Source organism: Hyperolius riggenbachi, chromosome 8 (assembly GCF_040937935.1).
Source record: "Hyperolius riggenbachi isolate aHypRig1 chromosome 8, aHypRig1.pri, whole genome shotgun sequence".
In the NCBI taxonomy this organism is placed as follows: Eukaryota; Metazoa; Chordata; class Amphibia; order Anura; family Hyperoliidae; genus Hyperolius; species Hyperolius riggenbachi.
This window is the reverse complement of record NC_090653.1, coordinates 7,292,337-7,364,425: the sequence shown is the minus strand read 5'-3', so window position 1 is coordinate 7,364,425 and position 72,089 is coordinate 7,292,337. Positions and strand designations below refer to the sequence as shown.

The 72,089-nt window shown below is 44.5% G+C and overlaps 1 long non-coding RNA gene across 2 annotated transcripts; it reads left to right on the top strand.

Annotated features, from left to right (window-relative positions):
* The first annotated feature begins 23,660 nt into the window (after window positions 1-23,660).
* LOC137528024 (uncharacterized) lies at window positions 23,661-69,126 on the top strand. 2 transcript variants are annotated; one of them, XR_011023258.1, is made up of 6 exons: window positions 23,661-23,797; window positions 24,727-24,821; window positions 52,043-52,172; window positions 52,421-52,453; window positions 64,328-64,507; window positions 68,935-69,126. It is a non-coding gene; the product is annotated as an uncharacterized lncRNA (long non-coding RNA). The 2 variants fall into 2 exon arrangements; XR_011023257.1 differs by lacking the exon at window positions 52,043-52,172.
* The last annotated feature ends 2,963 nt before the right edge of the window (window positions 69,127-72,089 follow it).

Genomic DNA, 72,089 nt, shown 5'->3' with positions numbered 1-72,089 from the left:
ACTCTACTTGGTAACTGAGGTTACAATTCCAGGAAAAGTGGGTGGAGCCTAAAAAAGCCAATCAAATTTCACCTGTTGATTTTCAAGAGGCATATTAAAATAGCTGCCATTCTTGCACTGTTAATGGCACAGGCCTCAAACCTGGTACAGTTGGTCATTGGGTGACTGGGGTTCAAATTCAGAAAAGGTGACAGAGCCACAAAGAGTCAGTCAGATTTGTTTCATTTCATGGGAAAATACAAATTATTGATGACAAGGACCCCAAAGCTCACAAACTCGGTCATTGAGTGTTTGTGTGTTAGGGTTAGACAAAGTGGGCGGAGCCAACACCCATCAAATACATACAAGGGCAATGCTGGGTCATCAGTGGGCGGAGACAAATACAAATTTCACTGGGAAAATGTAAACTGCAGCCATTCTTACACTGTTAATGGCAGGGTTCTCAAACTTTACACAGTAGGTCACTGGGTGACTGGGATTAATATTCAGAAAAGTGGGTGGCGCCTACAAAAGTGAATCAAGCTTCACCTATTGCTTTTCAAGGGGAATATTTAATTGCTACCATTCTTGAACTGTTAATGGCACAGGCCTCAAACCTGGTACAGTTGGTTATTGGGTGACTGGGGTTCAAATCAGAAAAGGGGGTGGAGCCAAAAACAGCCAATCAGATTTTTTCATTTCAATGCAAATTATTGATACCAAAGACCGCAAAGCTCACATACTTGGTCAGTGAGTAATTGTGTGTTAGGGTTAGAAAAAGTGGACTGAGCCAACACCAGCCAAATACATACCCGGGCAACGCTGGGCATTCAGCTAGTAACATAAATATCACTTTTATCCTGTCAGACTTAGGCCTCTTGCACACTACGTGCAATTCCGATTTTTTTTATCTGATCCGATTTTGAATTCCGATAAAAAAACGTACTGCAGCTGATAAGAATCCGCATCCAAAATCAGACGTATAAACAAATCGGAATCGCATGTAGTGTGCAAGAGGCCTCAAACTGCTTGAAAGCATTAGGGAGTCTTGCCTAACGACTCCTTACTAACCACGATTTCGGACCCTGGTCTCCTATGTCAGAGGTGGAGCCTATCCTCAGTATACTATCCAACCACTCAAAGGCAAAAGTGCGGTAAACTTAAATGTGATTCTGATATAAACATGGAAGCTAGTGTAGAACTCTGAAGAGTGGATCTTTTTTTTTCTATCACTTTTGTAAATGGGATGGGAAGGAGAATGAAGAAACCAACTCGGCACACAAGGGAGGCTAAACCTGGGACGTAAAGTGGGGCGGGGGGAATTAAAAATAATTCATGGCTAAGGATAGTCAGTGACAAACAAATCATTCTGAGCCAAATAAACACCATGCAAACCCATGCAGCATGAAAAGGGTCCAATCAAATACCATCAAGGTGGATTTCGAGTGGTCTATTCTCCAGCTGCGTAAATCCGCTTACAACATTAGCACAATCCTGCACCAACTCAGAATAACACATGTTCGAACTTCAGCTGACTAAGCTCTTCAGGCTCAAACCCACTAGCAGCCTTTTCTAAGCACTAGTGATTTGTAAAGCTCTTGCTAATGCAATGCTATGGGGGATTATTATAAAATCACATCCTGCTAGTGGGATCACACCCATAGCATTACATTAGCAAGAGCTTTTCAAATCACAAGCCCTTAAAAATGGCTTAGTAAGGTACTGCTAGTGGGTTCCAGGCCTTAGGTCAGTGATGGCTAACCTTGGCACTCCAGCTGTGGTTGAACTACAAGTCCCATGGGGCATTGCAATGCTCTGACAGCTCTAAGCATAACTCGGGGAGGCAGAGGCATGATGGGATTTGTAGTTTTGTCACAGCTGGAGTGCCAAGGTTAGCCATCACTGCCTTAGGTGGTATATTGGGCAGGGGTGCTCAGATGCCCCTTTTCAAAATCCGAATTGACCTGGATACGGATACCCAGATGTTCGGATCCGGAACGGCTATCCGAATCCGAACTTTCAGATATCCGCTTTCATGCGGATATCCGAACGCATTATCTGGGCTGATTCGGATATCCGGATAGAAAAAACGGAAGTGCCCTTTAAATTGCTTTAAAATCGTTTTTTACGGTAAATGAGGCATGTAGCATCATTATTTTTTTAAAGGGGAACACTAATTGACGATGTGGGGACTTAACCCCCCCCCCCCCCAAAATAAATAAAAATGGATGTCAATTAACATTAGACCTCGGTTCCAGACAGCGGTCGTTCAGCCCACATTGGGCTTGATTCACAAAGCCGTGCAAACTGTTTACCATGAGTGTGCTAAACAGTTAGCACGTGAAGTGCCGTTCGCTGACTTTTGCACGCACAAAGTGCTGCTATTCGCGCGATCGCTGACTTTTGCGCGTGCAAAGCGTGGCAATTTGCGTGCGCTAAAGTCCGCGATCACCCGAATCGCGCCACTTTGCGCATGCAAAAGTCCGCGAATGGCACTTCACGTGCTAACTGTGTAGCACACCCGTGGTAAACAGTTTGCACGGCTTTGTGAATCAAGCCCATTGTGTCCAAAGTCACGTGTGTCCAAAGACAAGTGCCACGTTGCAAGTGCTGAGTGACACGTGCCAAGTGCTCAGTGACAGTCAGACAGCAGAGGAGAAGACACTAGTGCACACTAACTGGCACACTGGCACTGCTCACAGCACAATAGTTCTGTAGAAAGCTAACACAGTAGTACTACTACTATAACAACTACTAGCACTGACTGCAGTACTTACAGTACTAACTACACAATAACACAGTAATCCTCCTATCCCCTAATCCCTAACCTAACCTATACCTTAAGGTCCGTACACATGCCGGACTGGAGGCAACGACGGGTCCGTCGTCACCTCCCACTGGGTGGGCGTTCCAGCGACAGTCCTGCGTGTGTACAGTCTGTCGGCGGACTGATACGGCTGTTTCTGAGCGATCCGCCGGGCGGATAGGTTGGGAGCCCTCTGATTGGCTCATTGAGGTCAGGTGGGGCTGACCAGGTTTCCCCTCTGTGATTGGTTGCTAGGGCTTCTGCTGGGAGCCCTCTGATTGAATCCAGGACATCATCCCCTTAGTTACAATATTTTGGATCCGGATATCCGCAATATCCGCGTTATGCGCCTAAATATCCGCAGATAGCTATCCGGATTTTAAAAAAAAAGCCGGAATCCGAATCGGATAGCGGAAAAAAGTTTGGATATCTGGGTTACCCGGATATCCGGAATCTGGATGAGCATCCCTGATACTGGGATCCATGACTGATGATGGGCTGTGAATTAGCAGATGGTGTATTTTTATTACATAGTGATCGTGGGACCTTCTACCGGAAACAAAACCATTAGCATCCATATCTGAAATAGGGGGGTGGGGGGGGGGGATTGGTGGTTGAGGCTTGCAGACAATGACAGCATCCAAGTCATGGACTTTTTTTTTTTTTTTAAAGAATCTATATATAGAGACCAAATAAGAGGCCCCCTGTGTCACCCTCAAAAACTCGACCTTCATATATTTTCCACACCGATTGTCTACCGAAGTTATTCGACATGGAAGAATTGAATAGAGTTATATTGGTTTTAATTGTCAAAGACTAATACTATTAAATTGAAATTGACACAGAAAGGAGGAGTATTATGGTAGTAAAAGGAAAGAAGAAGAAAAAAAAAACTTTTGAAAATCGACTTTATTCCGAAGCATTTTTCTAAAAGCAGAGACTAGCTTGGTTCGTCAGAAGAACTTGCAGTTCCCACTTTAAATAGTATCACTAATGGGGTGTGTGGCTTCAAACAGATGCCAGAGATGTGATGTGTGTGTCTTAATATGTGTCACCGAGTGGAATGTCTCCGGAAATCTAGATTGTCACAGCATGATATGGATTTCAAATAAAGCTGTCATAGATTTATTTATCTGCCCGGGTTTAGTGGTGTAGCGAATCACAAGCAAATGAATGCCAGCGTTGGCATTTTAATTGGCATTTATTTTATCGAGGTAGATTGCAAGGGAGAATCTTTTAGCGGAGCGGAGAAGGGAAAAACAGCCTTTTAATTTGACGGGAAGAGCAGGGAAGGGATTGAGGAGATGTTTCTGGTTTTAGATTTACTATTCGCATATTTCCCTGTTGGGGTTATCAAACTTTGTGTGCACACATGACATTGTTTTCTAAAACATGAATCTATGTTCGTTAAAAAAATATATATTATTATAATTTTTAAGTAATGTTGTGCTAGCATTTTCTGTAGTGCTTTATAAATATATTAATTGATATATATATATATATATATATATATATATATATATATATATATATATATATATATATATATATATATATATATGTGTATATATGTATATATATATATATATATATATATATATATATATATATATATATATATATATATATACTATCTGATTGCCCGGCATTGCCTGGGTATGTATTTGGCTGGTGTTGGCTCCGCCTACATTTTCTAACCCTAACACACAATTACTCACTGACCAAGTTTGTGAGCTTTGCGGTCTTTGGTATCAATACTCTGCATTGAAATGAAACAAATCTGATTGGGTGTGTGTGGCTCCACCCCTTTTTCTGAATTTGAACCCCAGTCACCCAATAACCAACTGTACCAGGTTTGAGGCCTGTGCCATTAACAGTTCAAGAATGGTAGCAATTAAATATTCCCCTTGAAAAGCAAGAGGTGAAGTTTGATTCACTTTTGTAGGCTGCACCCACTTTTCTGAATATTAATCCCAGTCACCCAGTGACCAACTGTGCAAAGTTTAAAAACCCTGCCATTAACACTCCTCTCCAGCATTTGAACCCCAGTCACCCAATGACCAACTGTAGCAGGTTTGAGGCATCTGCTATTAACAGTGTAAAAATGGCAGCAATTTAAATATTCCACTTGAAAATCAACAGGTGAATTTTGATTGGCTATTATAGGCTCAACCCACTTCCCTGAATATTAATCTCAGTCACTCAGTGACCATCTGGGCAAAGATTGGGAACCCTAAAATAAACAGTGTAAGAAGGGCTGCAGTTTACACTTTCCCAGTGACATTTGTTTTTGGCTCCGCCCACTTTTTGTAACCTGGACACAAAGTCACTACTCAATGCCCAAGTTTGTGAGTTTTGGGGTCCTTGGCATCAATAATTTGTATTTTCCCATGAAATGAAACAAATCTGATTCACTGTTTGTGGCTCTGTCCCCTTTTCTGAATTTGAACCTCAGTGACCCAATGACCAACTGTACCAGGTTTTAGGCTTGTGCCATTAACAGTGCAAGAATGGCAGCAATTTTAATATTCTCCTTGAAAGGCGACATGTGATTTTTGATTGGCATTTTTAGGCTCCATCCACTTTTCTGATTATTAATCCCAGTCACCCAGTAACCAGCTATGCTAAGTTTGAGAACCCTGCCATTAACAGTGAAGAAGGGCTGCAGTTTACAATTTCCCAGAAAAATCTGTTTTTAACTCCACCCACTTTTTGTAACCTTGACAAAGTCACTACTCAATGACCAAGTTTGTGAGCTTTTGGGTTCCTGGCATCAAAATTGTGCTAATGGAAGCAGTTTATCCAGCAAAGAAATCTGGCTGTTTTTGGCTCCGCCCCTTTACTGAATTTGAACACCAAACACTTAACGACCGATTGTAGCAGGTTTGAGGCCTCTGCTATTAACAGTGTGAGAATGGCTGCAGTTTCAATATTCCCCTTGGAAATCAATAGGTGGATTTTGATTGGCTCTTGTAGGCTCCACCTACTTTTCCAAATATTAACCCTAGTCACCCAGTGACCAACTGTGTGAAGTTTGAGAACCCTGCCATTAAAGGACTTACGAGGCCAAAATGTCTAAAAAAGCAAAGTACCTGTAAGCTGTTTAAATGCACGGAGGACGCCGTCCGCGCCCTCCGTGCAGTTCCGCCGGGTCCCCTTCCTGAGATCGCCCCCCGCGCCGACCCCGACCCCCCAGGCCGGGTCGGGCTCTCGCGCCGCTCTCAATATGGCCGCTTCCATTGGCCGCGGCTGCGCAGTCCGCCTAGCCGCGAGTGCGGCTGCGCAGCTCTACGGCCAACCCCTCCGATCCACGCTACAGTGCGTGGTTCGGGGGGTTGGCCGTAGAGCTGCGCAGCCGCACACGCGGCCAGGCGGACTGCGCAGCCGCGGCCAATGGAAGCGGCCATATTGAGAGCGGCGCGAGAGCCCGACCCGGCCTAGGGGGTCGGGGTCGGCGCGGGGGGCGATCTCAGGAAGGGGACCCGGCGGAACTGCATGGAGGGCGCGGACGGCGTCCTCCGTGCATTTAAACAGCTTACAGGTACTTTGCTTTTTTTAGACATTTTGGCCTCGTAAGTCCTTTAACAGTGTAAGAAAAGCTGCAGTTTACATTTCCCCATGTAAAAAGTTAGTTGTTTTTGGCTCTGCCCACTATTTCTAATTTTGACATACAGTCACTTAAAGCGGAATATAACCCTGCATTTCAACTTTGCTCTAAAACATTATTTACAGCATATTATATGCAAAAAGCATTTTTTTTTTACTAGACCAGCATTGGAAGGGTTAAACACAGAGGTTTTAAGTTCCGTGCAGACATTCAGATAGTTACATTCTATTTAGTTAGTGTGTAACTGTTTATCAATAGACACATCTCTTTGGCTGTCCTCCAAGCTCCTTCTCAGTGAGAGAGATGAGTCATAATAAACACATATTTGTAAACAAAAAGTATCTAACTCAAGTTCGGATTCGTCTGCAGAAATCTCTAGGGACTTTAAAGCCCTGTGTAACCCTTCCAATGCTGGTCTAGTAAAAAAAAAAAAAATGCTGGTTGCATATAATATACTGTAAATAATGTTTTAGACCAAAGTTGAAATGCAGGGTTATATTCCGCTTTAATGACCAAGTTTATGAGCTTTGGGGTCTTTGGCATCAATAAGTTGCATTTTACCATTGAAATTAAACAAATCTGATTGGCTGTTTTTGGCCCGCTCCCTTCAGAATTTAAATTTCAGTCTCCCAGTGACTGACTGTAGCAGATGTTAGGCCTCTGCCATTAAGAGTGCATGAATGGCAGCAAAGTAAATATTCCCCTTGAAAATCAAAAGGTGAATTTTGATTGGCTACTGTAGGCTCCACCCACTTTTCTGAATATTAGTCACAGTCACCCAGTGGCCAACAGTGTCACGTTTGAGAACCCTGGCAATAACAGAATGGCTGAAATCAATCTAGCAAATCTGATTGGCTGTTTGTGGCTCCACCCCTTTAGTGAATTTGGACCCCAGTCACCCAATGACTGACTGTATCAGGTTTGAGGCCTCTGCCACTAACAGTGTAAGAATGGTAGCAATGTGAATATTCCCCTTGAAAATTAATAGGTACATTTTGATTGGCTGTTGTTGGCTCCACCCACATTTCTGAATATTCATCCCAGTCACCCAGTGGCCAATTGTGTAAAGTTTGGGAACCCTGCAATGTAAAAAATGAAGTTGTTGGCACCGCCCACTTTTTCTAACCTTCACATACAGTCACTCAATTATCAAGTTTATCAGCTTTGGGATCCTTGGTATCAATACTTTGTATATTCCCATTGAAAAATAAACAAATCTGGCTGTTTGTGGCTCTGCCCCCTTCCTGAATTTGGACCCTAGTCACCCAGTGACCAACTGTACCAGGTTTGAGGAATCTGCTTTTACCAGTATAAGAGAATGGTAGCAGATGAAATATTCCCTTTGAAAATCAAAAGGGGAATTTTTATTGGCTGTTTTAGGCTCCACCCACCTTCCAAAATCTTAATCTGTGACCCAATGACCAACTGTGCAAAGTTTGAGAACCCTGCCATTAACGGTGTAAGAATGGCTGCCGTTTATATTTTCCCAGTAAAAGTTGTTTTGGCTCCACCCACTTTTCGTAACCTTGACACACAGTCACTCAATGGCCAAGTGTGTGAGCTGTCAGGTTCCAGGCATCAAAAATGTGTGAATGGAAGCAGTTTATCCACCAAGGATATCTGATTGGCTGTATGTGGCCCCGCCCCTTTAGTGAACTTTGCCCCCAGTCACCCAATGACCGACTGTAGCAAGTTTGAAGCCTCTGCCATTAAAAGTGTAAGAATAGCAGCAGTTTAAATATTCCCCTTGAAAATCAATAGGTGAATTTTGATTGGCTGTTGTAGGCTCCACCCACTTTCTTGAATCTTAATCTCATTCACCCAGTGACCAACTGTGGCAAGTTTGAGAACCCTGCGATTAACAGTCTAAGAATGGCTGCAGTTTACATTTTCCCATTTAAAATGAACGGCTGAAATTTGAATGGCTGTTTTATGCTCCGCCCACTTTTCCTGGATTTGTAACCTCGGTCACCAAGTGACCAACTGTGCAAAGAGTGGGGACTCTGGCTCGATTACTGTGAGAATGGCAGCCTTTTACATTTTTTCCATTGACTTGAATAGGTGGAATCTGATTGGCTGTTTGTAGCTCCACCCAGGTGTGCAGGGGGGATGCGAGACCCCCACAACCTATCATCCCAGGTAGTAAGGGATCTGTGTACCAAGTTTCGTTCAAATCGGTCAAGCCGTTTTCGCGTGATCGCGGCACATACACACACACACACACACACATACATTCATACATACATACATACATACATCCGATTTTATATATATATATATATATATATATATATATATATATATATATATATATATATATACAGTGGCTTGCAAAAGTATTCGGCCCCCTTGAAGTTTTCCACATTTTGTCATATTACTGCCACAAACATGCATCCATTTTATTGGAATTCCACGTGAAAGACCAATACAAAGTGCTGTACACGTGAGAAGTGGAACGAAAATCATACAAGATTCCAAATATTTTTTACAAATCAATAACTGCAAAGTGGGGTGTGCATAATTATTCAGCCCCCTGAGTCAATACTTTGTAGAACCACCTTTTGCTGCAATTACAGCTGCCGGTCTTTTAGGGTATGTCTCCAGCTTTGTACATCTCGAGACTGAAATCCTTGCCCATTCTTCTTGGCAAAGCAGCTCCAGCTCAGTCAGATTAGATGGACTGGCAGAAGAATCCTGTCATTCCTCAATAGTCCAGTTTATTATTATTATTTAGTATTTATATAGCGTTGACATCTTCCACAGTGCAGTACAGAGTATATTGTCTTGTCATTAACTGTCCCTCAGAGGAGCTCACAATCTAATCCCTACCAGAGTCATATGTATATATATATATATATATATATATATATATATGTACCATATGTATCATATACTGTATGGGCTTGATTCAACTGTTTGTTAGCACGCTTGTGAAAAGCCCTCTATCACGCCTAAACTCTGCGAGGTCCTGATAAAATCAACTCAAGCGCAAAGTCCCGCGCACAAAACTTTGCGTGCAAAAACGGCGCACCCAATGCGTCTGTAAGGTTGCATGGGGTGCGACCTTATAGTGTGACGTTAAGGTGCATCGAGTGCACCATTGTTTCGTGTGCACCGCACTGTGCGCGCGCAAAGTTTAGGACTTCGCGCGTAAGTTGATTTTCAAAACGGTGCTAACCTAGTTAGCACCCTACTTAACACGCCCAAAGTCTTTAGGCGTGCTAACTAGGTTAGCACCACTTTGTGAATCAATCCCAATGTATTGTAGTCTAGGGCCAATTTAGGGGGAATAAAATTAACTTATCTGTATATCTTTGGTAGGAAACCGGAGTACCCAGAGAAAACCCCCACAGACACAGGGAGAACATGCAAGCTCATGGCAGATAGTGCCCCAGCTTTGATTCTAACCGGGGACCCAGTGCTGCAAGGCCAGGCAAGGCCACTACACTACTAATGCCGCCCAAGTTTCAATCCACCATTGGATACCTGCTACACAAACCACCAGTATATGCCAGCACTGCATCTAGCAGCTTTCAGTGCTTAAAAGGACACTTAAGCCAGGAATAAAAAAATCAGTTTTACTTGCCTGGGGCTTCTACCAGCCCCCTGCAGCCATCCTGTGCCCTCGCAGTCACTCACGGAGCCTCCGGTCCACTGCCGCCAGCTAGTTTTGTTTTCACTGACAGGCCTGACAGGAAGTCGGCACGCTTTCTGCACCTGCGCAGGACTGGCCACGCGTATCCTTCTTCATGTTCCCAACCTCAATAGCGTCCTGCATAGGCGCAGGACTCTTTTGCGGACAGGAACGCGAAGAAAAATATACGTGGCCAGGCCTGTCGGACCTGTCAGCGAAAATGAAACTAGCTGGTGGCGGGTACCGGAGACTTCGTGAGTGACTGTGAGGGCCCGGGACGGCTGCAGGGGGCTGGTAGAAGCCCCAGGCAAGTAAAACTGATTTGTTTATTCTGGTTTTAGTGTCCCTTTAAATATCACAATTACATATGTGAAGTAATAGCACACCACAAATGAGGAATAATGCCTAATCCCTCCTGCAGTGAGAATTTTCATTTTAAAGGTTACATTCGATTTATTTTTTCATAGGTAAAAAAAATGTTCAAATAAGCAAGAGTGACATGTTTATTCTCTACACTTTCAGTAAATTATAATCTCACTGAACACTGTGACATTGTTGTACTAAAATACAACGGTATTTCTGTATGACATAATTGTGTTCAATAAAATTTTGATTATTTTGATTAAGGTAACTTTTTTCCATTATGAAATTTTGATTAAGTCTGTCAAATTCAAAACAAAACCGTGGATATTGATATTGAATTGTGACTTTATGGCATAGAACTCAAAGTACAAATATCGCAAGGTAAACCATGAAATGCAGTATAGGCAGGGCCGGGCCGAGGCAGAGGCATGAGAGGCTCCAGCCTCAGGGCGCAGTGTAGGAGGGGACAGGGCCGGGCTGAGGCGAGAGTGGCTCCAGCCTCAGGGCGCAGTGTAGGAGGGGACAGTGCCGGGCTGAAGTGAGAGAGGCTCCAGCCTCAGGGCGCAGTGTAGGAGGGGACAGTGCCGGGCTGAAGTGAGAGAGGCTCCAGCCTCAGGGCGCAGTGTAGGAGGGGACAGTGCCGGGCTGAAGTGAGAGAGGCTCCAGCCTCAGGGCGCAGTGTAGGAGGGGGCGCACAACTGACTCAGCTATCATTTTTTTTTTTTTGCAGAACTTAACCGGAACATATACTGTACAGATGGAACTGATGTGAAAGGATCCAAAGTTAACCTAAGGATCCTTTCACATGCGTCCGTTGGTACGGATCTGTTCCGTACATTCCGGTCCCCGGATCTAAAGATTGCTGAAGGCCCTAAATTTCCAGCCCGTTCTGCTCAGCGGAACGGATCGGGACAAAAAATGCTGCAGCATTGTGGCAATGGAAAACGGAATGTTTTCTTCACACTAGAGAAGAAACAGACCATTCCACGGGGGATGAGGGCATGTGCCGCTGCGAACCTGAGCGAAGGGAGGGTGACTGGGTGAGGGAGGATGCAGCAGCCGGGCGGGTGGGTGAGGGAGGGAGGGTGCAACAGCTGGGAGGGTGGGTGATGGAGGGTTTATACATACCTAATCTTCTGTAGCAGCCGGCGGTAGAGGCTTCCTCTTCTTCCACGTCATGTGACTACATGAGGTATCATGTGACTAGTCACATGGAGCGCTGTTTAGTCACAGTGGAAGAAGAGGAAGCCTCTACCGCTGGCTGCTACAGAACATTAGGTATGTATTTGGTGGCGAAATTTAGTGAAAACGGATCCAATCATTGATCAGATCCGTTTTCACTTTCCATTTTAATGTGAACCGGGCCGCGGACAGAGCCATCCAGATCCGGTGAAGGGGAGATCGGATCCGCTCACCGGATCCTTTTGGCTCGGAACGCTAATGTGAACTGGGCCTTAGTGAATTTGACAAGATATTTGGTAAAATCAGCTCAGCTGTTTTTCAGTATTACCAAATGTGGTCATGCTTTTTGAACGGAGCCCAACGTGACAAAGTGGCAACAAATTTTGCATGTAATCTGTATATCTTCTCGTGTTTACAAAAATAATAATTGCATCTCACACCCACTTAACAGCATGGGAGTCCTCAATCAGAAAGAAGGTATAAGAAACAAATGCTTGTCTGAGTTTGTCCCACCCAACAGGCATGCAGCCATCCTGACACAAAGCACCTACACAATGATTCATCCAGCTAGGAAAATTGGTCCTGAGAAACGCAATAAAAAAACTTCCCTGGTATCAATACATTATTAATTTGATAAATAGTCTGTAGACAGAAAAATAACAGAAATACATGAAGCATAAATGTGCAAATCAATTGAATGAAAAATCAATCAAATCAGCAAACTTTATACGTCTTAATTTAGTGCGTAATAGAAAAGTTTAGCGATAGCCTCATTATTTGTCATCACCGGAAGGCTGCTGTGAAAAACTTTCCTCCGCCATTATCCGGGATTTTTCTGATTTTCACTTTATTTATATTAAACCTGTTCAAAACCCAACAATCAAAAAGAATTGCTAAAAATAATGTGAGAAAACACTACATGAATAAGAACTCCAGTGGCATAGTGTAGAATGTAATCATTTATTAAGGGCACCAACTATTGTGTTAATTATCTTGATTTTAGCATAAGAAACACATCTTTATTATCACTATTATTATTATTATTATTATTATTGATTTATGAAGCACCATATTCTGAGGCACTATAGAAAGTAAGGAACAAATATCAGGTACATAATAATACAGACAATGGGATACACTACTATACGAAATACAGAATCGGTAATGACAGTGACAAAAGCAACATGATGAATAAAATGTATTACAAATCCCAAGACTCTAAAGGGTTAGATAGCCCAGCCCTTGTGAGCTTACAATCTAAAGGAGTGTGTGTGTGTGTGTGTGTGTGTGTGTGTGTGTGTGTGTGTGTGTGTGTGTGTACAGTGTGTGTGTGTGTGTACAGTGTGTGTGTGTGTACAGTGTGTGTGTGTGTGTGTGTGTACAGTGTGTGTGTGTGTGTACAGTGTGTGTGTGTACAGTGTGTACAGTGTGTGTGTGTGTGCACAGTGTGTGTGTGTGTGTGTGTGTGTGTACAGTGTGTGTGTAAAGTGTGTGTGTGTGTGCAGCGTGTGTGTGTGTGTGTGTGTGTGTGTGTGTGTGTACAGTGTGTGTGTAAAGTGTGTGTGTGTGTGTGTGTGCAGCGTGTGTGTGTGTGTGTGTGTGTATGCAGTGTGTGTGTGTGTGTGTGTGTGTGTGTGTGTGTGTGTGTGTGTGTGTGTGTACAGTGTGTGTGTGTGTGTGTGTGTGTGTACATTGTGTGTGTACATTGTGTGTGTATACTGTATGTATGTATGTGTGTGTGTGTGTGTGTGTGTGTGTGTGTGTGTACAGTGTGTGTACATTGTGTGTGTATACTGTATGTGTGTGTACAGTGTGTGTGTACATTGTGTGTGTGTGTGTGTCTGTGTGTGTGTGTGTGTGAGGGGGGGGGGTTAAGGGGGGGGGTTAAGAGGTTGGTGGTATACAATAATCATACCTAGAGGCAGTGTGTCTTTAAAGTGAACCTAAGGTGAACATAAGTTAAAGAGTTTCACGTACCTGGGGCTACAACCAGCCCCCTGCAGCCGCCCTGTGCCCGTGCGTGCCAAACCGATTTTCCGATCCCCTGCCGCGACTAAGTTTTGTTTCTGCCAACTGACCAGTTGGTATAAACTGCACCGGTGCAGCCCTGGCGAATAAAAATACTAATGTCGTTCCACCCCTAATTATTACAACAATAAATCCAAACAGACAAACACTGGGGTTTTCTCTTGGAACCAGTATTCTCTTATTTATTCTTCATTCACAGTTTCTTCAGATTGCGGACAAAAAGTATCAATACAGAGTTCCAATTCACATACAAGACTGCCTGACACGTGTTTCACGGCCAAAAAGCCGCTTCCTCAGAGGCACATGGTATACAAACATGAAATGAGTCACAGTAGAAGACCACTGAAATCTGAAGTACGTAGAGATACTGTGCTCAGCGATGAACCATGAAATCATGTGCTGATTTCAAGAGAAAACCCCAGTGTTTGTCTCTCATAAGATGCTTGTAGGGACGGGCCTTATAGTAAATCCAGCCCCGATCCCAACTCTACAGGGTATTCCTGCTTATTGAAATATACTTAATTAAAGCAGACGCTTAGTGCTCAGGGAACCTACTAACCACCGGGTGACATTGATGGACAGAGAGGGGCAGAGCATTGCCCATTGTAAAATAAAAATAAATAAATAGAAAACTGCCCACACAGGTTAATAAACAAATGAATATTGCTACTTGAAGTAGAGAAATGGCGATGGCTCCCGGTGAACTGCCTGGCTACATTGTAGAGGCACAAGACTCCTTTTTAATAATCTCCCTAACTGGACCTAACAATGATTTACTGCAGTTTGCTGAATAATATTCCCTTCTGTTATCGAAAAAGTGTAAAAAGGTACAAAATAAATGGCCGACCGATAGAGAAGAAAGGTCATCCAAATCACAAAGAATAAAAAAAATTCTGTATGATGAATGAGAAACATGAAGCCAACATAAGCAATCAATGAGCTCCAGGCCACAGGCAATGCATTATAATCATCAGATGCTATGTACTGCCGCAATCAGCTTAGCATACCATGTACATGAAACGCACTAAACATACAACAACTGCAAAAAGCAGCAAAACACACCTCAGTCACTTCTGAAACCTTGTACATGAAACATACTAAACATACAACTGCATAAAGCAGCAGAACACACCTTACTTCTGAAAGAGTTCTCTAAAAGATCTTCTAGAAGGTCTGAGATATTGGAACTCCCTAACCCTGGAGGTCATTTTTGTTATTTTTTGGAGATAAGCATTTCAAGTCCGGTTAGGGCCCGTTTCCACTAGCGAGGAAACCGGGCCGAATTTACAGAGTTTCCCCGCAGGCAAATCGCTCGGGGAAACTCTGCCATAGGAAATCATGGCGCCGCTGGCCGAATCGCTTGCCCTAGCGATTCGGCCGGCATTGCCTACAGTTTTCGCATGGGAGGCAGCGAATCTTATAGCCATGCATGGTGTGGCTTCTGGGATTCTTATGAGTTCCCACAGACCTGTAAGTGCCGCCGTGCGTTTCCCAGCCACACACGGTGGCTAGTGGGAATGGGCCCTTACAGTGGGGAAGGTTTGTGATGGGTTTTAGTTGTGGGGTTTAGGATAGATAGGTGGAGGGTTGAACATTGGCAGTGAAACTAGAAATATGTTTGTGTTTCTTCTTGAATGGGCTTAAAGTGTACCAGAGATGGGGGATTAGGAATAATACAGATAGCTGGTGCTTGCTCCTGCCCCCTCTGGCCTGATTGCTCCCACGGCAATCTCTTCTTCCTCTCCGTTTGCCTGCCATTGGTCTCAGAACATCCATCAGGTGCAGCCAGTCAGCGCATGCACGCTCCCCTGTCTCGCTACCATTGCTGGGAGCAGAATGCTTCAGACGACGTGAACACAGCGGGAGCGCGCACATGGCCTGGCTGTGCATGCGCAGTCGGCCTTGGACCGGAGGACTTTCCGGGGCTAATTGCAGGGAACAGTGAGGCACAAGAGGATGGCGTGGGAGCAATCAGGTCGGAGGGGGCTGGAGGAAGGTATGTATATTTTATTCCTCATCTCAGGTTCCTTTTAAAGTAGCGTGTAATCAGGCTCTGGTCGCAGTACGTTTGCATTTCACATTGTAGTTGTGGTTGCAGACAGTTCTGTGTAATGCAATGTATAGAGTAGTAGAGGTTACTGCGGCTTTCCTGCAGAGGAGGATCCACGGTCACCTGTAAGATAAGGAGAGACCAGGAGCTAAACGGTGCAGTAACGTGGAGTGTTTAGTGGTGCTCTAAACCGTAGAGGGATTATTCTCACAAAGGTGGGTTGCATATGCCTTTCTTTTCAAAACATTTTAACCTCTTTAAGGAGCTTACACTACCCCTAGTGGTGACCAGGCTATTTTTTTTACAATGTAATGCTCTGCAGCTTTAAGGGCTTGCTGCAGAGCCATACTACTTAGCACACAAATGAACCACCGCCCCTTTTCTGTCCACCAAGAGAGCTTTCTGTTGGTGGGCTCTGATTGCTGCTGTGGGTATATATATATATATATATATATATATATATATATATATATATATATATATATATATATATAAACACATTTTTTTTATTTATTTCATTACCCTCCCTCCATCCCCCGCCAGCCAATGACAGCGATCGGCTCTCATAGACATCAGCCTATGAGAGCTGATTGCTCTCTGAGCCTCCCAAGAGGACAGCTGAGTGACACGGCTGTCCCTAGTCGTAGATCGCAGCACTGTACAATATAAATAGATGGCGGTTTTGCTGTCTAACAGTCTGTTAGTGGCGATCGCCGCTGGCAGACTGATGACAACGCTCCACTCCTTCATTTAAGCAGGGATTCACGTTCATAAGTGAGCGCTGCAATCTCTGCCCCAGGACTTCACACCAACTGGCATTGAGCAGTCCAGGGGGAGCCGCCGCATTCATGACAATTGGCGTGGATCGGTCGGCTAGAGGTTAATGTCATTGTTCATCAATTGCATTGCTACAACTCCTGAATGGAATACTTCAAGGGACCCCAAGCAGTAAATAAAAATGAAATTGGTACTTAAAGGGGCTTCCTCCAGCCCACCTTAGAGTGCGAGGTCTAGCCCCCCCCCCCCCACAACTTTCCCCACCCCCACCCCGCGGCGTCCTCCTGGCTCCTCTCTCGGTCCTGCTGGAGACTTCACTACTAGCGACATCTGGGCTGAGGGTTGGCCCAACACTTCCTGAACAGTGACGCTCCGCGTCATCACGCCGCCTGCTATGCATCATCACGGTGGCCGGTGTGACAGTCCTGCGCATGCGCGGTTTTCTAACTCTGAACCGTGCATGCGCAGGACTGTCACGCCGGCCCCCGTGATGACGCGTAGCGGCCGGTGTGATGACACAGAGGGTCACTGTTCAGCAAGCGTTCGGCTAACACTTAGCCCAGGTGTCGCCGGGGACCTGGAGAGGAGCAAGGAGGACGCCAGGGGACCTCGCGGCCTACGGTGGGCTGGAGGAAGCCCCAGGTAAGTACCAATTTCATTTTTATCTACTACTTGGTGTCCATTTAACATAAAAAAAATAAAAAAAAAAATATTTCAAACCATTGAACAGTTGGAAAGTACAAAAGTGCCATAGCAGTCACAAACTAACTAAGAACCGCTGTTAACAAGAATATCAAAGTAAAACATACATAACATAAGAACAAAGAAGAAATGCCATTAATGAGTTAGGTTGTTTGTTGTTGTTCTTTTACTTACGTTTAAATCATAAGAGCGCATAGAATTCTGTATTATATAGAGTACAGTACCTATGATATGATGTAGAGAAGTGTGATAAAATGTCAGAATGTATATCAGGGTGAGGGAAGATTTTACAAGGGCCAAACACTGACTAAATCATTTGTTAACAATTATTGGAAAATAAATAAATACATAAATATTGATTATGTTATTTTCACTACTGTGAAAATCTTTAATTTAAAGGACTAATTTAACTAGGACTATTCAGGACCATAGTCTGTCCGGTCCTTCAATGTCCTCCCGGTCCTGTCCTATGTGCTGTTGCCCCTGCAGAAAGATCTGCAACTGGTACTCTTGTCTCAGCTACTATGCACACGCAAACCTGCCCGCATGCACCTGGTTTGTACTCCATTACTGAGAACATTCTTCGCATGCGCAGTTCAATTCTTTTGAGAACCATGCAAGTGCAGAATGCCCACAATGTCGTGAGAATAATCGAGGAGGCACATGGACGGGAACATGCATGCCCAGGAGCTCCAGTTTTAGGTCTTTTGGAGGGGGCTGAAAAGACACAGAGGGACCTGTCAGACTCTTAAAGAGAACCCGAGGTGGTGCAAGGGGGGAAGATGGGACATAGAGGTATGTTCCCTGCCTCATGACATGTCTCTGCGTCCCCACCAGTGTTGCTTGCAAATTTTCATCCAAGTCTTTAGAAATATTGCGGTTTCGAAAATTGAAGAAACTTCTCTGCATGCGAACGCTTATGCCCTTATGCGGAAAAATGTCCGCAATAATCCGCAAGGACCTTCGCTGTATGCGGACGCTTATGCCCTTATGCGGAAAAATGTCCTCAATAATCCGCAAGAAAAGTCACTGTATGCGGACGCTTATGCCCTCCTATGCGGAAAAATGTCCGCAATAATCCGCAAGAAAAGTCACTGTATGCGGACGCTTATGCCCCCCTATGCGGAAAAATGTCCGCAATAATCCGCAAGAAAAGTCACTGTATGCGGACACTTCTGCGGAAAAATGTCCGCAATAATCCACTAATACCACACGCATAGTTGACTTCGCAATACATAGCGGTACTACGACTAAGTGGAAATACGTACGCGATGAACTAAGAATTTAACACGAAAATAACAGGCATTAGGTGAAAATTAACGCAAAAATATTCGATCGAAAATTCGCCTGTCGAAACAAAACTTGCCGAAAATAATTTTTGCATTTTTGATCGTCACTGGTCGCCACACACCAGCTCCCCCCCCCCCCTTTTCCCACCACACTACAGCCCCCCAAAATTAGCGACAATGATTGTCTATTTCAGAGGGTAATGGGAGGAGAGAGATTACCTGCTCAAATGCCCATTAGGGACGTTCCCGCAGGCTTTCCTCAGCTGCCATTGGGCAGCTCTCTCTCCCTGGCTGCACCCCCTGCCGCTCCCCGGCCTCACAGCATGCTGGGAGAGAATCTCTCTCTCCTTCCAGCGTTGTGACCCCAGAGGTAACAAAAGTTAAAGTCGGCCATAGCAAGCCAATGGAGCGGCGGAGAGCGGCGGATATGGCAGGTACCTGATCAGCCCAGCCCCCAGGATCAAGTAGCATAGTTTGTTTTAATTATATGTGCCCACCTCAGGCTCTCTTTAAAGAAGAAGTAAAAATCCACGTTTTTTGACCCAATTCAGGTGTGCTTTAGAGGAGAGGCAGGATAGGCAGGTAAAGACAACCATGCCCACCGGCAGCAGGTAATAAAGACTCTTTTCATAGAAACAAATCTACCAAGAGAAAAAAAAATATCACTGGAAATATCTTCTAAACAGTATTTACCGATCGTTTTAGGAAACACTGATTCAGGTTTAAACACCAAGGATGGGTTATTATGATAATAAAAAAAATAACTTTAAAACAAAGAACCGCACGGCTGTAACAGCCAAATGTGTTTCAGAGAAAATCCGTTGCGACTGTTGATTTAGATAAGTTATCAGAATGTTCCGCAGCGGGTCCCGGACGTTCTGTCCTATCGCGGGCTGACGTGCCAGGCTCTCATAAATGTTTATCACGCTGGCTAACGGTAATAAACGTTTCCCTGGAATCCAGGAAGGCCTGGCGTAATGCGGCAGGTGGAAATTCTCCTGGCGGGAAAAATATGTCGGCCCTAATATGTCTCAGATAGTTTTACTATTCTCCCTCCACAGGTCATTGCTTTCAATTTGAGAGTTCGGTTGCATGAAATGAAGTCGAAATTGGAAGACACTCATAAAGATACGCATATGTAAAAAAAAAGAGAGGAAGAGAAACCAGAAGATGAACGCCTGAACGAAGCACAGGAGCAGTCCAAAGTGTAGAGAAGCAATTTTTTTATTTTATTGGGTGAACGTTTGATGGGTCGGATTTATTAAAACAAAGACAATTGAAACAAAACTGGAAACAACCAGTTTAGAAGTGTAGGGACTACTGCTCCTCCAGTTGCTCTGAGTAGTGACTACTCAGAGCAACTGGAGGAGCAGAACTGGTGTGGACTGTGGAAATGGCACTGATGTCCAGGTCCATGACCATTTTGACTGGTTGCTTTCGGAGACTGCTCTCCTTTCCACCCCACATCCAAAGTATTACTCAATCCTGGAACTTCCACCTCCGCCACATCTCCAGGATCTGCTCCTACCTGTCCCCTGACACCATCAAACTTCTCATTCATGCCCTTGTCATGTCTCTTGCAATTCCCTTTTATCAGGTCTCCCATCAAACCATATTGCCCCCCCCCCTTCAATTAATAATGAATGCAGCAACCAGAATGACCAACTCCTGCCATTGCAGCACCTCTACAACGCCCCTCTTTAAAGCCCTCCTCTGGCTCCCCATCCGCTTCAGGATCAATTTCAAAACTCTGTGCTTGGCCTAAAAATTGGTGCACAGGACCTGCCCGTCCTACATCTCCGATCTTGTCCACAGACATACACTGACCCGCCTTATTTGACCCTCCAACGACCTGCAACTGTCTGCACCGCACATATCTTACTCCCATGCACGATTGCAGGACTTGACTAGGGCTTCCCCCACTCTCAGGAACTTGCTCCCACCATCCATCAGACTCCCCTAACCAGCCTTTAATACCTTCAAACAAACCCTCAAGACTCACCTTTCATGCTCACCCACCACACTCCCCCCAGCACATCAGCACCATAATACGTTCTGTTGGGCACCCTCTCAACAGATGCACCTATTTTCTCTACCCCCTCCTTTTAGATTGTAAGCCTCTGTCAGCCCCCCCCCCCCCTCTAGTGTTTCCATTCCAGCGTGATTATGCAATCTCACTGTCTGACACCCCTGTTTTGAACAAAGACACCAATCGTCTGTTATCAAGGATGTTTGCATGATATTGTATTGCTTTGAGTCCCCTGTAGGCCCTACCTTATATGGTAACCCATTTATCTATTGTACAGCACTACATAATATTCTGACACTTTATAACTACAATAAATAATAATAATAACAGTCCTGCACTGGTTTTCTACCTGATTTGCTCTTATTCTCTTTGGTCTAGTTTTGATGAACTTGCTGTCGCTTGCTTGGCAGTTGGAAACAGCCTACTTTCCCACAATGCAGTACACTTCACAGACAGCAAGCTGTAAGGACCATGGTCATGACATTACACTGTGGGAGGGGCTTCATCTCAATATCAGCCAAACAAATGTCTCCGGTGCAATATTTGAGAAAGGGTAAAGATTTCTTGTAGAGAAGGGGGTTTTGGATGCTGATTTGGATGGAGAACAATCATGGGTTAAAATCCTCTCTAGCAGAGTGTCCAATGCCCCATGATAAACTGTTCAGGAGATTGTCTATTCATTGATTCATTTTTCATCACCTGGAAGACTGATAAATATTCATACATCCACTCAGAGAAGCACTTAAAAGTGACAGCAAACAAAGAACCAATAATAATGGAGTCTTATGAATAAATAAAGTGTTTGTAACATTGGGCAGCACTGTCTCATTTTCTTTGAACACCCATTATGTCGTTGTAGGTTTATTGCCTGAAGCAGGGATGTTTTTAGGCATAGACACACTAAGAAAATGCCCGGGCGGCAGGAAGGGGCACCACAGAGCTATTCTTATAGAATACTTATGCAAAACTTATAGAATACTTACCAAAACTCCTAGTTCCAGCAAGCAAGGGATGAATAAGTCAAATGCCCTAAGTACAGATGGACCAACAGGTTCTGGTCAATGATATTATTAAATAAAGCTATATATAAGTATGTCCCTTTAGCCCTCATAAGATGCTAATCTTGATATGAGCATATAGGCCTCGATTCATAAACAGCAGTGCGATAACAAAAATCTTGTCGGGAAAATACCGCACTCGGTATTTTCCCGGTCTGTGTGTTAATTCATAAAGATTTCCCCAGCTGCCCTTGGAGGTCGGTAAATTACCGCAGCCCATTGAGCGGTAGAGTAGAGCAGTGTCCCGATTCCCTCTTTGCCCTGCAGAAATGAATCACACAGACGGCTCTCTCTGGCTCTCCCACTGATGACTCAGACAGATGAGTCACACAGTCTTTCCCTGCCTGCAGAAATTACTCTCACAGCCGGCTCTTTCCACTGATGACTCAGACAGATGAGTCACACAGTCTTTCCCTGCCTGCAGAAATGACTCACACAGCCGGCTCTCTCCACTGATGACTCAGACAGATGAGTCACACAGTCTTTCCCTGCCTGCAGAAATGACTCACACAGACGGCTCTATCCACTGATGACTCAGACAGATGAGTCACACAGTCTTTCCCTGCCTGCTGAAATGATTCACACAGACGGCTCTCCGGCTCTCTCCACAGATGAATCAAACAGACTTCGGCTCTCTGCACTTTGCATTAATCAGAGCTGTCGGTAACTTGTTAAGACCTCACCAGAGGTGCCGGTAACTACCGCCAGGCTTACCGCATGTTCAAGGCTTTATGAATTGACATTTGCTGACAATTTACTGACATGTGTTGTCGGTAACTGCAGCCAAGTCGGTAATTTAGCTCCCTGGTCGGTAATGTCAGCTTTTCATGCGGTAACAGCCTTTATGAATTGACATTTTGCTAAGTGGTCGGTAAAGTCTGCTGTTTTCAGCATTACCGCATGAGGTAATGCTTTATAAATCGAGGCCATAGTGCTTTTGGGGACAACTAGCTTTACAATGTATTCCGAGACACTAAGGAGAGTTTTGAATCAGATTATCACATGAAGAATTAATCAGATTCCACAAAAACTTCTCAGAGTTCCACAAGAACATCAAGTTAACGCTCAGCTTTTCATCCTCTCATGTCAGTTTCCTGGATACCACAATTTATATACAAGATAGAATTTTACAAACATCCATATACCGTAAACCAACTGACCGGCATATTTACCTAAAATGGAAGAGTTTCCACCCGGAACACACCAAAAAATCTATTGTTTACAGCCAGGCTCTGGGTATAACCGAATATGTTCTAATTCAGAGGACAGAGACAGACAACTTATGTCAGTACGTAAAATATTCATAGATCAGGGATATCATCCACAAATCGTTGACGATCAAATACACAGTGCAACTTTAAAATCAAGAGAGGAACTGTTGAAGTACACCCCAAAGACTGAAAACAACAGAGTCCCAATAGTGGTAACTTACAACCCAAAATTAAAGACACTAAGGAAGATATTGAAAGCCATACAACCGATACTCCATAAAGACAAACGGCTGAAGGATGTTTTTCCTGATTTACCAATGCTTGCTTTCAGACAACCTCCCAATTTGAGACAAATGATTATCAGAAGTGCATTATCTACACCAGAAACTCCAGGCACATTACCCTGCACTAACGCAAGGTGTGAAACCTGCCCTTATATCTTGTGCACAAGCCAAATACAAATACCAAACTCACAGAAATATCCTCAAATGCAAGACCAATTTTCCTGCGAGTCATCCAATGTTGTATACATGATACGCTGCATGAAATTCCCCTCAAGAGGAATCTATATAGGAGAAACCGGACAAAAACTGTGCACAAGAATGAACCATCACCGCTTTAAAATTAATGAGGGTAAAATGGATACACCAGTGGGCCAACACTTCTGTGAACCAGGACACAGCATGCAAGATCTAAAAATACTTGTTCTTAAGGGTAACTTCAAAAATGATCAATCAAGAAAAATTTCTGAGTACAAATTTATGAAAATGTTCAAGACATTAACAGAAGGTTTAAATTGTGGAACAGGATTCATGACACCTTATGTAACATGATTGATTTGGCTTCATGATCTTCAGAAACCTGCTGGATTTCATGTATGGTTGCACTAACTCACTGGCTCCAGCCTGCTGATCACCTGACACCCAACGGATAAACAGTAACCAGCACAACTGTCATCTTCGTGCTTACCATTTATCTGCATCAGTGTTTTACTTCAGCTTACATCTGGAAATATGCCTGAAGAAGGGGACTAGGTTCCAGAAAGCTTGCATCATTTAACTCTATTAGTTAGCCATTAAAAGGTATTATTTTTTACAAAATGTTGTTTTTTTTTCAACCTATATAATAGAGTCAGATTATCTAACATTAAAAACATATATTTTATTATAAATGCATAAAACATATTTAAAGGGAACCTTAACTGGCGGGGAAAAATAAATTCACTTACCCGGGGGCTTTCCCAAGCCTCCTGCAGCCGTCCTGTGCCCGCGCCGGTCCTTCGGTGCCCTCCGGTCTCCCTCCGCCGCTAAGTTTCGTTTTCGGACGACTACCAGTCGTCCTCGGGCAAAGCGTCCTCTTCTTCCGCATTCCTCGTCGTAAAGAGCCGTAAAGCGCGTCCGCATGACGCGTTTGGCGTCATGCGGACGCGCTTTACGGCTCTTTACGACGGGGAATGCGGAAGAAGAGGACGCTTTGCTCGAGGGCGACTGGCAGTCGTCCGAAAACGAAACTTAGCGGCGGAGGGAGACCGGAGGGCACCGAAGGACCGGCGCGGGCACAGGACGGCTGCAGGAGGCTTGGGAAAGCCCCCAGGTAAGTGAATTTATTTTTCCCTGCCAGTTAAGGTTCCCTTTAAGAGAAAACACATATAGCTAGAACGGACACAAGCTGATATAGCCATCACGGTAATAAATGTTACATACAATAATTTGTCAGGCAATTTTTTGATTGCTCCTCTATATGTGGGCTTTTAAACTGAATTTGCTCCCAAGTAGTGACCACCCACTATATACAGTAAAGTGGGATCACACTGGGATCAGAGTGTCCGTATGTACTGTAATACTAGCAATAGATACACATTGGCCGAGATAGAAAGGGATGAATGGTTACTTGAACAAACGTACTCATAATATACACAAACACTGTGCTCCTTCTAGGCAGGGCTGGGTGATTCAATCTCTACCTGATTTCTGTGTCCTGTCTGAAAAAATGCCTCACTTCGTGTCCCCAGGAAATCCAAAGATGTTCTTAAAGGGAACCCGAGGGGAAAATAAACTGATGGGATAAACAACTGAATCTATCCTTCTACTCCTAAAAATGTGACAGGTGAGATCCTGATGATATTTACAGAGCACCAGAAACCAACAAGACAAATAAAGTACGTTAATATCACCTCTCCTTCTAAGGTCCGTACACACGCCGGACTGGAGGCAACGACGGGTCTGTCGTCACCTCCCGCTGGGTGGGCGTTCCAACGACAGTCCGGCGTGTGTACGCACTGTCGGCGGACTGATATGGCTGCTTCTGAGCGATCCACCGGGAGAAACAGCCGTATCAGTCCGCCGACAGTGCGTACACACGCCGGACTGTCGTTGGAACGCCCACCCAGCGGGAGGTGATGACGGACCCGTCGTTGCCTCCAGTCCGGTGTGTGTACGGGCCTTTAGACTGCATTTAACTGTTTTATACCTTTTGGGTGCCTCCGCCCAGTACTTCATTTACTCCAAAAAATTACTTTTTTAGATATTTTTTTTTATTTTTTATTTTATGTTTACATATTTACAAAGTGTATTTAATGTGTTACTGTCTCTGCTGAATGGCAATCTATTAAGTGTCCCAGAGCTAAAATACATGAACTTTTGAACTGTGTTATCGATCCCCTGCACTATGAAGCTGTTCTATGCTAGGAAAGTTTTAAGGCTGTAATTCCTTATGAGTGAGGATTACACAGTAGTCCAACAAGAGTCTGACAAGACAGAAACTTGCATGCCTGAAGTTTAACTCTTTCAGGCAGAATAAGAAGAAAATAAACACAGCTTAGTTATTTGTGTGCTAGGCACTGTACGTGTCACATGCCTATCTCATCATGTCACATGTCACTTAGGGTACACTTTAAGATTAAAACAACAACAACAACAAAAAAAAAACCTTAAAGGGAACCTGAAACAAGGCAAATTATTTAAAATAAACACATGACGTAGCTGCAAATGAATATTACATACTAACCTCACCGCCAGTTCCTCTGAGAAGCTCACCATTTTCTTCTTACAGTGATCCCTTCCAGTTCTGACAAGATTTTGTCAGAACTGAAATGTACCAGATGCTGTCAGTTACAACTGAATGTGCAAGGTAACGCCCATGTTTCCCTATGGCTCAAGAGGGCGATATTACAGTATAACAGTGTGCTGACCAGGAAGCTGTTATGGGGTAATGGCCATTTTCAAAATGGAGGACACAGAATTCCATTGATCATAGTGGACAAATGGGACGCATGAGAGGAGAAAGAGATTGATGAGTAGACTACACAGGAGGTTAGTATGACCTGTGTATGGTTAGTTTGACTTTGTATTTTCAGTTCAGGTTCTCTTTAAGGGCTCTTTCACATCTAGGGTGTTTTTGCCATTTTTTAAGCGTCGGCGATTTTCAAAATCGCCCTAAAAGCGCTTGTGCAATGATTCCCTATGAGAGTGTTCACATCTGAGCAGTTCGATTCCGATCCGCTAAAACTGCTGCCTGTAGGGTTTTTGGAGGTGATTTGCCTCAATGGAAAGTATAGGGAAATCGTCAATTGCTTGAAAAAGTGCTTTGTATAGCGATTTCCTGAGGGCTCTTTCATACCAGAGCTTCGCAACACAAAGGCAGTTCTTTGCATTAACCAAGGTAAAATGAAAGTCCATAGACTTTTTATTATTATTGAATTATAAAGCGCCAACATATTCCGTGGCGCTGTACAAAGTAAGAAACAAACATGGGGTACATAATAATACAGACAATGGTGTACACCAATATACAAGATACATAATTAGTAACAAAATACAAAAAATGATACAGCATACAGAGTACAAACTACAGAAGTGGTAATGACCGTGATAAAAGTAACATGATGAATAAAATGTATAATGATTTCCAAGACACAAAAGGGGGAGAGAGCCCTGTCCTTGTGAGCTTACAATCTATAGACTTTCATTTTACCTTTCACACCCGACGCTGCAGTTCGGTGCGTCACGGTTCCGACGCACCCGGGAGTGTCGATCCGCTGGGGAGTCGGCGTTTTCCATCGGGTTCAATTAATAGCTGCTGCCGCTGATTGCGTCGCGTCGCACCGCAGATTCCAGACGAAGAGCCGCAGGGCATATAACGCGTGCAGGAAACGGCTCCTGCACGCCTTGATAGATGTGAAAGAGGCCTGAGCGCTTTTAAGAATAAATACATTGTATTTATTCTTTTCCTGGTAAGAGTTCACTTCCTGACTTGCTCCAGTACGTGAAAAAACAAATCCCTCTGTAAAGCACTTAGAAAAGCGCTTTTACAAGAACTCGTAGCACCCAGGTAAGTGCCAGGAGGCACTAAAATAAACACTCACAAAATTGCAAGATGTTGGCCTCAGCGACTGTGATTTTACATGTGAGTGAAGCCTAACAGAGAGTTCAATCTCTTTTTTATGCTACATTTATCTAACATTAAAAACAGATATTTTATGGATGCAACACTTAACTGGCAACTTAACTGTAATACCACCTTTCTCATGAAAAGTTTTTGTTCCTTTGGCAAAGAATGATGCATTTCATGTCAGATACGTGACACGGAAAGCAATAAAAACCTCACAGAGTCCCAAGGTAAAAATGCCTTTTTTTTGGGTTCTGCTGGCCTCTATGAGTCCAACATTATTCTTCTCAGTTGTTGTCCTGGAATGTTATTTGTATTACCTCATATAAATACATATTATGTGTGAAATGTAACTACGATATATTTCCAAGCAGGTGTTACAGAAATATGTTTGGGGTTATATAAATCCAGCATATATAACTGAACATGCGCACAACTATGAGGGAGGGATCACACTTGTCTCGGTGGGAGCCGCAGGCCATTCCCCGCAAGCGTTCTGCCGCACGATATGTGTGTTTTCTCTGATATTTAGCGAATGCTGTTTTGTACAGTAGCCGGTGAGTTCACTGAGGAAACGCAGGCATTGTGCGGGGAAGTAATCCAGGTTGTATCTATTTGTGAACATTATGAAATATCACAGACGGCTCCTGAAAATGCAGCTGCACCATAGAAAATCATGAATGTGTTTTTGCATGCATTCAGGGCCGGATTTACCTACAGGTGGCCCATGTATAAAATGTGGCTCTTTGGGCGCGCCAAAGTGCCCCCTCTGCTCCCTTTCCTTCCCCCTCCCTCCCTCTGCAGAGTGAGAATGGAGTGGTTATTAGAAGAGAGTGACTCACCGGCTCCCAACGTCCCAGCAATGATGACCATTCAGCAGCGGCAGTGCGTCCAGCACCGTCTCCAAACACTGAGGCACCTATAGCTGGCTAATCTATACTGGGGAACCTATGGCTGGCTAACCTATACTGGGGAACCTATGGCTGGCTAACTTATACTGGGGAACCTATGGCTGGATAACCTACACTGGAGGTACCTATAGCTGTCTAACCTATACTGGGGCATCTATAGCTGGCTAACCTATACTAGGGAACCTATGGCTGGCTAACCTACACTGGAGGTACCTATAGCTGGCTAATCTATACTGGGGAACCTATGGCTGGCTAACCTATACTGGGGAACCTATGGCTGGCTAATCTGTGCTGCTACAGCCTATGCTGGAGGCACCTATGCCTGGCTAACTTATACTGGGGGCAGCTATGCCTATCTACCTATACTGGGGCACCTATAGCTGGCTTACCTATACTGGGGTACCTATAGCTGGCCAACCTATACTGGGCATCTATAGCTGGCTAACCTATACTGGTGAACCTATGGCTGGCTAACCTTTACAAGGGAACCTATGGCTGGCTAGCCTATACTGGGGAACCTATGGCTGGCTAATCTATGCTGCTATAGCCTATGCTGGAGGCACCTATGCCTGGCTAACTTATACTGGGGGCAGCTATGCCTATCTACCTATACTGGGGCACCTATAGCTGGCTTACCTATACTGGGGCACCTATAGCTGGCTTACCTATACTAGGGCACCTATAGCTGGCTAACCTATACTGGGGCATCTATAGCTGGCTAACCTATACTGGAGGTACCTATAGCTGGTTAACCTATACTGGGGAACCTATGGCTGGCTAACCCATACAAGGGAACCTATGGCTGGCTAACCTATACTTGAGAACCTATGGCTGGCTAATCTCTGCTGCTATAGCCTATGCTGGAGGCACCTATGCCTGGCTAACTTATACTGGGGGCAGCTATGCCTATCTACCTATACTGGGGCACCTATAGCTGGCTTACCTATACTGGGGCACCTATAGCTGGCTTACCTATACTGGGGCACCTATAGCTGGCTAACCTATACTGGGGCATCTATAGCTGGCTAACCTATACTGGGGAACCTATGGCTGGCTAACCTTTACAAGGGAACCTATGGCTGGCTAGCCTATACTGGGGAACCTATGGCTGGCTAATCTATGCAGCTATAGCCTATGCTGGAGGCACCTATGCCCGGCTAACCCATACGGGAGGCAGCAATGCCTATCTACCTATACTGGGGCACCTACAGCTGGCTAACCTATACTGGGACACCCATAGATGGCTACCTATACTGGGGGCACATATAGCTGGCTAACTCATATTGGTACAACTATACCTGGAACATCTATTTTGGGGCACCTATACCAGTCTAATCTATACTGGGGAACCTGTAGCTGGCACATCTGACTCTGTGGGGGGGTAGCACAACTGAATGTCTATGGGGTGTGTGTGAGGGTGTGTGGCCTGTGTCAAGGGGTGGGGTTTAGGGCAGCGGTGCTTCTGTGCCTAAGCTTCCGTGCCTATAGGCTCCTCAGATGTAAAACCAGAACTGTATGCATTTTCACATTGTGGTAATCAAACTCTGCAGACCTGCGTGACCAGTAAACATTGTGTGTGCTTCGGAAGGTGCGTACACACCTTTGACAGATCAAGACCTGATCTCCTTGGGGACATTGCTGGGTCGGCCTGTACAGATGTGGAGTCAGCTGTGCAGCTGGCAATGCATTCTGCTGCAATGCAGGGGTGAAGGGTGCAAGGAAAAATGGGTGCAGCCGAAATCTTAAAAAACGATACAGATTGTGTAAACCTGCAATATCTATGGAACGAAAAAAAAAAAAACTTTAAACAAACAAACAAACAAGACGTGTCCCCACTATTCATCCTAACTAGCTAATTTTGTGATTTATAGCAGCCATGGGGGCTTTGTGATTAACTGCAGAAATTCATTCCTTTGACTTCAATGCAATTCACAAAAATATAACATTTTGTAAATTTGTGGCCAATTCGCTTTGACGCGCAACTTGAACAATTAGTTTGGTCATCCCTAAAATAGAGGTTGTCAACGTGAGCTTCTCAATGAGAGATCGTCAATCAACAATTTCAGTAACAAAATTGTTGCATAGAGGTTAGGGTCCCTTCCAATATAATAACCTCACTGCGGTGAACGTGTCTAGTTAGTATGACATTTTTTTGCATGCAAAATGTTTTGGAAGCTAACATCCTCCATTAGTGTAATTTGTAAAGCTTTTTTTTAGATGCAATTGGGTGCATTTATGCCTTTAAGAGGCTCTGCAGTGCACACCTCTTGTTGTTAAGTCAATCAGGTCACGGTGCAGCCTGGTTTTGTATGTGCTGCCATTTCTCCCTACTGTGTACTGAATTGCATTGATCTGAGACTAAGCTTTATACAATCTGCATACAATTTACATACAAGCAGGATTGCTGGCATTTCATGGACCATCTCTAGTCATGAGAACCTACATAAGGCAACCTCACTGCCATCAAACATGAGGTTATTGGCATCTCATGGACCATCTCTGGTCATGAGAACCTCCATAAGGCAACCTCACTGCCATCAAACATGAGGTTATTGGCATCTCATGGACCATCTCTGGTCATGAGAACCTCCATAAGGCAACCTCACTGCCATCAAACATGAGGTAATTGGCATCTCATGGACCATCCCTGGTCATGAGAACCTCCATGAGGCAACCTCGCTGCCATCAAACATGAGCTTATTGGCATCTCTTGGACCATCTCTGGCCATGAGAACCTCCATAAGGCAACCTCGCTGCCATCAAACTTTAGGTAATTGGCATCTCATGTCATGGACCATGTCTGGTCATGAGAGCCTCCATAAGGCAACCTCGCTGCCATCAAAGATGAGCTTATTGGCATCTCTTGGACCATCTCTGGCCATGAGAACCTCCATAAGGCAACCTCGCTGCCATCAAACATGAGGTAATTGGCATCTCATGGTCCATCTCTGGTCATGAGAACCTCCATAAGGCAACCTCGCTGCCATCAAACATGAGGTAATTGGCATCTCATGGTCCATCTCTGGTCATGAGAACCTACATAAGGCAACCTCGCTGCCATCAAACATGAGGTTAAAGAAGAGATATCCTCCAGGGAAGGCTTGCTGCGATAATTTCAGTGATTTCAGAAGCCACTGCCAGCAATTTAAAACTGAAGTATTGTGACTGCAATTGAAACGTCTCTTTTTGGCAGACTAATTAATTGGGTTTTATATTTAAGCTATAGATTCCTCCAAACTTCTATTAAACCTTTAGTTAATTAAGTGAAAACTGCTCGCGTCCCTGAAGAATTCCGACTTTTCGTGCTGACCCCGAGGGCTCATTCGCCGTATAGAATGCTTAGCGTTACATTCTTCTGAAAACATCTTTGATGTGGAGTCTTGCGGACCTGTAATCAATAGAAGTGGTATGATTAAAGTGCAGATAGCTTCCTCACTGTGTAATGATATTGTAATTTATACCTCATCAGTAATCAGTGCAGGGCGATTGTCCAGAGAGATCAGCTTCTGACCGCCGACTTATTATTAGTCATATTTCTTTATAAGGCACCTTTGTATTCCGGGGGGCTGTATGGGGTATGATACAGACTATAGTGCGGACAATAAGTACATAGCACATGAACAGGACAGTCAGAACATCCAGAAACGTAAGTACAAAATACATTGCCTGGTATGGGACCATCATCAGCGTGCACGAAATAGAGGCGCAAGGAAAAATGGCTGCAGGGTGAAGTCAAAATGTTAAAAAATGATAAAGATTGTTTTCAAGTAGGCGCAAAGTAAAGCTGAAAACATGTAAACAGTGGTGCTCACCGCCAGGTCGTGATCACGCTTACGCGTGGATTCACGACCATTTTGACGCATTCCGCCTCGGACACGAAAATCCGTGAATAGATTTTCAACCACGAAAATCTACTTCGGCTTCGCGTGAATGCGGACAGAAATCCGCATTCACGCTCGTGAAACCCGGGGCTGAAGTCGTGGTTTGCGGAAATGCGTCAAACTATGCGGAAGTGACACATTGCAGGCCAATCAGAGTGCCCCAGCCAGGCCCTAGCAACCAATCACAGGAGGGGAGCTATGCCCTCCCCTCCTGAATATAAAGCGGCGGCCATGATGGAAAAGCTCTGTCCTTGCTACTAGACTGTGGTGCTGAGAGGATTATCTCCAGGCCATTGTTGTTTGAGCAAGTGCATTTATTGTGTTAAAAACAAAGCGTTTTTTTTGCTAACACTGCTCTTATACTGTACACAGTTAGCTAGTCAGTGAGTGATTGCTGTAGTTAGTTGTAGTCAGTGTAGTGTAGTGGGAGTGTGGGAGTCTAGTGATTATTTAACTGTGTGTAGTGCTGTGCAGGCAGGTTCAGTGCTGCAGTGTAATGGGAGTGGGGATTATCTGCGTGTAGAGTGCAGGCAGGCAGGTTAGTGCAGCTGCAGTGTTCACTTGTATATTCCAGTGACAGTTATACACTTGTACTATTTGCAGGCAGCCAGTCACACCGCCAGCGCCGCCACTCTCTGCCAGCGCTGTTCATTCATTCTGTCAGTGATCTTGTGCCGTGCCCAGTGCCCACTGCTCGCTCGCTCGCTGGCATATGAGCATCTCATTACACAGTGTGACATCCTTGTGTGCCCACTGCATCCTTCAGTGACCTAGTTGTATATCCAGTGCCCACTGCTGTGCCCACTGCATCCTTCAGTGACCTTGTACTGTGGCCACTGCATCCTTCAGTGACCTAGTTGTATATCCAGTGCCCACTGCTGTGCCCACTGCATCCTTCAGTGACCTTGTACTGTGCCCACTGCATCCTTCAGTGACCTAGTTGTATATCCAGTGCCCACTGCTGTGCCCACTGCATTCTTCAGTGACCTTGTACTGTGGCCACTGCATCCTTCAGTGACCTTGTACTGTGCCCACTGCATCCTTCAGTGACCTTGTACTGTGCCCACTGCATCCTTCAGTGACCTTGTACTGTGGCCACTGCATCCTTCAGTGACCTAGTTGTATATCCAGTGCCCACTGCTGTGCCCACTGCATCCTTCAGTGACCTTGTACTGTGGCCACTGCATCCTTCAGTGACCTAGTTGTTTATCCAGTGCCCACTGCTGTGCCCACTGCATCCTTCAGTGACCTTGTACTGTGCCCACTGCATCCTTCAGTGACCTAGTTGTATATCCAGTGCCCACTGCTGTGCCCACTGCATTCTTCAGTGACCTTGTACTGTGGCCACTGCATCCTTCAGTGACCTTGTACTGTGCCCACTGCATCCTTCAGTGACCTTGTACTGTGCCCACTGCATCCTTCAGTGACCTTGTACTGTGGCCACTGCATCCTTCAGTGACCTAGTTGTATATCCAGTGCCCACTGCTGTGCCCACTGCATCCTTCAGTGACCTTGTGCTGTGCCCACTGCATCCTTCAGTGACCTTGTACTGTGCCCACTGCATCCAGTGATTCATTACTAGCAACATGTCTGGCAGGGTTTCGCGGGGTGAGAGGAAAGGGAGTTCAATTGCCTCAGCCACTTCTGGGACTGCTCCACGTCCAGGGAGAGGACGCCCAGCTGTACGTGGTCGTGATGCAGCAGAAAAGGGGGCAGCAAAGCCTGGGCCGAGTCAGCGGACGCCATTGTCCAAATATTTTAACGTTTCTGGTCCCCGTGTGGTGGTTGAGCAAATGGAACCTGACGTACTCATGGACATCATGACTTCCTCCCAGACCTCTACTGTGAGCACCACTCCAAGCAGTAGCAGCAGCAGCCAACATCCCACGCTCGTTGTGACATCCACCCCAGCACCCACTGGTCAGCATCCCTCCCAGGATGACAGCGTTCTGTCCCTCAGTCCGGCATCTGGGAACCTGCTGATGCAAGAAGCACAGGACTTACTGGGGACTGATGTGGCAGAGATTGAGATCGGGCCACAATCACAAGCGTTGTTGAGTTCTGGTGATGAAGAAGAGGGGTCTGTGTCTGGGGATGTAGGGACAGAAGAGGAGGCGGGGGAGTTAGAGGAAGAGCTGGATTATGATGATGCTGCTGATGATGACGTTGTGGACCCTAACTATGTGCAGCCTGCTGAGTCCGTGGAAGAATGGTCAGAGCAGGATGACGAGTCACCTCGGCCTAGGCAAGGATATCGCCATATGTCAGGCAGGGGCAGGGGCATCGGCAGCAGTGGGCGTGGAGGAAGTAGACAGGACACTGCTTCAGCCGGCACCACCACCATGCAACCCCCGGCAACTACTACCACACATTGCTCCGCTGCACCCTCTGCTAGTGGGGGCCGCAGTAAATTAAAGTCACCAGTGTGGGATTGCTTTGAGGAATGTACTGATGACAAAAGGTATGCGGTGTGCAGGTTATGCAGCAAAAGATTGAGCCGTGGGAAAAGTCTGAGCAAGATGGGTACCTCATCCCTCCAGGGCCACCTGAGAAGCCGCCACTGCCGCGAGTATGCGGACTTTAAGAGGAAGCAGGCACTGCTGGCAGGGGTTCCTGAGAGCAGAAGGCCCACCAGCGCAGCAGCATCCTCCCTCCCTCAGGGTCGTGAATCCCCCACAGCAGCAGCAGTAGTAGCACGCAAGCGCTCTTCCACCTCGGCTGCTCAGGACACAGACATTGAGGCTGGCAGCCAGTGTTCGTCTCTCTCCTCTGTCTCCCCTGCATCCCAGCGTCGTCAGACCCTGCTGAGCGACACCTTTCAGGGTCTGACCAAACCTCTGCCTCCAAGCCACAGGCGGATCCGCAAACTAAATGGCTTGCTGGCCCGGGCCATGGCATCACAGCTGCTTCCCTACTCCCTGGTGCAGGAGGGGAGCGCCATGCGGACGCTGCTCCAATTTGGCATCCCCGAGTGGCAAGTCCCCAGTCGCCACTATTTCAGCAGGAGCGCGATCCCAGCACTCCACAAGTTTGCGGTGGAAAACGTGGCCCGTTCCCTGGACTACTCTGTGGGCAAGCGGGTCCACGTGACCATGGACTCGTGGAGTAGCAGATTTGGGACAGGTCGCTACCTGTCCTTTACGGCCCACTGGGTGACACTGATGGAAGGGAGGGAGGACAAGAGCGCATCAGCCCAGCTAGTGGTGCCACCACGCGGGATCAGGGGGGATGCAGAAGGGTCCTGTCACGACACTCCCTCAGCACCCGGAAAGCAAGCCCGCCTCGGCAGCAGCAGCGCCAAGCCTCGGCACTGCCAAGCCCTTTTAAAATTGGTGACCCTGGGGAAGGAGAGGCTTACGGCCACCAACGTCCTGGCCGCCCTCAGGAAGCAGGAGCGGAGGTGGCTGACCCCCAGAGGCCTGGAAGTGGGGTATGTGGCAGCCGATAACGGGGCCAACCTGGTGGCAGCAGTGCAGCAGGGAAACCTCCAGCACATCCCCTGCTTGGCCCACGTGCTCAATCTTGTGGTGCAGCGCTTCTTGCGCACCTACCAGGGGATGAGCGAGCTGCTGCAGGATGCCCGGGCGGTGGTACGCTTTTTCCGCCTGTCAGCCACTGCCTCTGCACTTTTGTCCACCTTACAGCAGCAGTATGGAAGGCCACAACACCGGATGATCATCGACATGCCAGTTCGCTGGAATTCGACTCTGGCCATGTTGGAGCGGCTGTGTCAGCACAGGCTGGCTCTTAGAGCCTACATGCGAGACCCAAGTGTCCCCAGCAACCAGCAAGTCCCCATGATTACTGCCACTCAGTGGACACTGATGCAGCAAGTATGCCTGGTGCTGAGTCCCTTCCTGGAGGCAACCAAGATGGTCAGTGAGGAGCGGGCCTCTGTGTGCCAGTGGGTGCCCTTGGTTTGTCTACTGGAGCAGGCAATGGACAATTTAATTGAGCGTGGGGATGAAGCCCTGAGGCAGTTGGAAGAACAGGAGCAGATGGCAGCACAGTCCAGCTCAGAGGAGGGCTCACAGCAGGTAGTGGAAGAGTTGGAGGTCCCTAACCTGAATGAGGAGGAGGAGGAGGAGCAGAGTGCAGCAGGCGTTGTACGTGGATGGCGGTTTGAGGAGGACAACGACATGGCACAGGAAGAGGACAGGCATGCGTTATGGGACAATGGCGAGGACGAGGAAGATCTTGCTGGCAGGGCCCACTTGTTTCCCATGGCTGTGCACAGGGCCGGGCCGAGGCATAGGCTGGAGAGGCTCCAGCCTCAGGGCGCAGTGTAGGAGGGGGCGCAGAATTCATTCAGCTGTCATTCCTAATTGTGTTTGAAGCAGAAAGAAATAAGAAAAGGGGATACATGGCAGTGACTGCAAGCCAGATAACTAGATATTGAGGTGTTGGGGAGGTTGTGGGACCTGTGGCACCTCTTAGTCTAATAGCAATCAGTGTTTGATGGCTCGGGTGGCAGGGATGGAGGGGCGCACTTTGGTGTCTCAGCCTTGGGTGCTGGAGGACCTTGTCCCGGCTCTGGCTGTGCACATGTTGCGCTGCCTTCGCAGGGACCCCCGGGTGATCCAGATGCGTTCAAGGGAGGACATCTGGATTACCTTGATGCTTGATCCCCGTCTGAAGGGGAAGCTGGGAGACTTAATGACGCCATCCACCACCGAGCAACGCACAAGGGAGTTGAAGGAGGCCCTTGTGCGCAGACTACTGGAAGCATTCCCCCAGCCTTCCACCCCCACTGTAACTGCTCTGCCAAGCCAGCAAGAGGTGCCTGCCATTGCCACTAGCAGCACAACAACAACCACCAGCAGCAGTAGCAGCAACTGGCGCCCCGGAGACCTGAAGAGCCTAAGCAAGAGCCTGTATGCAGTGCAGCAGCCCAGAACAGAGGTGCCCGCCACAGCATCCACCACCAACCAGCACAAGCAACGACTGACCACCATGGTGTCTGACTATATGGGGTCATCCAGCGGGCTCAATGACACCGACAGCCCCGTGGACCCCTTGGAGTACTGGGTCAAGAGACTGGACATCTGGAGCGAGCTTTCCCAGTACGCCCTGGAACTCCTATCCTGCCCTCCTTCCAGTGTCCTCTCAGAGAGATGCTTTAGTGCGGCCGGTGGCGTGGTCACAGAGAAGCGCTCTCGGCTCTCCCACGCCTCTGTGGACAAACTCACCTTCCTGAAAATCAACCAGGCTTGGGTGGAAGGTGAGTTTCTGGCCCCTATTGTCGGACACAGGGGGACATGAAGTGGCTGCTGCATGTGCTGTTGTTAACTATGCCTGCCTTTATAAAGACATTTACTACCTGCCTAGTGCCTACCTTGGTTAATTTTTTGGTGTTATGGTACTACTACCAGTAAGTTGCCATGGTCCTCCTTCTGAGCTGCTGAACTGACCGCCCGCTTTGTCCTCCTGACTCAGTCGCTACTACACTCTGCGTTCACACTGCCCGGGTCACCGGGTGCATTTAATTTTTTGGCCAGCACTATGACGCTGTGCTACTACTACTGTGCTGCTGCTGCTGAACTGACCGCCCGCTTTGTCCTCCTGACTCAGTCGCTACTACACTCTGCGTTCACACTGCCCGGGTCGCCGGGTGCATTTAATTTTTTGGCCAGCACTATGACGCTGTGCTACTACTACTGTGCTGCTGCTGCTGCTGAACTGACCGCCCGCTTTGTCCTCCTGACTCAGTCGCTACTACACTCTGCGTTCACACTGCCCGGGTCGCCGGGTGCATTTAATTTTTTGGCCAGCACTATGACGCTGTGCTACTACTACTGTGCTGCTGCTGCTGAACTGACCGCCCGCTTTGTCCTCCTGACTCAGTCGCTACTACACTCTGCGTTCACACTGCCCGGGTCGCCAGGTGCATTTAATTTTTTGGCCAGCACTATGACGCTGTGCTACTACTACTGTGCTGCTGCTGCTGAACTGACCGCCCGCTTTGTCCTCCTGACTCAGTCGCTACTACACTCTGCGTTCACACTGCCCGGGTCGCCGGGTGCATTTAATTTTTTGGCCAGCACTATGACGCTGTGCTACTACTACTGTGCTGCTGCTGCTGAACTGACCGCCCGCTTTGTCCTCCTGACTCAGTCGCTACTACACTCTGCGTGCACACTGCCCGGGTCGCCGGGTGCATTTAATTTTTTGGCCAGCACTATGACGCTGTGCTACTACTACTGTGCTGCTGCTGCTGAAATGACCGCCCGCTTTGTCCTCCTGACTCAGTCGCTACTACACTCTGCGTTCACACTGCCCGGGTCGCCTGGTGCATTTAATTTTTTGGCCAGCACTATGACGCTGTGCTGCTACTACTACCACCAGTATGTTGCCGTGGTCCTTCTGTGCTGCTGAACTGACCGCCTGCATAGTCCTTCTCCTGACTCAGTCGCTACCACCACTGCACTCTGCGTTCACACTGCCCGTGTCCACTGACAACTCTGCTGCGATGTCATTGCTAATTGCTGCAAAAAAACCAAAAAAAAAATTACAAAAACCTCTCTGGAGCCTTTTTGGCGTCAGCCACTCATCCTCCTCCAGCGGTACCTTCGCTACCAAGTGCCATTGGAACTCGCCTTCACCTCTTTGACTGCTTAACGCGTATATCCCTTTTTAAAACCACTTATTACCAATTAATAGCCCCATTTAAAGTGTTGATTTCACTTTAACATCCATTTTCTCTAGAAAAAAAATTTTTTGGGGAATTTTTTATGTTGAAGTTATGTTGCCCCTTATCACCTCGATAATCCATGCTATTTGGGGGACTGTAGCATGTATGGGGGCTTTGTTATTAACGTTAAAAGAAAATCCGCCTCCGGGCGTGAATCCGCGCGTGATTACGCCATTCACGGGAAAAAATCCGCGTGGTTGCGTGGACGCGGACGAAAATCCGCATGCGGCGGGGCCGAATGCGGATTTTTTTTTGCAACCACGCGGATTTCCGAATTCGTGGATAGGGCACATCCGAGCATCCCTGCATGTAAATGGAAAGTACTGTTTTAAAACAGACGGTAAATGAAAATAAAAAAGATATTTACTTTGAAAACCATTTCACAATTCAAAATTACAGTTTAACCTAGCCCTGCTCTCATACAGAACCCCCCCCCCCCCCCCCCGGTGGTGCCTAACTCTAAGGGTCCACTCGCACTTGCCGATCGCAACACGCTGGCGATTTTGCTAGGGTTTGGCTCTGGCATTTTTTGGGGATTAATGGCAAAAAAAAAATCACCATTCACGCCTGGCGATTTTTAGTGATCGCGTTTTGCCCTTCTATAGCACTTAAACGTGATCGCCGGGAAATCACCTGTAAATGGTGCAGGCTACGCGTTTGCGTTTAGCGTTTTGGGGCAATTTGCAGCGATTTTACTATCCTAGCGCTTTGAAAAGCGCTAACGTTTGAGCGTATTGCCAAAATCGCCGGCAAAACGCTCAAGTGTGAATGGGCCCTGAGACCCCTCTGGTGGAGCTTAACCCTAAAACTCCCCTGGTTGTGCCTAACTCTAAGACCCCCCATGTGGTGTCTAACCCTAGGAACCCCCCCCCCCCTTGTGGTGTCTAACCCTAGGAACCCCCCCCTGTGGTGCCTAAACCTAAGACACCCCACACAGTGGTGCCTAACCTTAACACCCCCCAGTGGAACCTACCCCCCCCCCCCTGGAGGTGCCTACCCTTAACCCCAGCATCTATTGTTACCTGCACTGCGATCCTGCAGCGTCTATTACCTGCACTGCGATCCTGCAGCATCTATTGTTACCTGCACTGCGATCCTGCAGCATCTATTGTTACCTGCACTGCGATCCAGCAGCATCTATTGTTACCTGCACTGCGATCCAGCAGCGTCTATTGTTACCTGCACTGCGATCCTGCAGCATCTATTGTTACCTGCACTGTGATCCAGCAGCATATATTGTTACCTGCACTGCGATCCTGCAGCATCTATTGTTACCTGCACTGCAATCCTGCAGCATCTATTGTTACCTGCACTGCGATCCTGCAGCATCTATTGTTACCTGCACTGTGATCCAGCAGCATCTATTGTTACCTGCACTGCGATCCTGCAGCATCTATTGTTACCTGCACTGCAATCCTGCAGCATCTATTGTTACCTGCACTGCGATCCTGCAGCATCTATTGTTACCTGCACTGCGATCCTGCAGCATCTATTGTTACCTGCACTGTGATCCTGCAGCATATATTGTTACCTGCACTGCGATCCTGCAGCATCTATTGTTACCTGCACTGCAATCCTGCAGCATCTATTGTTACCTGCACTGCGATCCTGCAGCATCTATTGTTACCTGCACTGCGATCCAGCAGCATCTATTGTTACCTGCACTGCAATCCTGCAGCATCTATTGTTACCTGCACTGCGATCCTGCAGCGTCTATTGTTACCTGCACTGCGATCCAGCAGCGTCTATTGTTACCTGCACTGCGATCCTGCAGCATCTATTGTTACCTGCACTGCGTTCCTGTAGCCTCTATTACCTGCACTGTAATCCAGCAGCGTCTATTACCTGCAATGCGATCCAGCAGCATCTATTATTACCTGCAATGCGATGCAGCAGCATCTATTGTTACCTGCACTGCGATCCTGCAGCATCTATTGTTACCTGCACTGCGATCCTGCAACATCTATTGTTACCTGCACTGCAATCCAGCAGCATATATTATTACCTGCACTGCGATCCTGCAGCATCTATTGTTACCTGCACTGCAATCCTGCAGCATCTATTGTTACCTGCACTGCAATCCTGCAACATCTAGTGTTACCTGCACTGCGATCCTGCAGCATCTATTGTTACCTGCACTGCGATCCTGCAGCATCTATTGTTACCTGCACTGTAATCCAGCAGCGTCTATTACCTGCAATGCGATCCTGCAGCATCTATTGTTACCTGCACTGCAATCCTGCAGCATCTAATGTTACCTGCACTGCGATCCAGCAGCATCTATTGTTACCTGCACTGCAATCCTGCAACATCTATTGTTACCTGCACTGCGATCCAGCAGCATATATTGTTACCTGCACTGCGATCCAGCAGAATCTATTACCTGTGCTGCAATCCTGCAGAATCTATTGTTACCTGCACTGTGATCCAGCAGAATCTATTACCTGTGCTGCAATCCTGCAGTATCTGTGGTGTTGGTTGGATTCGCGACAATGTGAGCCGAGACATTTTCTCCCACTTGGGAATATAATGAGCCCCTCAGTTTTTTTGTATATGGCGTTTCACTGAGTTAAATAATGAGAAAGTCAGAGTTGCAACTATTTGTGGAATGCTTCTGCCTACCTTGTTACTGGAGCTCAGCCAAGACAGACTGTGCTGTTTGGAGGAGCCCTTACCACTGTCAGATATGGTGCTTTAAAAATAAGCTCTCCTCTTCTTCTTTTCTTTCAGCCTTATTATAGGCACCTTACACGGGAGCCGGCAGAATACATTTTTAGTAATAGTTACCATAGTTATTAGAGAGATGAGTTCCTCAGGCAGCTCGGGCTCCTTCCTCACCAAAAGGTAGAATCATTATCTAATGGCGCACAGCCAGACTACGAGACAAAAAGGTATTTTAGCTTGTGAGAGAGTGAAAATCAATTAGAAACTCATTTTGGGTTTTTCCAGTTGTCTGTGTGTCACCTGGAGAGATGGTCACTGACTTCCTGTCCTTGAGTGTGATTGGACTGTCACTGCAGACTTTGTGTCACTGCTGGGGGGGGGGGGGGGGGGCTGTGCCCAGACTGGTGGAAGAGAAGAAGTCCCAAAGACTGTGAAATCTTGCTGAAATCTAATATTACTAGGTGTAGATCAGTTAAATAATTATTATAAGGGTGGACATATACAATTCAATGTATTTAAATGTTCTTTTTTGTAAGATTTGATCTATTACTGTATTTTTCGGCATATAAAACGCTCCGGACCACAAGACACGCCTAGTTTTAGAGGGCAAAATAGAAGAAAGTAAAGAGGCGCCCATTGATATATAATCACTCTAAAATCAATAAAAAAGATGAGGTGGCTAACCTCACAGGCTCACTTTAGGTAAGGAAAAATTTATTTGAAAATTAAGCACAGGCAATGCGTTTCGTGGGACCATGCCCACTTCTTCAGGCCAAATAAAAGTGCCGTTGCAGTCTATTTGCCACATTCGGGGCAAATAGACTACCATGGGGAGGAGCAGTACTTCATACTTAGAGGGCAAAAACCAGGGGAAAAATATATTAAACCTGGTGCATCCATGGTTCAGGAGCGTCTTGTAGGTATTTTTCCCCAATTATTAGATCCACCTTGTGTCTCATGTGTCCTCCTGTGTCCTTTATGTTTCCTCTGGGGTCCCCTTGTGTCCTCCTGTGTCGCCTATGTGTCCCCTTCTGCCCGTCATGTGTTCATAATGTGCCCTTCTCTGTCCTCGTCTGTTCCCAAGTGTCCCGTTCTGTCCCCATGTGTCCCCATTTGTCCCCTTCTGGCCCCATGTGTCCCCAGGTGTCCCTTATATTTCCCTTCTGTTCCCATGTGTCCCTCCCTGTCCCCCATGAGTCCTTCACTCCCCTGAATAAATTAAATCATCAGCAGCATGGCTCAGCTAATCCATCAGAGCTCGCGGCCATCAGAGACCTCTCCTTCACTGCCGCCCACATTGGGGTTTCTGCTGTGTCATCAGGAGTGGAGGAAAACACAAGGGGGAGCGGAGGAGACATGGGGACAATGCAGGGAGTCCCCAGCATTGTCACAGGTTGGCGGCTTGCATTAGCGGGCGTTTGTAAGTTGGGAACTCCCTGTATTTGGCATATAAGACTTTTTCTTCCCATATCTGGGGTGGATAAAGTGTGTCTTATATGTAGAAAAATGCTGTAGATTATTTTATCAAACTCCACTACACACCATTTAATTTTCAAAGCAAACAACTTGATTTTTCCAACGATCAATGTGTTTTATTGATTAAAAATATGATTCTTTTAAATGCCTCTCTGGCTCTCTCCACTTCTGCAGCCACTTCACAGTGTCAGCAGTGTCACTTCAGTATGGGCCAGTATTCACCTAAAAAAAAATTATATAAATGGGCGTGGCCATGACATTGTATGGGCAGTTTGTAACCGTAACCCCAAAGCAGCAAATATAGCCAACTATGACCATTAAATAATAAATGCAGCAACAGTTACCCCAGACACCAGGAAATAAACGCAATGTGGGCAGCATTTCAGCAGAAAACAAAATGCAAATTGGGCAACATTTCACTAGAAAATAAACGCAATGTGGGCAGCATTTCAGCAGAAAATAACGCAAAAAAAGAATTTACTCACCTGACAGAAGGTGCTGTGTTGTGCAGCGTTAAGGCCTGCAGCGAGGCCTTAAAGCTGCAGGGGCCTATTTAAAAAAATAGACTGGTCTTTAGGGGGGTTTAGCACTGTGGTCCTCAAGTGGTTAAAAGCACTCACAAGTGCTCTTGGTGTGCACCAGCTCATACAATGTATTCTTGCAAACCTTTTCTTGAAATCGAAAATAGCATTTTCCGTGCTAAAATAACTTTAGCTTTGCATCCATATTCCATAGTACACATCACACCACTTCTGCTCACAGTGCCCCGTCCAGTCAGCTAAATTTCAAAGTTTTCCACATTTTGTCACATTACTGCCACAAACATGAATCAATTTTATTGGAATTCCACATGAAAGACCAACACAAAGTGATGTACACGTGAAAAGTGGAACGAAAATCATACATCATTCCAAACATTTTTTACAAATAAATAACTGCAAAGTGGGGTGTGCGTAATTATTTGGCCCCCTTTGATCTGAGTGCAGTCAGTTGCCCATATTGGCACAACTGTAAACCTACCAAGACAAGACCGTCCACCTAAACTCACAGGCCGAACAAGGAGAGCGCTGATCAGAAATGCAGTCAAGAGGCCCATGGTGACTCTGGACGAGCTGCAGAGATCTACAGCTCAGGTGGGAGACTCTGTCCATAGGACAACTATAAGTCATGCACTGTACAAAGTTGGCCTTTATGGAAGAGTGGCAAGAAGAAAGCCATTGTTAACAGAAAGCATTAGAAGTCCTGTTTGCAGTTTGCCACAAGCCATGTGGGGGACACAGCAACCATGTGGAAGAAGGTGCTCTGGTCAGATGAGACCAAAATTGAACTTTTTGGCCAAAATGCAAAACGCTATGTGTGGCGGAAAACTAACTCTGCACATCACTCTGAACACACCATCCCCACTGTCAAATATGGTGGTGGCAGCATCATGCTCTGGGGGTGCTTCTCTTCAGCAGGGACAGGGAAGCTGGTCAGAGTGGATGGGAAGATGGATGGAGCCAAATACAGGGCAAACTTGGAAGAAAACCTCTTGGAGACTGCAAAAGACTTGAGACTTGAGGATCACTTTCCAGCAGGACAAGGACCCTACACATAAAGCCAGGGCAACAATAGAATGGTTTAAAACAAAACATATCCATGTGTTAGAATGGCCCAGTCAAATAATGAAATTAGAGGCATCAAAACGAAACAAGGCGAAATGAAGATATTGGCTTATGCCGATGATCTACTTTTGACCCTGACGGATCCACTTGGCTCGACTATAAAATGTCGGGATAAGTTTAGTCTTTTTGCAAAATACTCAAATTTTAAACTGAATAAAGAGAAAACTGAGATATTAAATATAGGTTGCTCTATGAAACTTATAGAAGAGATAAAACAAACTAGTGAATTTAGATGTAATAATTATTCGATTAAATATTTAGGCATTAATCTTACGAGTAACCTGGACTTACTTTTTAAGAGTAACTTTTTAAAAATAATAGATGAAAGTAAAAATAAACTGAGATCCCGGGACCGCCCATGTTTCAATATAATAGGTAGGATTGGAATCATTAAAATGCTGATCCTCCCCAAACTTATTTTTTTGTTGCAGAGTTTACCGATAGCCATCCCTACTGCATGGTTCCAGAACTGGCACAAGATATTTCAGAACTTTATTTGGAGCAACACTAAGCGTAGAATAAACTACAAACTGATTATGAAAAGGAAAAATCAGGGCGGACTGGCTGCCCCAAATTTATATAATTACTATAGAAGCATACATTTGACAAGAATCCTAGAATCCTAGAATGGAAAATAGAGATTACCTCTGATACAAATAATAGGATTTGGCCTTGGCTGGAGGAGGAGGAATCCGACTTGGATCTTGTTTTTACCTGGATTCCTAAAAACATTAATAGGGTATATAACTTATCGTCACATCCGCTGATTAAACCAACTCTAAAGTCATTGCTCTGGATAATTAAAAAATGGCAGGAGAATATGGGGTTATCTCCCCTGACAACCTTGCGAGATAATCCAGACTTCCCCCCAGGTCTTGACCCAGCCTGGTTTGGCAAGCATAATATAAGTCGAGAAACACGCTTCATTGATATCAGAGGTAGTCGTGTGCTGGGAATTAAATCAATTTTTGAAGATAATAATGAGATTAGTTTATGGGGCTCTGCTCAGATCCATAGTTTTACTCGAAAATGGACTTCACTGTCTGCCCAAAGGATGGAACTGAATAATTTCGAAAAACATCTTTATTTGGGGAAAAAAATGAACAAATCAATCTCTAGTCTATATTCAGATATCTGTGCGTCTGATTATGGCCAGGATCTTCCGGCATATTGTAAGAAATGGGAAAGAGAGCTGGGGTCGAGTCTGGAAGGGTCTTGGCCACAAATATGGGCAAATAATTTTAAAATTCAAGACCCAAGGCTTCAATTGATACAATTTAAAACAATTGGTAGATGGTATATCACACCACACCGTATTAGCAAATTTGCAAGACGCAGGGTGTTGTGCTGGAGATGTGGACAGGGGGATGGAGATAACCTACACATGTGGTGGTGGTGCCCGGTAGTCAAAAAATTCTGGGATGATATTTGCCTCCTGGCTGAGAGATTACTAAAAGAAAAATTTGAGCTTACACTAGAAGAAGCAATTTTTAGTTTCATAGACACAAAAAAAAGAAAAAAAAAAGGAAGTCCCGGACACTTACTGATCAAAGAATACGGCACAATAGTGGCCAAAAGTATTATTGCTAATAACTGGAAAAACCCGACCACTTTGGATACAAGGGAATGGTTTGTTGGGATGGATGAACTGTGTAAGAATGCGGGGCCGGGGCATGCAGATAATCTTGAAGAAGTATGGAGAAGCCTCACAACTAACCTTAGTTAGTTTATTTGAAAGAGAGTGACTGGGGAGAAGAGAGGGACATGTGTAAGAGGGTGTGGTTGTATGTGTGTAGGATGTGTTTTTGAGAAGGATAGTGAAAAAATACTAGGCTCAGCAGCAGTCGCTCATTGGGAGGTAGGGTGGGAAAAGGAAGATCGATGAGGCTTGTAAATAGCTACTACCAAACTATGATGACCACACAACTCAGTTTAGGGGCATGGCAAGAAAGGAGTATTGCCAATGCCACATATGACTGACTACCCATGAACTTGGGTCTGTGTGCTGAGTTTAAAAAAAAAATAAAAAAATAAAAAAAAAAAAAAAAAAAGAATGGCCCAGTCAAAGTCCAGATCTAAATCCAATCGAGAATCTGTGGTAAAATCTGAAAACTGCTGTTCACAAACGCTGTCCATCTAATCTGACTGAGCTGGAGCTGTTTTGCAAAGAGGAATGGGCAAGGATTTCAGTCTCTAGATGTGCAAAGCTGGTAGAGACATACCCTAAAAGACTGGCAGCTGTAATTGCAGCAAAAGGTGGTTCTACAAAGTATTGACTCAGGGGGCTGAATAATTACGCACACCCCACTTTGCAGTTATTGATTTGTAAAAAAATGTTTGGAATCATGTATGATTTTCATTCCACTTCTCATGTGTACACCACTTTGTATTGGTCTTTCACCTGGAATTCCAATAACATTGATTCATGTTTGGGGCAGTAATGTGACAGAATATGGAAAACGTCAAGGGGGCCGAATACTTTTGCAACCCACTGTATAGGTAGATGTGTAAATTGAACTACTCAAAACAAGTAACTAATTAAAAATAAATAATTAAAACAAATAGGATAACAAACAGCACTAAATTCAAATATCAGCAATAATTCTAAATAGTTCTTATTTTGCACAATGTGCACTAAGAAGAAAAAAAAACGTGGAAATGGCTAAAAGAAAAGCAGCAAACAAAAGTTCCAGCTGCATAAAAAAGAAACCGGTAATTTGGCGCCAGAAGGGACGATGCCAACTTGGAGAAGGGATCAGAGCGGGTAGACTGAACGATGCCAGAAACAGGCTTTTGTTTTTGTTTTGTTCCAGTCATGTTTTGGAAGCATTTGGATCAGGTAGAAATTGTGCCCGCCAAAAAAAATGGTGTCTCTGAAAGCTTTCATGTATTTGCCAAACTTTTGCATTTAGAAATTAATTTCAACAACAGCAAAAAAATAAAAGAACATACGATCACCATTTCAGAAGAGATAAAAAAGAACAAGTGTAATGCAGAACAAAGGGCCAAAACAAAAAATGTAATAAAACAAAAGCGGCTTTTTCGCTTGCTCATGGCTCAGGTAGGCGAGATTCTTCCGAGCCATTACGTTGATATTACAGACATCAGTCAAAAATCCTGAGCACATTCTATAAGGAATAGCTTAAACAATTTCATGAATCATGAAATTGGTTCCGTTGATGGATATAGGTCTATGGGTTTTTTTTATTGTTGTGGTTATATTTTGTAGCTTTGTTTCATTTGGAGGAAACATTTACTTCTTTGTTCAAATTTATTGTGTAATCGGAGCTAGACATTGGAGTATTGACATTATAGATAGATAGAAAGATATATATATATATATATATATATATATATATATATATATATATATATTTTTTTTTTTTTTTTATGATGATAAAGAGAACCCGAGGTGTGCAGATGGGACAGAGGCATTTTCTCTTCCTCATAACATGCCTCTGTTTCCCCACACTCCTGCTCTCTGCCCCCCCCCCCCCCCCCCCCCCACCGTCGCGCTATAGACCCCCGAGTTTGGCAACAGTATTTGTCACCATCTCAGAGGTTAACACAGGTAAAAACAGTTTCTCTGTTCAAATTTCCCACCGGGGGAATTCCTGCAGGGTTTTCAGAGCTGCCATTGGGTAGCTCTCTCTCCCTGGCCACGCCCCCTGCCTCTCCCCCGCCTCCCTGCGCGCTGGATGAGAGAATGAATCTCCCATTTCAGCGTCGTGACCGAGAGGTCATGAAAGTGAAAGTGGACCAGTGTGGCCCACGGGAGCGTCGGTTTTGGCGGCTACCTGATTCGCTCAGCCCTCTGAATCAGGTAGCATTTTTTTTTGTTTGGAGCCTACCTGAGCAATGAGCACCAAATTTTAAAAAACAAATAAAAACAAATCTCCATTTTAGGGCTCAAACCCTCTAGAAGCCTTTTTCTAATCGCTAGTGATTTGAAAAAGCTCTTGCTAATGCAATGCTATGGGGGATTTTTATAAAATCACATCCCGCTAGTGGGATCACACCCATAGCATTACATTAGCAAGAGCTTTTCAAATCACAAAGTGCTCAGAAAATCACTGCTAGTGGGTTCCAGGCCTAGGTGCGTACACACATGTGACTATAGTCGTTTGAAACTATCGGTCCCCGATCGTTTCAAACGACGATCATTTAAAAAAAAACAGTCAACGACCATTAAGTCTAACGACGGACGAGCTAGATTGTTAGAAACGAACGATCTAGCTTGGCGCATTTTTTCCGACAACGATCGTTTGCAAAAGTAGTACATCGTTAGAAACGGTCGTTCGTACTCGGCTTGCCATGCACATTTTGCTATTTCTCCATGGAACTCTTCATTTTTATGCGCAAGCGCAATAGTTGCTAACTTTACTTAGGTCGTTCTTTCGTCAATTAAAAGTTCGTTTGTCATTCACAACAAACGATCGTTGTCGTATGTGTGTACGTAGCTTCAGGGAGGTTGGTAAGTAGCGCAGCTTTTTGGGGGAAAAACAAACGTTCACTTACTTACGGGAGGCTTCTCTCTTCTGTTCCTCAGGGTGATAATATTGTTGGATCTGTTAGTCAAGCAATTTGTGTCATTGTTTCTATGACTAACCTAAGTTCACAGTGGTCAGTTGCAGGATGCCCCTGGTTATAATGTGTGTGAACTGCAATGGAGACTGGACGTAGGCTATAATACAAAGGCTGCATGCAACGAGTTAGAATAATGTGATCCTAACAATGCAGCACTGTGAACAGGCTCATAGAATTGAATGGGCAGTGAGTTGACAATCATGCAGAATTATTCTGAAATGCGAATGACCACTGTGAACAGGGCCTTAAAGAGACACCGTAACAAAAATTGCATCCTGTTTTTTATCATCCTACAAGTTCCAAAAGCTATTCTAATGTGTTCTGGCTTACTGCAGCACTTTGTACTATCACAGTCTCTGTAATAAATCAACTTATCTCTCTCTTGTCAGACTTGTCAGCCTGTGTCTGGAAGGCTGCCAAGTTCTTCAGTGTTGTGGTTCTGTGATGAACTCCCCCTTCCAGGCCCCTCTATGCACACTGCCTGTGTGTTATTTAGATTAGAGCAGCTTCTCTCTTATCTTTTACAAGCTGGATAAATCTCCTCTGAGCTGGCTGGGCTTTCACATAGTGAGGAATTACAGACAAGGGCAAAGCTGTTTGCAGGAAGAAACGAGCAGCCTGAAACTTCAGTGCACGAGAACTGCAGGGGGAAAGAAACACACAAATGATCTCTTGAGATTCAAAAGGAAGGGTGTATACAGCCTGCTTGTGTATGGATGTATTTTCTATGTGTGGACATACTGTACATCAACCTACTTCCTGTTTTGGTGGCCATTTTGTTTGTTTACAAACAAACTTTTTAAAACTGTTTTTAACCACTTTTAATGCGGCGGGGAGCGGCGAAATTGTGACAGAGGGTAATAGGAGATGTCCCCTAACGCACTGGTATGTTTACTTTTGTGCGATTTTAACAATACAGATTCTCTTTAAGGTGACCATACATCTAGTGATTTTGCGGCCAATCACCATCTGATTCGATAAGTGTTATTGAATCTGTTGGAAACTGAAGCTGCAACAAACATGCCTGATCAACAGTTTGATTGATTGCAGGCTGAAATGCAGTTGAATGTATTAATCGAGTAAGCTGAAAATCGTGGGGCGACGAGGTCAATTGGGTGCGCAGCAATAATGGCGTGTGACATCAGGATGAGAAGAGATAAGAGATTCTGGCAACAGTTTGCAAATGGTTTTTCACAGAAAGAGTGGTTAAAGGAATCGGATACCCGAGGTGACATGTGACATGATGAGATAGACATGTGTATGTACAGTGCCTAGCACACAAATAACTATGCTGTGTTCCTTTTTTTCTTTCTCTGCCTGAAAGAGTTAAATATCAGGTATGTAAGTGGCTGATTCAGTCCTGACTCAGACAGGAAGTGACTACAGTGTGACCCTCACTGATAAGAAATTCCACCTATAAAACACTTTCCTAGCAGAAAAATGGCTTCTGAAAGCAGGACAGAGATAAAAAGGATCAATAGTTCATAGATTTTAGCTCTGGCATACTTCAATGAATGTGTCATTGAGTAAAAACAATAAAACAGTTAAAAGTTAAAAAGTAGATTTAAACATGAAATAAAACCGTGGAATATCTTAAAAAGTCATTTTTAGTAGAAGGAATATAGATATAATTGTTTATTTCATTAGTTTATTTTCACTTCAGGTGTCCTTTAAAGAGAGCCTGAGGGGGGCTCATAAAATGAAATAAAATAATACACTACCTGATCCTGGGGGCTGTGCGGATCAAGTAGCCGCCAAAACCGCAGCCCCCCACAACTCGCCGCCGCTCCTGGTGGGACGCACTGTCGCACTTTCATGACATCTGGGTCACGATGCTGGAAAGAGAGATTGACTCTCTCTCCCAGTGTGAAGGGAGGCGGGGGAGTGGCAGGAGGCGTGGCCAGGGAGAGAGAGCTGCCCAATGGCAGCTAAGCTCTGGAGACCCTGTAGGAACGCCCCTGGTGGGCGTTTTGAACACGGAATCCCTCTCTCCTGTGTTTACCTCCGAGATACCGACAAAAATTGCCGCTAATCTCGGGGGGGGCCAGCGGTGGGGGGGGGGGGGGGCAGAAAGCTGCGGTGGGGGGCAGAGAGCGGCAGTGGGGGGACACAGAGGCATGTCATGAGGCAGAGAACATGTCTCTGTGTCCCATATGCTCCCCTCCCCCCCCCCACACACACACAAACCACCTCGGTTTCTTTTTACCCTTTTGGGGACCGATGTAGGTTGAATCTACATCCAGCAGGTGGTGCTGCCGCCATGACTGAACGAACTGTCCCAACGCGATCGTGCGCACCAAAGAGGGGAGATTAATCTGTCATATGACAGCTGGCATCTTCCCTCAGTGATCAGCAGCCATCGTGTATGGCTGCTGATCACGTGATCACTATGATCGTCGGCGGATCATAGTGATCACTTTGACAGCTGCGGCGGTAGGGGGGAAAGAAAAGGATCCACTCACCTCCCTGCCGTTCCCACAACGATTGGCGCTCCCCACCACTCTGGCCGGCATCTCTGCTCCTTCTGATGTCAGCACCAGGTCCTGGCTTGATGACGTGATCAGGCCGCGACCCGGAACTGAGCGGCAGTAGGAGCAGAGATGCCGGCCAGAGAGGAGGGGTCCACAGCGGCTCGTCACTGGAGCCTGGAAGGTGAGTGAAAGCAGCTGCTGAACGGGGGACACCTGGCCACACAGGGGGACACAGCCCAGCAAGACCCTGCAGGTATCCGGCTGCCCTAACCCCCCAAACGCCCCCCCCTTTCAGCAAAAATGCCTGGTCCTTAAGGGGGGTTAGGCAGCCGGTTCCAAAAGGGTTAAGATGTAGAATTTCTTACCACAGGAAGCAGAGTCGGTTAGGGAAGAACAAAATCAATGCTGACAAGTTTGTGAGATTTACAAACCTGGTATTATAATGGTTCTGAATGTGTTGGCAGTACATGTACAATCCCAGTAAGCTCATTATTGTTTATTTACATATTTACATATTGCTGACATCTTATGCAGTACTTCTACACTGTGTATATGGCTATGCCACTGACTGTTCCCATATTGTTATCTAACGCTAGAAAGGGGAGACAGAATTTACCTACCTGTGTATGTATATAAGATGTGGGACTCGGGGAAACCATAGTACCTAGAGGAAACCCACACGAACATGGAAAGAACATGCAAGCTCCATGAGATACTATCTGTAAGGTAGAACTATTTTTTAACACTTACAAAAGTTTTTTTTTTCACAGTTTCCAAAAGTGAATGACACGAATGGCATAAAAAATTCACTAACTAGCTGAAAAATTGGGCCCAAATATGTGCATAAATTGTGTCATAAAAATGTCAGGACTGATAGAAGCAGCATTCTTCAGAATCATCACAAAAACATTAACAGAGCTCTTTGGAACACATCACAGACTAATAATAATTATTATTTTTTTTCACACTTTCAGACATCGTAAATGTGGTGTTCTAAACAAATACATGTGAGTATCTCAAACCAATTCACAGACATGGGTTTAATAGTAGTATTGTACCAATCATAAAAAGTAGTTTTAACCACTTCGTTCTATCTGGGCGGATATATCCATCCATCCAGCCCGACCTGCTGCCGCTGTGCTGGGCACGCGCTCCTGCGTGCACACTCCCCGCCCACTGTTAGCCCCGAGATCAATGAATGGGAAATTACCCAAATACAATTTTTAATAAAAAAAACTACAATTTAAAAAAAAAAAACAACATAAATAGTTACCTAAGGGTCTGAACTACTTTTCAATATGCATGTCAAGAGAGTATATTACTATATTTTTTTTAAATGATAAGCTTGTAAATAGTGATGGACACAAATTGAAAAAATGTACTTTTATTTCCAAATAAAATATTGGAGCCATACATTGTGATAGGGACATAATTTAAATGGTGTAATAACCGGGACAAATGGACAAATAAAATACATGGGTTTTAATTATGGTAGCATTTATTATTTTAAAGCTATAAAGGCTGAAAACTGAGAAATAATTAATTTTTTCAATTTTTTTCTTAATATTCCCGTTAAAATGCATTTAGAAAAAAAAAATAATTCTTAGCAAAATGTACCACCCAAAGAAAGCCTAATTGGTGGCAGAAAAACTAAGATATATATCAATTATTTGTGATAAGTAGTGATAAAGTTATTGGCAAATAAATTGAAGGTGAAAGTTGCTCAGATGCATAAGGTGAAACAACACTGTAGGCTGAAGTGGTTAAAAAAAGTCACATTTATTACTCATAGTCCTTGATCTTTTCTTTTTTCATACAACAAACTAGACTGTGTAGTTTCCAAGCAGCATATAATGACAGATGCCAGACACGTGTTTCACAACCAAGGGTTGCTTCCTCAAATGTACACATGACCTGTAGAATAATCATAGTACATTTCCATCACATACCTGGCAGAAGAGATATTATGTTTGCCTTTGAGGAAGCAACCCTTAGTTGCGAAACGTGTGTCAGGTATCTGTTGTTGAGACAAACTGTATATATAGAGTTCACTGTTATCTGCTTAGCTATTTATGATATACATGTGATTGCCAGTTTACCCCATGATGATGACATCAAAATAGAAGAGCTAGATAACAGAGATGTGCCTACAGTACAGGCACTGGTGATAAAGCCACAGATGGGTAAATATCACACAATGTGAAATTAGACAAAAAAAGAACGCCAAAATAGAATTTACATTTTTGCTGATAACACAGAATTTTTGGACAACTGTATCCAGTACTGTCAGTAATGTTAATATCAGTATGAAATACTGTTTTACAGTAGAGAGACAAAAGCACGAGCACCTTCCATCCAAACCAAAATTGGTTTATTGCAACTGTAGTAACAACATGGTGATTGCAGAGGAAAAACAACCATAAGTGTACCTCAACAGTTGTGTTATGGGCTGTCGGTGGAGGAGGTGAGAGATGACAGGCAACGGGGGGTCGAGCAGCGGCAGTTTTGCGTCCCTATGGATGTCAGTTACGCTGCATTCCTCTAGGTACGCAGGGTGACCAAGCATTTAGAAGGACGCGAAACGGCCGTTAATTGACCCACCTCCTCCACCAACAGCCTACAGCACAACTTGAGGTACACTTGAGGTACAACTTGAGGTAACAACCCACCCATCCAGTGGACCTAGCACTCACCTCTTCACCAAGGGAGTCTCCTCCCACTTCATCTTCCCATGCTGCTAGTGTCCCCCTGGCACTGAGGATAGTCCAGGAGGCCGATGTCTTACGACACCTCCGGAAGCTCAACACCAGGAAAGCCTCAGGCCCGGACGGCATATCTCCAACTTGCCTGAAGACATGTGCAAGCCAGCTAGCCCCGATCCTCACCTCCATCTTCAGCAAATCCCTGACGCTAGGCAAGGTCCCCCCCTGCTTCAAAAAATCAGACATCATCCCAGTCCCCAAGAAACCAGGAGCCACTGATCTAAATAACTACAGACCTGTTGCTCTAACTCCAATCATCATGAAGACCTTTGAAAGACTGGTTCTCACCTATCTGAAGGGACACACAGCCACCTTAATGGATCCCCTGCAATTCGCTTACAGGGCCAACCGGTCCGTGGAGGATGCCATTAATATCAGTCTAGCACACATCATGGCTCATCTGGACAAATCCAACACCTATGCCAGAATCCTGCTCCTGGACTTCAGTTCTGCTTTTAACACCATCTGTCCGAACATTCTGCATGACAACCTGGCACGACTCGGTGTGGACCTCTCTCTCTGCACCTGGATCAAGGACTTCCTCACCAACAGGGCACAACTAGTGAGAATCGGCGGCTGCTCCTCTGAAGTCAGAACTACCAACACGGGGGCCCCGCAAGGGTGTGTGCTGTCCCCAATTCTTTTTTCCCTGTACACAAACAGCTGTACATCATCCACTGACTCTGTCAAGGTCATCAAGTTTGCGGATGATACCACCATCCTAGGTCTCATTGGAGAAGAAGGGGAGTTTGTATATCGTAGCGAGATTGAGCGGATCCTCAGGTGGTGCACGGACAACAGACTGGTACTAAACGCAGCAAAAACTGTGGAACTGATTGTGGACTTCAGAAGAAATGCCCCATCTCCCCATCCAGTCTACATTGATGGCACTGAGGTCTCCAGAGTACACAGCGCACGGTTCCTTGGCACCACCATCACTAAGAACTTAAGGTGGGATGTGAACACCTCCGTAACTCAAAAAAAAGCCCAGCAGAGACTGTTCTTCTTAAGGCAGCTGAGGAAGTTTGGAATGTCGCGGGAGCTAATGACTAGCTTCTACACGGCCACCATTGAGTCTGTCCTCTGCTCCTCCATCATTGTCTGGTACTCGGGGGCAAATACAAAGGACAAGCACAAACTTCAGAGGGTAATCAGCACCGCTGAGAAGATCATCGGGTCACCTCTGCCTCCCCTGGACCTCCTCCACACATCCAGAATGAGGTCCAGGGCCAACAGGATTACTGGCGACCAATCCCACCCAGGCAGTCACTTCTTCGACCCCCTGCCCTCAGGCCGCCGCTACAGGACCATCCCCACCAAAACCACCAGGCACAGAAACACCTTCTTCCCCCAGGCAGTTCTCCTACTCAACGACTGAGAGCGTGCTTGCCTGTAGTCCACACTGTCCCACTGTTCCACGTGTTAAAATCGTACCACGCTAACTCTGGCACAATGGGGCTGTTCAGTCACACTATGCTTTGGTTACTGTTATATCAGCCACACTATGCTTTGTACTGTTATTATCAATGTTGTTGTTATATTGTCGCTGTTTACTGTTGTATTCCTATGTTGTATTCCTATATTGTTGTTGTCATACTGTTGCATTCCTATGTAGCTACTACTGATGCTGTTAACACGCACTACCATCCATGTCTGCCATGTGTCCACAAATAATTCCGGGTGTGGCACCTGTCGCACTTGGCGAATAAAGCTGATTCTGATTCTGATTCTGATTCTGACTTATGGTTGGTTTTCCTCTGCAATCACTATGTTGTTACTACAGTTGCAATTGAGACATTTTGGTTTGGACGGAAGGTACACGTGCTCTACTGTAATACTTGAACACTTTCTTCTAAGAAGCTTAACGGGGCACACGTCCGGCAAGTGGTGTTAAGAGGCATTCAGGCTGCAGTGAGATTCATGTGTGCCATTGTGACATTTTTACTGACCAATGAACATTTCTCCTTAAAGCGGTATTAAACTCTGACATAATATTCAATAAAACATGTTTTCCTACTTTTTATATGCCATACGGTTATCATTTTTGCTTTTGTACATACGTCTTTTTATTCATTTAGAAATTATACATTCACAAAATACACCTTTTTTGCTCTGAAAGCTGACTTTGCATTTTATTCTTAACAGGTTTTTTCATCTTCTAACTTAAAGGAATACATTTTCTATCTTAAAATACCAAGTGTTCTAAAATGACAGTGTACAAATAATGTCTAAGTAGCTGTGTAAACATTTTCCTACTTTTCATGTTAAATATCAGAGGCAAAAGCTGTAATTTATTGAGGGTAGGATTTAGCTATATTGAGACAAATCAATTGCAGAAGGGGTGTCTGCTTCAATGCACAGCCAGAGTTGCATATCAGACTACAGAAAGCAAATATCAAACATATCAAACTCTGAAAGCAAAAACAGTATGAAAAGCTGTGACAATTAGTTACATTTCCTCTGCTCTCTTCAGACACTTCAGTCAGCAACACAGGACACAGCAGCTGCAGCTGTTGGGGTCTCTCTCTCTCTCTCTCTCTGTCACACACAGAGCTACACATAGAGTTAACTGATCAAGTGTGAGGGGAACTTTGAATGTATATTGATAACAGTAAACAAAGAAGTTGCTACTAAAATGTATACACCAGTACTTAGCAGCACTTCCCAAACAATTCCTGCGTCAATTGAAAAAAAATATGTGCATCGATAGTATTCCTTTAAGCATAAATGCTTTCTGGTGCTTTCTGATTATTATTATTATTTATTATTATTTAGTATTTATATAGCGCCGACATATTACGCAGCACTGTACAGTGTATATATATATATATCTTGTCACTAACTGTCCCTCAAAGGAGCTCACAATCTAATCCCTACCATTGCCATATGTCTATATTTTGTAGTGTAAGTACTGTAGTCTAGGGGCATTTTTTTTAGGGGGAGCCAATTAACTTATCCGTATGTTTTTGGAATGTGGGAGGAAACCGAAATGCCCAGAGGTAACCCACGCAGACACGGAGAGAACATACAAACTCTTTGCAGATAGTGCCCTGGCTGGGATTCGAACCGGGGACCCAGCGCTGCGAGGCGAGAGAGCTAACCACTATGCCACCGTGCTGCCCACTACGCCACCGTGCTGCCCACTGATTGTCTCACTGTCTTCAGGAGACCCAGCAGTGTCAGAGAAGGGTTTGTTTACATTTCTCACTTGATACATTAACAAGATAACATTATCTCTAGTTCAGATTAGTCCAGCTTTCCCTGCAGGGGAGCTTCTAAGGCCTGTGTTTAACCCTTTGAATGCTGTTCTGGTAAAAAAAAAAAATGCTGGTTGTATATAATATGCTGTAAAGAAGAATGCTGGGTTTCATTCAAATGCTTTAAGATATACATATGACATACTGTATACCTCAGGCCTAAAGACATTTTTCACTAACAATGTATTGGTAAGACAAGCAATGGAGATATAGGTTGGTTACTACACAATACAGCTACTCGTGTTATGATAAATTATACGCCAGCAACAGGGGCAAACATCTGAGAATAAATCAACACCATTTTTTGCTCTCTTTCAGTGCTCTAGTATTGTGCTGGTGATGAGATGACACAGAATTTGTGATACCTTTGTCACACACAGATAACTGACACAGTTACAGTATATAGTCACTGGCAGTCTCTAATATAATCACTAGAGTAGGTTATGTATGCAATGTTTATATATTCAGTGTGATTATGATACAGGCAATTAAATCTTGTTTTAAACTGTCACTGGCACTGCATGATGATTGTCCCATTGCAATAAGCGTGCAACGCAGCTGATCCTACACAGTGTGTCTACGCCTAAAGCTGAACTAGTGAAATAATTGCTAGTATAGTTACAGCTAAACTATTCTAAAATGCACAGCTAATTTTCTATATGCATGCATGGTAACACAATGATATAACAAAACAATTCTTTTTACAGAGCACCCTGGTCTCATTTTCCCTGGAATGGATGTAGCTCTGCCCCGTCTGTCTGTATGTGTCTCCCTCCTAACAGCATGAAATCACAGGACAGAATGCAAAACCTCTCTCCTCTCCCCCTTTTATAGACCTGCGGTGTAATCTCTTCAGATTGGTTCCAGGGGCATGAGATGCATTGTGGGAAGAAGCTACTGGCCAAGCAAAGGGAATCCCCCATGTTTCTCATCCAATCTTTCCTGCCCTTAAGCCACCTGGGCTGTATCCAGGGATGGTCATAGTCAGCCAAATTAGCTACGCTGGAAGTACACATAGTTTTACGCAATTACGCTTCGCCAAACTACGGCTTCGAAATCAAATATTTGTTTCATATGCATTTCGTAGACGCGTTACGCGTTAAAATACGCAATAACGCGTAGAGCGAAGCGTAGTTTATGCGGATGCTTACGCCCGTATGCAGAAAATTTTACTCATGAATTCCTTTTTTAAAATGCTTATACTGGGACCTCTTCTATGCATACATTCCCCTTTCCAATGCGTAAATTTGTAAGCATACAATCGCAAGCGGAAAATTAGACGCGAGTAATGCATTCGTAGTTCACTATGCAATACACTTGTTAACTACGCATAGTGGACGTAAGCTATGTGTAGCGGTACTTCGCTACGCGTAACTTCGTAAGGGTAGTTTTTAAGCTTCACCTACGAACTACGATGCGTAAATTCGCACTGGCGTAGTTTCTGCTCATCCCTGGCTGTATCCCCTCATTCTAGCCTAAGCCACATGGTGAACCTGACTGCTGGGTTCATTAAAAAAATGTCATTAAAGGGAACCTAAACTGAGAAGGACATGTATTTTTCCTTATAAAATAATACCAGTTGCCTGAATCGCCTGCTGATCCTGTGTCTCTCATACTTTCAGCCACAGCCCCTCAACAAGCATGCAGATCAGGTGCTCTGACTGAAGTCAGACTGGATTAGCTGCATGCTTGTTTCAGGTGTGTGATTCAGCCTCTACTGCAGCCAAAGATCAGCAGGACTGCCAAGCAACTGGTATTGTTTAAAAGGAAACATCCATATCCCCCTTTATTAAGATTCTCTTTAAGTGATATTGGTGCTAATTCACCATGAGACTGAACTCATACACGTTCCTTGCTCATTCCTAGTTTTAGGAAATTGTTTATCTGCATTGAAAAGGGGGGATGGGACAGTTTCCTTACAGTGATGAATATTCACAGTTATAATTAGCAGGCATAGAATGTTGATAATTTGTTATTCAGTCAAGCACAGGGTAAAAATAACACCGTTGTAGATTTTCCTTCTATTGATGACGGTACACAGCAGTTCACAAGGCAGAACTTGAGGTGCAGGGTGGGCATATCTCTTCCAAACTAGAATTGTTATATTGCTAAAGCCTCATACATATGCTTAATTAAAGTCAGCTAATAACGACCACCTCAGCTGATAATCTAGAGTGTGTACTATAGCCCCACCCCCAGACTGCTGCCCCACAATAGCCCCACCCCCAGACTGCTGCCCCACAAGTGATCCACCCGGCAGATCAACTTACCCGAGCGACAGACGATTACGTTGATCACGCCACTACCCTGCCCAATACATCACGTCATGCAGGCAGTGCTTTGTTGTGTCTCCACCCCCCACCCGGCATAGCCACAAAATGCATTGTCAGCCACATAGCTGACTGTGCACCTGTACAGCTCAATCCAACAATGTCATCCAAGGGAATGAGGTACCGATCCCCAATGGGTGACATCCATCACAGGTGTGTACCCTTGGTAGCAGAATCTGCAAAAAGTGACCAAATTTCCTGCGGGCTACATGCAGTGATCCTTGATAAAAAGTCCCATATCCTGGCTACATATGTTGCTGGCAAGCTTAACCTCATGGATAGCTTTTTACAAATTAGATACACAAAAGTTTTAGGACGAAACCAGTCATGGTATCTTCCACACTGAGATGGCCAATAGGAAGCCAGAGGTTCCGCTACCATGCAAATGAGCGGTTTGTGGAAAAAGGCTATGATAGAGGACAAACAGAAAGGGTAGCTAATGAAGTGGGGGGGTATGACAGGGGGGCACTAACTAGTGAAACTCAAAGGCCTCCCACTAACCAACATGAATATGCCATTCAGTTGGGGTTTAATCGGCAACATAGGCAAGTAGAAAGAGTGGTGAATAAGCACTGGAACATAATTAAGATGGATGGAACATTGGGTAAGTATCTGCCAGCCAAGCCCTCCTTTGTGTACAGGAGGGCACCAAATCTAAAATCGCAATTAGTCACTAGTTTTATAGATCCACCCCTAAGATCAGATGGAACCGACTTATTGGGCCAAAAGGGTTTCTTTCCTTGCAGGAAATGCAGGGGCTGCCGTGAAGCTAGTGCAGTAAGGGGAGATCACTTTGTGGGTAGGAATTCTGGGCGAACATATAAGGTGAAACAATGCATTACTTGTACCACAATGGGAGTGGTCTATGTACTCTGGTGCCCGTGTGGCCTGGAGTATGTAGGCCGCACCACGAGGGTTTTGCACAAAAGAATAGGGGAGCACATCTATAACATAGGCAGGGGGTTTGAATCACATAGTGTTTCAAAACACTTCAAAGAAAGTCATGGATGTGATTACTCTCTGTTAAAATTTATGGGAGTGGAGAAATGGGTCCCAAAATGGAGGGGGTCTAGTAAACAGAGGGATATTTCAAGGGCGGAGGGTAGATGGATTCATGATTTGAAAGCTCTAGCACCTACTGGGTTGAATATTGAGTTTGATCTAAATTGCTATATAGCAAATGACTAGGGTAAGATAATATGCTGTGTATCCAATAGGTGGCGCAAATAGGGGGGATGCGTGCATTGATATAATAAATAGGAAGGTTGTGGCATATCATTGTAACATTGAATAATTGTAGCATTAGGATTATAGTAATGTTAAGTTCTGGTAAGGAGCAATGTTGATTGAGCATAAGGGGTGGGAATTGGGAGAGCGTTTAATGTCACTCATTGTAAGGCATGTGACGGCGGTGAGACCGTTGGATAATGCGGAGGGGAGGGGCGGGTGGTGAGCGGTATATCTGCGGCTGGCGTACTGGCAACGCTAGCCCCTGATGAATCCTGGTGACGAAACGCGTAGGGCGGAGCCAGTACGCCTGACGCAGGTCACGTGGTTGGAGTTGCGGAAGTCCGGAGGCGCGGGAACCGGCAGTGCGGGACGCCGCGAACGGCTGGAATAAGTTCTCAAGCGTCTGGAACCGAGGGACTTACCGCTGTGACAAGCTACTCTATCCCCCAGAGGGATCCTGTAAGTGTTCTGAGTGCGCGAGAGGCGCAGTGTGTTTTTTATATTGGAACTGACATACTGCGCGATGATGTATTTGTATGTGTTTTATTAAAGGCTGCTTTTTTATCAATTGGATATGGTCACTGAAGGTCTGAGTGATACATATGTGCTGATGTGAGATTACCACCTGTGATTCGGTGGAAACTATCTGGTGAGCCTTTCAACCTTTAGGGGAGCTGGGATCACGTGTGAGCACCTTATCATTTGCACTGAGGAGTGTGTTGTACTTTTTGTTTATACAGTATTACGCTATGTGAGGTCGTTTTTACACAGGTCATCACTGAGCGCGCAGTGGAGTGCATAGCACCAGAAGATTGTGCAAATGTAATGCTAATTCTGTGCAGCTTTGAAGTTGGCCTATCCAAATCGGCGGGAAGCACATGGTTGCCTATCTTCCAAGCTGCACATAAATTACATGAAATCTGCAAGTTGTAATATTTAGCATCTCATGGATTATTTTTCTCAGCATCCCCATCCCTTTAAGTTTCCTTTAAGCCACATTGTAGAACCAGCTGGCTACAAAATGTTATTGTGTTAAACGTAATAATGCTTCTAAACGCTGAAAAGCAATCACTTTAAAAAAAAAACCGGAAAAAAACAGCATAAAAGGAAAAAATGAAAAATAAAATGGGCAAAGACAAAGGAATTCCTTGAAGGACGTCTTGAAAATCCGAAACATATATCAATTCCGTGTGAAATTGCACGTGGGTGGAAAAAAAGCATTTAAATCTAATAGCTGCAAGGCCAGGTTAAGAGAGATCTGTCATCTTATTTATTTCACTTTAACTGACACTTTTAGTGCATATGAAATATTTAATGCGTGTGCCGTGCGTAAGGCTGGCTGTGTTCTGAGGTCCCGCTGTAGCTAGAAAGTCACTTATTATTCCCACAGTCTCTGAGATTTTTCCAAGAGGTTCACATTGAATAATTTGAGTTGTTGAATTCTTTTGAAGAGTTGACAGAATCCTCGTATCGCTCGGTGACTGTTGTGCAGTAAAGTGCAAGAGCAGTAAAAGTAATTCTATTGATTTTTCCAGCAAATTCAATCACTTTAGTTGCATCTGCCAAAAATCTGCCCTCACCCCCCTTCACCCACAGCAAAGCCAATTGATTCAATACTTTCTCCTAAAGAACATTGCAAAAAATAAGCACCTCATACCCACAAAGAATATTTGATTGTTAGTTCACACCTTCATCCCATCATGCCCCGAGTATTGTAATGCCCTCTATATAGGCCTTCCAAATAATTAAGAACCTGCACTGACTGCATTTAGTACAGACTATCACTTCCAGGATGTTCATAAAACATCACTGTCATGGTTGCCTAAGGCTGATTTTTCACTAACTCTAATAGCTACGCATAAAATGGAGGATCATCTTTAACCACTTCAGCCCACAGTGTTGTTCACCTTATGTATCCAAGCAACTTTCACCTCCCATTCATTCGCCAATAACTTTATAACGACTTATTAACAGGGATGATCCATATAGATGCAGTTACCGCACGCATAGTTGACTTCACAATACATATGTCAACTACGTGTAGCAGGCGAAGCTTCGCATAGCGGGACTACGACTACGTGGAAATGCGTACGTGTAGTTCTTAAACTTCGCCTACGAACTACGATGCGTAGTTGTGTACTACGACGCGTAGATTCGCGCTGGCATAGTTTACGAGAAACCCTGCTTATTACAATTAATTGATCTATATCTTGTTTTATCCGCCACCATTTAGGCTTTCTTTGGGTGGTACATTTTGCTAAGAATAATTTTTTTCTAAATCCATTTTAACTTGAAGATTAAGAAAGAAATGGAAAAAAAATCATTATTTCTCAGATTTTGGCCATTATAGTTTGAAATGAATACACGCTAACGTAATTAAAACTAATGTATTTTGTTTGCCCATTTGTCCCGGTTAGTACACCATTTAAATGATGTCCCTATTACAATTTATGGCGCCGATATTTTATTTAGAAATAAAGGTGCATTTTTTCAATTTGCGTCCATCACTATTTACAAGCTTATAATTAAAAAAAAATATGTATAATAAGATACTCTCTTGACATGCATATTTAAAAAGTTCAGACCCTTAGGTAACTATTTATGTTGATGTTTTTAATTGTAATTTTGTTTTTAATTAAAAAATGTATTTGGGTAATTTTGGTGTCGGAGGTAAACAGCTAATTTTAAATGTAATATAATGTAATTATTTGATAAAAAATGTATGTGGGTGTAGTTTACTATTTGGCCACAAGATGGCGAACAATCTCACTTCCAGGAACTAGAAAAGGGACAGGGAAACTTTTTTTTTTTTTGCAGAAAGACCGCGGCCTCTGATAAGAGACAGTTGGTTTTTCTGCAGGGGACTTAGATCGATGAATGGGAAGAACATTCCCATTCATTGATCGAGGGGCTAACGGCAGGCGGCGGGAGCGCACCTCAGGCAGCAGGAGCAGCACAGTCTATCTGGACGGATATGCCTTAGATTGAAGTGCTGTATAATGTAAATAGACGGCGGATTTGACGCTAACAGTCCTCTAGCAGCGATCCCCGCTGGCATACTGATCACGGAGCGGAGCTCCATCATTCAAGTGGAGATGTGCGAGCATTAACGTGAGTGATCCCCTGCAAAACCCCGCCCCAGGACTTCACGCCAATTGGCGTTGAGCGGTCCTGGGGCTGCCGCCACGTCAACGCCACTTGGCGTGGAGCGGTCGTTAGGCAGTTAATATTTATCACATATTTATTGGTATGTATAAAGGGGTGAGGTATAGTTTTCTATTATCTAAACCTTTTTTTAACAGGAGTCTCAGCAACCAGAAAGCACAGATATCCCGCATCAGCGAATCCCCTTCAGTGCCTGATAAGTGAGAATCTACTGCAGTGCAGCCTCTAAAGATCCCAGCCCTCACTGAATTTTTGGAAATACTAAAAGACGCTTTCACTACAAAATTAATTTTACGAAAAACTCCAGCACATTGCAGGTAACGTCTCCTGGCATGTCGTTCATCTAGATGATCTATAATAAATGTGAACTCTGGACTTCATTGTTGAGAAGGACTCAATGACATGAAGGAAAGCCACTTCCAGCCTTTTACAATACGATGTGAGCTCTTCTGAAGACTCGGGGGCAGCTTTGTCTAACTTCTTGTGTGAGACTCTCAGTGTTGTTGTTGAAGTACTGCCTCTTCACATAATACTTGTGCTGTGTTAGGCTGCTGTATTAATTAATCAGTTTTATTAATCCTCTGAAATCTCCAGACGCGTCCAGAAGATGCTCTCTCCATTGTCTGCCTGAGATGCTCCTCTATAATTACTTACGCCGTCTTGTCAGATAATGTGTGGTTATTTCACCATCCTCATCTGTCTGGAATGCTGGTGGCCATTGTCCTTTCTGGCTCCTCGCATATTTTTCACAGGAAATAATTGATTTATTGTATATGTTACTGGTGCTAATGCTAAACAAGACAGTAGTGTAGGATGATATGTAGAAGGTGGCGCATTTCACGTAATGTGTATTCGGCAGTGAGGTATACCCATATATACTCGCATATAGGCCGGCTAGCGTATAAGCCTGGGTACCCACTTTTCCCTCAGAAACCAGGCAAAGTGATTGACTCGCTTATAAGCCCCCCCCCCCCCCCAGTATAGCCCCTACACAGTAGCCAGATGTGCCCCAAGGATGATACAGCTGTGTCTCAAGACGCCACAAGATGGTGTCATGGATATGAGACACAGCAATTGCCACATAGAAAGTATCCCCAATCATTGCATTGCTGACACTTTGCTTACATGCTCTGCTCCACAAGCAGGGGGACACAGGTAGTCTTGAGCAGCACACTCTGCACACCATGTTGCAGGGGATGAGGGACATAGCAGGGAGTCAGGATACACAGGAAGTCTTGAGCAGCACACTCTGCACACCATGTTACAGGGGATAGGGGGGCACGGACACAGCAGGGAGCCAGCTGGCAAGATTAGGATCACTAGTGCACGATCCTTACCCTCGTCTGCCAGTAACAAAACCTGCTCCACCATCCGTTCTGCTCCACTGACTCGCATATAAGCCGAGGGGGTAACTTTTCAGCACATTTATTTTTTGCTGAAAAATTAGGATTATATGTGAGTATATACAGTATATCTCCAATATCAGGGACCCCAAATAAGGCTCTTAGATATCTCCTTAATTTTTGGCAGTGTTTTGAAAAGCTCTGATACTACTACCTTTTTACCTTTAGCTTAGGACGGTGGTTATCAATAGTGTTGAGCTTAACTGCAAAAATAAATATACAGGTAAATATATATATATATATATATATATTTATTGATGATGGACATGGCTATGTGCATTCATATCATACATAGGGATGATCGGAAATAGCAAATTCCGTTCCACTGGAATTGCGGATTCCGCCAGCACTGAATTCCGTTGCTATGAAAATTCCGCTGGATTTTTGTGAAATTCTGTGGAATTCTGGCTTCCGGCGGAAAAATTAAAATAATCGCAAATAGAACCTTGTTTATGCTATATGGTAGCCCCTAGTCCCTATTGACTGTTCCTCTAGTCCTAGGAGGGTCTCGTCTTCTAGGGAATTGTAGGATTTCAAAAGCCAGCTTACATACCTTGGCTGGGAATCGAACCTTGGTCGGGAATTGAACCTAGGTCTAGTGCTTGGTAGACAGCTCTCGTCACCACTATAACACCAACAACACTACATGCTGAAGCCAGCCTTGCATGTACCATTGTGATATATCCAAGAGAAAAATGAGCTTGCTTAGGGAATTGTAGGATGTCAAAAGCCAACTTACATACATTGGCCGGGAATCGAACCCAGGCCTACCGCTCTGTAGGCTGCTATCCTTGAATATATCATAATGGTACATGCTAGGCTGGCTTCAGCATGTAGTGTTGGTGGTGGTATAGTGGTATAGTGGTGAAGAGAGCTGTCTACCAAGCACTAGACCTGGGTTTGATTCCCGGCCAAGGCTCAATTCCTGGCCAAGGTATGTAAGCTGGCTTTTGAAATTCCCTGGAAGACGAGACCCTCCTTCCTCCAGGAGGAGAGAGGAGGGGAGGGTGTCTGTTGAGTAGAAATTCTTTTTATTAGGCAGATAACAGTTCAGTGGGAAAAAAAATTAAATTTCATAAAATTCTGCAGAATTTCATTTTTGTCTGCGGAAATCCCGCCATAGTGATATAGCAATTCGTTCCGTCATAACGGAATGGAATCATCAAATTCCGTCCGGATTCACAGAATTTGTAATTCTGCGGATTCCAGCGACCATCCCTAATCAACATAGGCAATGAATGGAGGAGCAAGTCATGTTAACAGTATAAAGATAGAATGTTACATTCAGTGGGAGGTTGCTGCATCCAAAGATGAAAATATTCTATTCTAAAAATTCTCAATTTTTTTCAATGAGGTGTAACTGTTACAAATATATATTGGGGCTAACAGTGGTTTAGAAACCTGAACAACTGGGAGATGTAAAGTTTATGGAGTTAAAACAAACCTGAAGCGAAAAAACATATGATATAATGAACTGCATGTGTAGTATGGATAATGAATAGAACATTCGTAGCAAAGAAAAGTCTCACATTTTTATTTTCAGTTATAAAGTTTTGTTTTTATAACATTGATTAATTCTGTCATATTTGCAGTTTAGAAATCACACTCCGTCTTTTAAGCTATAAAACAAAGCACAAGTAATGACACTTTGAACTTTCCTACAGTAAAACCTTATCTCAAGCTGCCTCTCACTGTTTTGTGGCTGTTTAAGTTTTTTAATTACCGTATATTTCGGCATATAAGACGACTGGGCGTATAAGATGACCCCCCCAACTTTTCCAGTTATAATGTAGAGTTTTGGATATACTCGCCATATAAGACTACCCCTCTTCTAACGCACACCAAATAAAAATTAAAAAAAATCATATGCTGGTGCTATGTATGAACAGATACTGGTGCTGTACTGTATGTGGTACCCAGTATATAAGAGTATACAGGTGACTGACTGGTTGGATTGGTCAACTCTACCTAAGTGGATTGGTCAGCTCTACCTGTCTACCTGTTTATCAGAGCGGTATGGGAGAATAGATTGCGCTATGCCTATAAAACACGCCTCTTTCACCCTTCAAGCCCCGCCCTTGTATCCTATTTACCTCCTTCTCTGGCTCTCAGATCTTGCACATGCGCGCCTGCACCGCTTCACTACAGTCCTCAGCAGCGAGATCTGAGAGGCGGTAACAGGATAGGGCATATCACCCGGCGTATAAGACGACCCCTGGCTTTTCAGATGATTTTCAAGGGTTAAAAAGTAGTCTTATACGCCAGATTATACAGTATTTCTGTACTGTAAAAGAAAGTGAGATTATTTTCTTTGCTACTAATGTTCTTCTTAGCTGTACTACACATACAATTCATTATATCATAAGTTTATTTCCACTTCAGGTTTGCTTTAAGCCTCCTATGTAAGTGAGTTATCCTACATTGCATAGGTGCTATTAAACTAACCAATTAAATGTAAGATTGGGAATTATGCTAATTATAATACAACAGAATATGCTAATTACTGGATTACGGAACCCTGAAATGTAAATGGACTATTCTGCATCACACCCCCCACAATCTTAGATCAAAAGGACGTAACACCTTGGTCACCCACAGATGTCCACCTCAAAACCTTTGGAGACAGGGCCTTTTGTCATGCTGCCCCTACACTTTGGAACTCCCTGCCACACCCAATCAGGACAGCTCCATCCCTGGAAGCATTTAAGTCTAAACTGAAAACCTAACTCTTCAGTCTGGCATTCATGAACATCTGACTATCTCCTCTGTACCACAACCCAGCCTGCAACCCTGTATTAATCTGAGACACAACTATGCACTTTGAGTCCTATGGGAGAAAAGCGCTTTACAAATGTTATTGTATTGTATTATTGTATTGTATTGTATATGGACTATTCAAATTTTACAGTAGTCCATTTTCAGACTGCATAGATTTACAGTAATATTTGCATAATTCTGCTTCAACTTATTTGCTTGTTTCAAGTCAAGGAGCTAAGCCACAACTTTGTACTAAATGCCTTTAGATGTCCGCAGCATTGGAGTATGGAGGGAAAAAATTCCTAGAGACGTCAGCAGCAGGCAGAAGTAGTTTTGTACTAATATGCTTTTGGACGTCCGGGGTGCGTATAGATGCGGAGACACAGAAACGCCTATAGATGTCCGTGGAATTCTAAGGGTTAAAATTAGAAAAAAAAGAATAATTTTGCTGGCACACAGGGGAACCCTTTCAAGGAAGCAAACAGAAAAGAGATTTCTTTTTATATGTTGATCATATTTCCCCTGAAGGGGGCAGTGCTCTTTGATTCCGATTTCAAAGCCTGTTTTTTTCCTTGACATTGCAGGCTTGGAGGAGTTTGAAGAGTGTTGAGGATGGACAAGACTGAACTCTCCACTCCTGATACCGTGACAGCTTATCAAGGCCAAACACCCTCTGAAAGATTGGAGACGCAGGTCCTCCTGCTACCGGAAAGCAGCGAGAAAAAGGATTTCTTGCTGGAAATGATATATTATTAAAACTATATTTTTCCTAGAAATATTGCTCAAAGGAGCTTTCTTGTTGGTTGTTAAGTGTGATCTGTGACTACAGAGGATTTTCAGAATATAAAACTACTGAACTCTGAAAAAAAAAGAAAAAAAAAAACGTCCTAAATGTCTCATCACTTTAACTCATAACTTGTGAGATAGATAGAACTTTCTTTCATCATAAAAATACCACCTGATAATAAGTGATGGACAATATGATCAATTTTGCTTCACTACATTTTGTTTGCGTGAAAATACTGAATGCTGCACATTGTTTTCTGAGAAATACTTTAAACCTAAAGAGACATTGAAGCAGGGTTGCTCGTAAACTACGCCAGCGCAAATCTACGCATTGTAGTACGCAACTACGCATCGTAGTTCGTAGGCGAAGTTTAAGAACTACACGTACGCATTTCCGCGTAGTCGTAGTCCCGCTGTGCGAAGCTTCGCCCGCTACGCGTAGTTGACGTATGTATTGCGAAGTCAACTACGCGTGCGGTAACTGCATCTATATGGAAATATTATTGCCCTTTTAGACGCATACAATTCCGCATTGGAAGGTGGAATGTACGCTTATATTAGTTTATATTTGCAAATAGGTTGAAGATTATTGCGGAAATTTTTCCGCATAAGGGCATAAGCGGTCGCATCAACTACGCTTCGCACTACGCGAAGCTTGCATATTTTAACACGTAGTCTACGAAGCGTATTTGCGTAAAAATACGCGTAGTTCCAGCGTAGCGAAATTGGCTGACTGCGACCATCCCTGCACTGAAGTCTCTCTTATTTACCTTAATTTCTTATCCAGCCAGCGTCAGCATTAAATCCTAAACAGATTTGCTGCACCCCCTGGAAAAAAGAGGGATTTATGGCCAGTGGCGTAGCTAAGGAGCTTTGGGCCCCGATGCAAGTTTTACATTGGGCCCCCCAAGCAGGGATGAGCAGAAACAACGCCAGTGCGCATTTACGCATCGTAGTTCGTAGGTGAAGCTTCAAAACTACGCTTATGAATTTACGCGTAGCAAAGTACGGCTACGCGTAGCTTACGCCCACTATGCATAGTTAACATGTGTATTGCGTAGTGAACGCGTCTAATTTTCCGCGTGTGATTGCATGCTTTGGAAAGGGGAATTTACGCATAGAAGAGTTCCCGGTATAAGCGTTTATAGAGGAATTAATGCGTAAAATTTTCTACATAAGCATCCGCATACACTACGCTTTGCACTACGCGTAATTGCGTATTTTAACGCGTAGTCTACGAAATGCATATGAAGCGAATATTTGATTTCGAAGGCGTAGTTTGGTGAAGCGTAATTGCGTAAAGCTACGCGTATTTCTAGAGTAGCGAAGTTGGCTGACTACGACCATCCCTGCCACCAAGCACTCTATACATAACAATTGATACGGTGCAACAAAACCTGCTAATGGCAACTACAGTGTCAGCGCTGCAAGAAGGGGATGGGGAACAGCTTGTTAATGATTACCACTATTCAAAGTATCTACAGAAGTGATTATTATGAGCACAGGACCAATAGAGAGCTAATACTGCAGTTGAGGGCCCCGATGCGGTTGCAACCTCTGTACCCCCTTGCTACACCCCTGTTTATGGCTTAGAAATAGACCTGCTAAGTTTCACGACTTTGCAGGTTGCAGATTGTGCTGCCCTGGGGAAGCAGAGCTTTGTGCTGTAGCCCTGACTCCTCTCCAGTCAATCTCCATGGATCTCCGCCTCTCCTCACCCCCTCAGCCAAAGAAGACTGAGAAGGGTGGGGAGAGGTGGCTATCAGCGGAGATTGACTAGAGAGGAGTCAGAGCTACAGCGCAAAGCTCTGCCTCTTACTGGAAGAAGAAGGATGCAAGCCCTGAAACTTTGCAGGGCTATTTATAAGCCACAAATCACTTGTTTTGCCGTGGGAATGCGGCAAATCTCCTTAGGATTTAATGGTGATGCTGACTGGATAATAAATTAAGGTAAAAAGAAGTGACTTCAGTGTCTCTTTAAAAGTCCATGGAGTATTATAAAAAAGCCTTTTTTTAAAAAAAAATAAGCAGTAATCAAGGTGTGAAACAATCAGGGCATGCACAAGAAGATTTGGTAGCATCCTGGGTGAGAAAGGGGCAAATTTGGGAAAATGTCTTTAGGTGGAGACAGCAGGAGGTAGAAAGTTTATCAATGTGTTGTTTGAATAGATTAGTTGAGTTGATTAATACACCTAAAGGGCCCATACTCGGGTCGATTTCAGCCAACGATCGAATCGATGCAGCAGAAAGCATGATTAATTGATCGATCGATTTCAGGACAATTTTGATCAATTTGTTCAATCAGTCTGGATGGAAAATCTAGGTCGATTGGCTGTTGGCAGCAGAACCATGGCCCATAGAGTTGCATTGAATGATGCAATAATGCCTTTCAATCAATGTTCAATAGATTTCATTCTGAAATCTACTGGAAATCTGTTCCTAGTGTGTGGCACACATCAGATAGATTCCTGTCAGATTCAACCTGATAGTCATCTGACAGGAATCTATCTGATGGTCGAATCTGCTGCAAATCTATAAGTGTATGGCCACATTTAGGGATCACATTATTGAGTAGCAATGGGTTTCAGCATTATGTGCAATTCTGTCTTCCGATCAGAAGCTAATCAGAGTGCTGAGCTCTGAATTCTGCGAAATTACAAAGATTTGGAAATTTTAGGTTATTCCCTAGACTCAGAAATATTGGACCAATCAGAGAATCAGTATTTTACAGCAGAAATTGGAATTACGTTGAATGTTTAGGTCAATCACAAGTATAAGCCAATTAGTGAATGCAGAAATGTACCAAGGTTACCAATTGGAAACGCTGATTACGCATAATAGCAAACATCTGCAAAATATAGTGGATTCTGCAATCTTTTTTTTTTTTTTCTCTTTTTTTACAATTAACTAACTTTACTGACAAAAACAACAAAAAAATAACATTCCAGAGAAT